Source organism: Sorex araneus, chromosome 1, assembly GCF_027595985.1.
Source record: "Sorex araneus isolate mSorAra2 chromosome 1, mSorAra2.pri, whole genome shotgun sequence".
Classification (NCBI taxonomy): Eukaryota; Metazoa; Chordata; class Mammalia; order Eulipotyphla; family Soricidae; genus Sorex; species Sorex araneus.
In genome coordinates, this window is record NC_073302.1 from 50,776,311 (window position 1) to 50,848,399 (window position 72,089).

The window sequence follows — 72,089 nt, forward strand, 5'->3', positions numbered from 1 at the left end:
AGAGGGAATCTTCTTGAAATGTTTGATAGAGAGGAGGAGAAACATCCATGTTTATTTTAGACAAATAAAATACAGTAAATCACAGAAAAGTATAAAAAGAGTGATCAGTAAGCCAGAACAGGGTGCTTGCCTTGCAAGTGGCCAATCTGGGTTCCATCACAGCTCCCCAAATTGTCCTTGAGCTATTCCAGGAGTGATCCCTGTGTGCAGAGTCAGGAGTAAACCCCCAGCGACACCAGGTGTGGCAGCCTGGGAAAAAAATGGGATCATAATAGAAGACATTTCTATGACAAGAAGTTCGAGCTTCGCTTCAGTACAACTGGAAATGATTGATTGATTGCATGCAGAGGAGAAATGTCACTTTGTGTACATTGTCCAAAATCACTCAGGCTGCTATGTGAAGGTTTGAGAGCACAGGAGCAGAACCAGAGAGACCAGTTAGGAAGGTATCTCAGAAGTCCATGAGAATAGAGGGTGGTTTGTACTAAGATGAAAACAAGGAATTCAAGAGAGGATAATGAACTTTCAGAAGGATTCGTTCACATGTTTTCAGGTTAACTGGAAACAAAAGAGAAAAAAAGGAGCATGACTCCTAGATTTTTTTCTACTGACACCTAATGCATACTTGCAAGTTACATAACTTAAATTTCCCTAATCACATAGTACTTGCTCAGATTTCTCTACTTCAAATGTATAGTTTTCTCTTTCAGGAATGTCGCTCTTTTCCTAGATCAAATATATAATTCAGATAGTTCTCTCTTCAAGATTTGGGTCTAGTATACAACTCAGGAAGCTGTTTCTAGTACCTTGAGTGAGTTTTCCTTTCCTTCCTTTTTCAGAGCTTTCTACAACTTACACATTATATATATGTGTGTAATATATATATAGTATATATTTCAATATATATCCGGTGCTGTGTAATCCTATCAATAGCCAACATCCAGAGTCTATAAAACCAATCATGAAAGCTTTGTATCTCATGGTGATCCAAAAATGTTTTTTTTAATGTTAATGATTATTCCTTATTAATAGATGAAAAAGATGATAGAACACTGATCCCTCCACCATTGTGCATTTTCTACCACAAATGTTCCCAGAATCTTTCCCACCACCCCCATCCCATCCCACCCCCTACCTCTGTGGCAGGCACCTTCCTTCTTACTCTCTCCCTCCTTTTGGTTATTATGCTTTGCAATGCATACACTGAGAGGCCATCATGTTTGGTATTTAGTCTAGTTTCAGCACACATCTCCCATCCCGGAGATCCTTCCTACCATCATTGACTTAGCGGTCCCTTCTCCATGTCAGTACATGAGGCAGGCTTCCAAACTGTGGAACAATCCTCCTGGCCCTTGTCTCTACTGTCCTAGGGTGTTAGTCTTATATTATGATATTTTATATTCCACAAATGAGTGCAGTCATTCTATGTCTGTTCCTTTCTTTCTGACTCATTTCACTCTCTATGACACTCTCCATGTCCATCCACTTATAAGCAAATTTCATGATTTCATCTTTTCTAATAGCTGCATACATAGTATTTTTATTGCATAGATGTACCAAAGCTTCTTTAACCAATCATCTGTTCCCAAGCACTCAGGTTGTTTCCAGATTCAGGCTATTGTGAACAGTGCTGCAATAAAAATACAGGTGCAGATGTCGTTTCTACTGTGATTTTGTTTGTTTGTTTTTGCATCCCTGGGATATATTCCCAGAAGCAGTATAGTTGGGTCATATGGAAGCTCAATTTCTAGTTTTTTTAAGGAATGTCTATATTGTTTTCCAAAAAGGCTGGAACAGTCGGCATTCCCACCAACAATGAATAAGAGTCCCTTTCCCCCTGCATTCATGCCAGCACTGGTTGTTCTTTTACTTTTTGACATGTGCCAGTTTCTATTGTGTAAGATGGTATCTACTGTTATTTTGATTTGCATCTCCCAGATGATTAGCAGCGATATAGAGCATTTCTTCATGTGTCTTTTGGCCATTTGTATTTCTTTTTTGTGGAAGTTCTGTTCACTTCTTCTCCCCATTTCTTGATGGGGTTGCAGGTTTTTTATTGCAAAATTCTACCAATGTCTTGTATATCCTGGATATTAAGCCCCTGGCTGATGGATATTGGGTAAATAATTTTTCCCATTCCATGGGCTCTCTCTATATTTTGGTCACTGTTTCTTTTGATGTGCAGAAGCTTCTTAGTTTACTGTAATCCCATTTGTTTATATTTGTTTCCACTCACTTGGTCAGTGGTGTTTCATCCTTGAAGATGCCTTTAGCTTCAATATCATGGAAGGTTCTGTTCTCCATATACCTTATGAACTCAGGTCTGATATTGAGATCTTTAACACATTTTGATCAGACTTTTGTGCTTGGCATTAGATAGAGGTGTGAACTTGGGGGGGGGGGGTTTGCATGTAGATGTCCAGTTTTCCCAGCACCACTTGATCATTAACATTTTTTTAAAAGATATGCATGCAGGAGGCTGAAGAGATAGCACAGCAGGTAGTGCGTTTGCCTTGCACATGGTTGACCCAGGTTCGATTCCCTGTATCCCATATGGTCCCCTGGGCACCATCAGGAGTAATTCCTGAGTGAAAAGCCAGGAGTAACCCCTGTGCATTGCCAGGGGTGACCCAAAAAGCAAAAAATATATATATACATGCAGAAATAAGTGCTATAAATGCCAGAGCCTGGTTCAAGACATGTCCAAATGCCTATTTTTATGTATTTATTGGTTTTTGAGTCATACCAGACTGTGTGTGACTTACTCCTAGAGCTTACTGTTAGCTGTACTCAGAGATCATTCCTGGCAGTGCTCATGAGACTGTATAGGGTGCTGGGATTAAGTCTGGGTCAGCTACACATAAGACAAGCACCCTACTCACTTTACTATCACTCTGACTGGGCCAAATGTTTATATTAGACTAACCTTACCACGATAACAATTCTAAATTCTGAATCAGTACAAAACACCATTACTTATTTTGTTTTGTTTTTCATTTGAGAGCCACAACCTGGTAGTGCCCAGAGCTTACTCCTGGCTCTTTGCTCAGGGTTCACTACTGAGGTGTTTGGGAGACAATATGGGATGCCAAGGATCAATGTAAGGCAAGTGCCCTATATGCTGTATGATTTCTCTGGCCTTTAAAAAAATATTATTTAAAGGAGATTAAGATGGAGGTGATTTGACCTTTAAAAGAAGGCAACTATATTGTGTGAGATTTTGTTTTAATATTGCTTTTCTCTGGAGGGCATTCCACAGCCCATTAGTGTAAAATTAAGAATTCCATGAAGAAACTCATGAAGAAAGCCATTGTCTTTCTAACTCAAGGATTCAGAGAATTCAAGGATGCCAAAGTGACTGGATAGTGAACAGAAAATATTCAGAAAGGAGTAAAGCACATAGGAGAAAGTCCCCAAATCTCCATATAAACTCCCTCTAAATCCTTCACTAACCACTAGTTGGTGCACACAAGAAAGAGACTCTAAATAATTCAGCAGAGAACAACCACTAAAAGATTCAAACCTGAGAGACTCCAAAATCTCCCCAAACAAAAAATCACTATTACAAATTAGAAGAAATGGAAAAAAAACACAATCCATAAGCAAGAAAAAAGAAGTCAAAACATGGTGGAATATGAGCACTGGTGAAGGGATGGGTGTTCGAGCATTGTACAGCTGAGATTTAAACCTGAAAACTGTAACTTTGTAACTTTCCATAATAAAAAATTTAAAAAAAAAAAGAAGTCAAAACAATACAAACTCTAAAATGACCCAGATGGGATAATTAAGCTCAAATGACTTCAAAGTAGCTCTCATAAATATGTTCAAAGACTAAAGAGAAATTACAGATCATAAGGAGTCAACAAATGCAACCTATCAACTGAAAATTTAAAACAATTAAAAAGGAACAAAATGGAAATTTTGAAGCTATAGCATAAATATCAGGAGCAGAAATTTTCTAAATAAACTGAAACACAGATCAGAAATTATAGAGAACAACAAGAAGGAGCAAATTTTATAATCTATTTGAAAAAAAGAGAAATAATTGAGAAAACGAACAGGGTCTTTGGTATGGGACCATATCAAGTATAATTGAAGTTTTGTCTGGAGAGAGGAGAGAATGTCAGAAAAAATAATAGTTCCAAATGCCCCCGCTGCCCCAGCACCACTGTGTGTGTGGCCCTGATGGTCCCCAGCACTGCAGGCCTCAAGCAGTTCTTCAACCTTGGGCCTAGCATTTAGACATCTGGCCTGGATTGCCCTAAGCCCCTTGAGTACTGCTTTGGAGCTCTCCCTCAAAGAGAGAGAGAGAAGAGAGTGAGATAGAGAGAGAAAGAGAAAAAGCATCAAATCAACATCTTTAGTAAAAATAGCCTTAAGGTAAAATTAATTACTGAGCTGGACAGAAACCAAGAAAATTTGTTGCCAGAACATCTGTATTTTAAAAAGTTATTTGAGATAAAGAAAATGATCTTAGAAACTGAGAGTGAAAAGAAAGAATGGAGAACAATGAATTGGAAATATCACATGCTGGAAGCACGTGCTCTACCACTCAGCCACATCTCTGGCCCTGTATTTTTTCTTTTAATTTATTTAAAGACAACTAAAAATATGTAAATTCTTCCAAGATTACCAAACATATGTGGAAATTTTTAACATAGAGGTCAGAAACAACAGAGCTTCATGAAGACACTTCACTTAAAACTTCAGCGTACTAGGGACTAAAGATTTACAAGCTTGGAGATAGGGAAATTACATAGAAAGGAGTATAAACAAATTGCTTTGGGATATTTCAATAACACTACAATTTTACATAGCCACTGAATATTTGTTGGTGTTGTTGCGCGATGCGACAGTGCGACATCTGATAGACTAGTTCTCCCTCTTGGAGAACCTGGCAAGCTACCGAGAGTTTACTGCCTGCACTGGGTAGAGTCTGGCAAGCTCCCCATGGTATTCATAAGCCAAATACAGTAACAATGATGGGTCTCATTCCCCTCACCCTGAAGGGCCTCTAATGCGGCACCGTTGGGAAGAACAAGTAAAGAGAGGCTGCTAAAATCTCAGGGCTAGAATGAATGGAGATGTTACTGGGCCCACTCGAGCAAATCAATGATAAACGGGATGACAGTGATACTGAATATTTGAAGTAGACCATTTCTAAATTTTAATTCTGCAACGATTCAATCATACAGAAGGAAAAAATAACTTCTATAGTCAAATGCTGAAAACAATTCCAAAAGAAGTAAATAGTCTTTCTCCAATGAAGAAAAAGTATACAGGAGGTTTTCCACAAGACATTGAGTAGAAAAATCTCAGAAAGACATCTGTACACCAAATATAAATATAAAAACAATTCATAGTCTATCCTTTGCATCATTCAGACATGTGCACCTACCCATTATAAGTTCTGTCTATAAAATTTTGGTCACCACAACCTCAACTCATTACAATATATTAATACAATAAACTGCACACTCACTGGGCAACTGATCATAGAACCGCAAATGCTACTTATCATCTCCTTTCTGTACCACCCACATTGTACATCTCCCTCCCTTAGCCATCACTCCTCCTTGTCTAGGTTTTTAGTATATGGGGTGCAGAGACAGGCCTAGCACTAGTCTCCCTTGTTTGCTAGGTCATAGATTCATTCACCATTATCACTGGGCATATGAATGCTCATGATTGATCCACAGTTTGCCATTGGTCTTGGTTATCTCAAATTGTTTCACTTTCTCAAGTCTCTTCCTGATATCCTCAGCCTGCCCCCAGTGAAAATCTGTACTATGTCTTAGGTTCTACCAAACTGCAATACCTCATTCAGAGACATAATCCCAGAGTACTAGTGAAGATCAAAGAGAATAAGGAAAGGAGAAAATTCTTATTATAGTGCATATTTAAATAAAATACCAATTTTCAATATTATAACTATATTACACTGTCACTGTCATCCCATTGTTCATTGATTTGCTCGAGCGGGCACCAGTAACGTCTCCATTGTGAAACTTGTTACTATTTTTGGTATATCAAATACACCACAGGTAGCTTGCCAGGCTCTGCCATGCAGGCGAGATACTCCTGGTAGCTTGCCGGGCTCTCCAAGAGGGGCAGAGGAATTGAACCCAGGTCGGCCACGTGCAAGGCAAACATCCTACCCACCGTGCTATCACTCCAGCCCTTAGCACACTATAGCTTCACTAATCATAGAGTCTATGGAACATACAGAATACATCTCAAAACTTCCTGCTGGAAAAGTGGGGAAGTATTCATCTTCAGTTTTCTTCCTTCAGTAATTGTCTCAGAGTTTACTTTTATCAGTTTCATAATTTTACCCCAATGATATTTATGAGCTACTATGTACTATTGTGTTAAAACCATTGGCAAAATCATTGTAATAAAAGTTTATGTTAGACTTGCCTTTCTGATGGCTAGGATCTAGATTTGCTCCCAACAGCAAAATTTGATACATATTGAGAAACAAAATAAATAGAAGTATTATAAACCAAAGTATAAATGAAATATTCATCAGTTCATATTGACACAAGTAAATTATTTAATTAATAAATTAGCAAGTCACTGTCACTGTCATCCCATTGCTCATCGATTTGTTCAAGTGGGCACCAGTAACGTCTCTCATTGAGAGATTTATAGTTACTGTTTTTGGCATATCCAATATGCCACGGATAGCTTGCCAGGCTCTATCATGAGGGCGGGATACTCTCGGTACCTTGCCGGGCTCTCCGAGAGGGGTGGAGGAATCGAACACGGGTTAGCTGCGTGAAAGGCGAACGCCCTACCGCTGTGCTATCGCTCCAGCCAAGTAGTTTTAAAATAAAATCTTCTATATAAAACTACAAATAATCTTGTATATAATATACCTTCAAGAAGGAAGAACTTTAATTCCCAAATTAAGTCAGACTTTTTGTTTTTGTTTTTGGGCCACGCCCAAAGGTGCTCAGCGCTTACTCCTGCCTTGGTACTCAAGGATCATTCCTAGAAGGGCTTGGGGGACCTTATGGGGCGCTGGGTATCGAACCTAGGTCAGCCATAGCGAGGCAAGCACCCAATTCACTGTACTATCCCTCTAACCTAATTTATAAGTCAGATTTTTTAAAGTTTTGTTTTATTGGGGCATATTTGACATAAAAATTGTCAGATACCTAATATGTGTACCATGATATTTTATGTCATATCACTATGAAAAGATTTCTCCCATTTTGTTAATTACTTCATCCACCACCACATGTACTTGATATTTTTGTTGTTGAAAAATTTCTAGTTTTATTATTAGTAAATGTCTATTATATATTATGCTGTTATCAATCACATCCACCACGTTTTTGTCTGCTTTTATAATTTTTATTGAAATCAAATTTCAATGAAAATGTAAGATAATAATAGGGAGAAGAGAATTTGAAGCACATGAAAATTCTTTGTACTATCTTCTCAATGTTTCTATAACTTAAAAATCATTCTTGGGGCCGGAGCGATAGCACAGCGGGTAGGGCGTTCGCCTTGCACGAGGCCGACCTGGGTTCGATCCCCGGCATCCCATATGGTCCCCCAAGCACCACCAGGAGTAATTCCTGAGTGCAAAGCCAGGAGTAACCCCTGAGCATCGCTGGGTGTGACCCAAAAACCAAAAAAAAAAAAAATCATTCTTTATGGCTAGAAAAAGAGTACAGCAGTTAAGGTCTTTGTCTTACATACAGCCGACCAGGACATGATTTCCTGCACCATATATGGTCTCCTAAGCCCTGCCAGCAGTGATCTCAAAGCACAAGGTCAGGAATAAGCCCTGACAACCAGGAGTGGCCCCAAAATAAACAAACAAAAATATTCTTTAAAAAATATACTTGCTAGGCTTGGAGAGATAGAACAGGGATAAAGATTCCTAGCACCTGGCCCACTCCAGTTCAAACCTTGACACAGCATTTGGTCCCCTGAGCACCGCCAGGAGTGATGGCTGAGAACAAAGTCAAGAGTAAGCCCTGAGCACCAGTACATATAAACCCCACCCCCCACATACACACAAAAAGTGAGTAAACCTACTTACAATAAGTGAGTAAGCCTCAAATAGTCACTTGATAAAAATTTTATTCCCTATAGCTTTTTTGTTTAAAATAAGGTACTTCCTAAACATGATAGATGAGAGAAATTCCTAAACATGAAAACTTTGGAATAAATCACATAGTTCAAAGAAATTAGAAATTTTAGAAACTACTCTCAAGTTAAAGAACATATAAATTCCTGCGAATAGACATTCAAAGAAAAAAGCAATAAGCAAGGGTTGATTATATAAACTGATTTAGAACCCTTACAAGAGTACCTGTTAAAGAATTCTTTTTCAAAATGGGTAAAGGGCATAAGAAGGCACATGAGAAAAGAGGAAATAAAAAGGCTTTGTAATCAGTGGGGAATCATTTTGTCTAACTGCTACTCAAAACTGTAGATAAAAATTAAAGCGAAAAATATAATATTAATTCAAAATCATGTAATTTTATGTATGTACGTACATGTATATCTTACTGGCAATCAAACAGTCTCATGCGACAGATGCTGATGTGAGTGTCAATAGACACATAAACTTTTCGTATATGTTTACAGGATCTTTAAAATGCTGTTCACATTATATTCTAATCAGCTAGGGTTGGCAAACAGTTTCTGGAAATGTCCATAGAGCAAACATTTCCGTGTTGTGGGCCACACAAGCTCTGTTGTAACAACTCAATTATGCCTTTGTAACAATCCAGAAAGCCACAAGACATCTCTGTAAATGAATGAGAATGCTGTCCATATTCCAGTAAAACAGTGCCCCAGATTTGGTCCCCATAGGCCAACTCCTGATCTTGCCAAAACAATAAAAAGGAACTGAAAAAATGCATCAAGCAAAACTACAAATACTAGTTGGTTGGTTTCAATTATAGTTAAAAATTGAGAAAAAAATGCCAGTAGAAATGGCATTTTAAAATGTCATCCAGGGGCTAAAGTACAGCAAGTAGGGTGTTTCCCTTGCATGCAGCCAACCCAGGTTCAATTCCTGGGCCCACATGTGGTCTCCTGAGCACCCCTATGAGTGGTTCCTGAGCACAGAGCCATGGATAAGGCCTGAGCACTGGTGGATGTGATCCCCTAAAAAACAAAACAAAACAAAAAGCATTAAACAATTTTTTCTGTAGATGTAAATTTTTAAAAAGATTCCTCAGGCCAGTGAGATGTGACAGTGGGTAAAGTGCTGGCCTTCAAGCAGCTGACTGGAATTCGACCCACACAGTCCCCTGAGAACTGCCAAGAGTGACTTCTGAATACACAGTAAGATTTAAGTCCTGGGCAACACCAGGTGTAGCCTAAAAACATGCCTTGCATGCAGCCAACCCTGCTCTATCCCCATCACCACATATGGTCCCTGAGTGATTTCTGGACAGAGAATTTTTTGCTGCAAAATGTGGGGAAAGAGGAACTTTAGGACCACATCGGGAGGGGGGAGGGGTGGTTATTGGGACACTGTGGTTGTGGTGTGGTGTCATCCCACTACTAGCATAAAACAATATGAAAACTTTTAAACCATGTTACTTCAACAAAAAAATGGATCAAATTAAAATTTTAAAAGATTTATAATGCAAAAGTAACATAGCATTGGATTCAATCAAGAAAAAAATTTCAGTCTTCTTGGGTCAAAAATAAATTCTGGGACCAAAGAGATACTAAAGAGGATAAGGCATTTGCCTTGTATGTTGCCAAACTAGGTTCCATTCGGGCACCACAATGTAGACCCGTGATCCCCACCAGGGGCAAGCCCTGAGCGCACAGCCAAGAGTAAGCCATGAGCACCACCAGATGTGGCAGAAAAAAGAAAAACCTCTGTTTTGAAATATTACCAGTTTTTAATCGGTTCAGATTATAACTCTGAGTCTTTTCATGAATTGCTTTACCTCTTCGAAAGCTTCTGATAGTTTATGTGGATCCCCTAAAGCCACAATTTTGGAAATTGTTGCCCACTTTCATAAAGTTCTTTTTAATGACTCATGTTCTTAATTAAAGCCACTGTTTAAGTGACAAAAGAACCCCTGTTGTTAAGAGGGATGTACAGTGCATTACACAAGTTTACCCTGGCAAGCCGCAGACCCTGATCTGCAATTCTGTCTCAGCACTTTTCAGTCCCACTAATGTAGATACAGATGCAAGTTGAGCTGCTCAGGCTTTCACAGGCCAACCCAAACACGGCGAACAAAGGCCTTTGTAAGCGCAGTGCTGACCACAGTCCCTGCAGTATTGTAAAGTCACATTTTTCTCTTGACTTTCCATAAACAGAATACCTCTCACCTGAGAGAAATCATATTTCATGCACAGCATAGGCCTTCAGTTTGTTATTCTAGTGAGAGTGTGTAATTGCTCCCTTTGGAAAAGAGAAAATGAAACCTTTTTCAGCCTTTCTTTAAGAACTAACAAACAACCCAGTACCTCTCCGAACACACAGGATGCAAACCCAGGAAAACTAGCTAGCCTAGAGCAAAGGGAGGCACACAGTTGGGCTTACACTGTGTAAATAAGGGAAAATTTTTGCAATGAAACCATTATCTGAGACCATTTGAGGAAGAGAGAGATGTGATGTGTTTACTCAGCTTCACGAGCTCCTCTAACGGGAGCCTGGCCACTATACGTCCGCCATTTTCCCATCCTTCGTCCCTGCATTCTTCTCTCCAGGGGACATTTGTTATTGTTAGAATTTCCTTACACTATGATTTAAATATGCCTATTTTCATCGGTGTCTTTCATTGGTAATATAATCTTTTTAAGGACAGAAACCATAGTCTGTATATTTTCAGTAGTGGCTTACCCTAATTTCCATAATAAATATATAATAAACATTAGTTCAGTGCACTGCTGAACAAAAGATGATCTAATTTTTAAAATTCAAGATTGCTAGTCAGACAAAGCGTGTCCAGAACTTGAACCATCAGCTAGTTAAGTTATGACCAAGGCTTCCACGACGGTCATGCTGCAGGTCACCAAGCTGGAATCTCAGTAATGAACATCAAAAAGCATTTAGTGGGGAAGCAGAGAAATAGCACAGAGGGGAGGGCATTTGCCTTTCATACAGCTAACCCAGCACTTCATATGGTCCCCTGAGCCATGTGCAGGTGTGATCCCAGGAGTAAACCCTCAGCACTGTCACATGTGGCCCATAAAATTTTCTAAAAGGAAAGAAAGAGAGCATTTTAGTTTGGCTCATAATTGTAAAATTTTACAGAAGTTCTGCCAGACTTGGCTACTAGCAGCCTGCAAATGGAAACATAGAACTCTAAAACATAGAACTCTATGCATCTCTTTATTTTGGAACCACCAGCTACTTGGAACATGTTTTCATTGTGAATGACAGAAACTCAAAGAGAAGACCAGAAGCACATAGCTTCTTAAAACCTCGGCTTGCTACTGACACATTAACACTTAGACCTCAGTCCACCAACTGAAACAAATCCTATGGCCAGTATCAGGGACTAGGCAATAGACAATTCCAACAGTCTACTATGCAAAGACGAGAAGAGAAGGAAGATCTATGGACAGATAACATTCTACCACATTAGGCAAGTGAAATACATAAAATTTCCATTTCTGAAAATAAAAATCTTTATCTGCTATGTATAAGACTCTTTTGAGTATAAATGTTTTGTATAAATATTGTATACTTATAACTCTTTAGGCACTGGATAGCTACATGCAAAAAAATGGGTTTAGATCTCCATCTATCACCATGTACAAAAGTCAGATCAAAATGGATTAAAGACCTCAACATCAGACCAGAATTCCTAAGGTACATTGAAGACAAGACCGGCAAAACCCTCTACAACGTTGAAGCTAACGGTATCTTCAAAGATGACACACCACTGGCCAAGCAAGTGTAAACAGAGATAAATAAATGGGACTATCTCAAACTAAGAAGCTTCTGCACCTCAAAAGAAACAGTGACCAAAATACAAAAACAATCTACAGAATGGGAAAGGATATTTATGCAGTACCCATCTGATAAAGGGTTGATATCAAGGATATACAATGCACTGGTTGAACTCCACAAGAAAGAAACTGCCGAACTGATCAAAAAATGGGGTGATGAAATGAACAGAAATTTTCCCAAAGAAGAAATCCAAATGGCTGAGAGGCACATGAGAAAATGCTCAACATCACTAATCATCAGGGAGATGCAGATCAAAACAACAATGAGATATCATCTCACACCACAGAGACTGACCCACATCCCAAAAAACAAAAGCAACCGGTGTTGGCATGGATGTGAGGAGAAAGGGACTCTCACTGCTGGTGGGAATGCCGACTGGTTCAGCCCTTTTGGAAAACAATATGGACGATTCTCAAAAAATTTGAAATTGAGCTTCCATTTGACACAGCAATACCAATCCTGGGAATATATCCCGGAGAGGCAAAAAGGTATAGTAGAGATGACATCTGCATTTCCATGTTCATCGCAGCACTGTTTACAATAGCCAGAATCTGGAAAAAACCAGAGTGCCCCAAAACAGATGACTGGTTAAAGAAACTCTGGTACATCTACACAATGGAATACTATGCAGCTATCAGAAAAGATGAAGTCATGAAATTTGCATATAAGTGGATCAACATGGGAAGTATCATGTTGAGTGAAATGAGTCAGAAGGAAAGAGACAGACATAGAAAGATTGCACTCATATGTGGAATGTAAAGTAGCAGAGAGGTACAAGATTGCAATGATACAATTTCTAGCAGAAATTTCTCTGAACTTAGTTACTAAAATACTAAAATACAGAAATCTAAAACCGTGCGGCCGCTATTGTGGCTGCTCAACCTCGTATCTCTTCATTCTCAGCAATGGAAAACAAATTATCAAATGCTCCCTTTTCAGCAGGTCTGACTTTGGGGAGAGAAACTCCAAACAATAATAGTGAGTTTTTTGTTGAAATAGTGAATATAATCAAAGTAAAGAGAAAGTAAAGTGAAATTTATCAGCTACACAGGCAGGGTGGGGGGCTGGGGGGTGGTAGGGTGGGGGGGAGGTATACTGTGATTCTTGGTGGTGGAATATGTGCACTGGTAAAGGGATGGGTGTTCGAGCATTGTATAACTGAAACTTAAACCTGAAAGCTTTGTAACTTTCCTCATGGTGATTCAATAAAAAATATAAATTAAAAAAAAACTCTTCAGGCAAGACTAAGACATTCATTAGACAGGCACGTGATAGTGAAAATTATCAGTGATTTCTTTTCTTTATAAGAAAAAGACAAAATCATCAAAATACCATATGATCACTGCTTAATATAACTTGTGTATAACACACTGGGTGAACAGGAGTTAGTGTTAGATAGAGTGTCAGTCATCTAACAACTATCACATCTACACTGCCAGATTGAGTATGATGCAAGTAGTCCTTTGGGTCCCCAACACCACCAGGGAAGCCCACAAAATAGATAAAAATAAATGAATAACCTTGTGGAAGAGAATCAGGAAGTTAAAGAGAATAGAGTGGAGGCTTTTGAATTATCAATATATCTTTTTAGGGTACAAAGGAAAATTATGACACAAATATGCCCCAAATGCTGCTCTTTGATAAATCTAAATGTTGCTTAAAATGGTTTTTTGTTATCTCTTGAATATCACTGTCACTGTCACTGTCATCAACAATTTGCTTATGTGGGCCCAGTAACATCTCCATTCATCCTAGCCCTGAGATTTTAGCAGTCTCTTGAATATCCTTGAGATATTTCATGATGAAACTTTATTATTATTTTAAAGTAGGAAACCAGGAGACCAAGAAGCAAAGGAGGGGATTTGAAGCAGAAAGAGCACAAGTGATACAAAGATGAAGGGACTGTATTAATCTTCTAGAATGGCTGTAACTACAACTCGGTGGCTAAAAGCAGGTTATTGTTTCACAGCTGTAGAGGTTAAAAGCTTAATATCAAGGCATCAGCAAGTTCATGCTGAAGGTTCTTGGGAAAATCTAAGTCCTTGCCTCTTTCACTACTCACTAATGACCAACACTGATGCCCAACCTCTGGCTGCATCTTCACGCATCGTTTGCATTGGGAGTCTCTGTTTCCACATGACCATCTCCCCCTGCTTAGATCTCTTGGTCTGAATCTCCTCTCCTTAAAAGGAAACCAGCCAAGTCAAACATTCTCCAGAATGACCTCATCTCATTGTAACTTAATGATATATAGATATATATAGATATATATAACAAGATCACATTCTGAGGTACAGAGGATTAGAAGTTCAATAGATCTTTTGGGGAGACAACTGAAGTTATTAAAAGTATCAAAGTAGGGGCGGGAGTAGTAACACAGCGGGTAGGGCGTTTGACTTGCTCACGGCTGACCTGGGTTCGATTCCCAGCATTCCTTGTGGTCCCCTAAGCATCGCCAGGAGTAATTCCTGAGTGCAGAGCCAGGAATAACCACTGAGCATCGCCGGGTATGACCCCCCCAAAAAACAAAAGTATCAAAATATTGTTAAAGTTTTTTGACTGTTATAACTGTTATAATAACAAATGTTTCTGGGTTTTTTTAAAAAAAAAAGTGATAGAAGAGCATAAGATATTGTTCTTCAATTTAAAGACTATTCAGCAAATCTATTACTTAGTTCATTCAGAAAGAACAAAAGAAAAAATCCCAAAAAGGAAGATGCTTTTTGTGTTTCCTCTATTTCACTATTTGCATGTTTCTCTTCTCAACCCACAGGGTGAATCACCATCCTGAACCATTATCCTTTGCAGAGCAATTTTATCATCCAAACTGAAAAAAAAAATCCCCAGCTAACACCACCATTCGTTTGAACTGCAATTCTTCCTTGACATAAAATTTTAACCCTAAGCTGTTCAGAATTTAGCTTGAACTCTGAAATGCTGAGATCATTTTCACCAATAATCTGCCTTGCATTTCCATCTGTGCTTCAGGAAATGTACATAACAAATACTTTGCAATGTATGAGCTGCTAGAAAGAATTTTCAGTTCCTTGTAACCTATTTCCTACCTTACAATTTTGAACAGTGAGCTATCTTAATTAGTTCTGAGACTTTTTGACCCATCCCTTACATTAGCCAAATGTCTTTCCATCCCAAATCGATGACCTAACTCAATTCAACATCTATACCCACCAACTTACACCCCAGTCTTCTATGCTCACTATCCTCCAAACCCATTTGCTTTTGTTCCACGATCGTGCCAAGATCTTTCTTATATACAAGTTGTTTGTACTAGGACAATCTTTCATGCCTTCAGATGCCTGCTCATTCTCATTCCCAGAAATCACATCCTTGGAAGTTTCCTTCAGCTATAAAAAAGAGGTAGTATAAGGTTTGGAGATAGCACAGCAGATAGGAAGCTTGCCTTGCACACAACCAACCTGGGTTCAATCCCTGGTACTCCATATGGTCCCCTGACCACTTCCAGGAGTGAACTCTGAGTGTAGAACCAGGAGTAAGTCCTGGGCATTACAAAATGTGGCCAAAAACAGTCCCTAAAATAGAGAGAGAGAAAGAAAGAGAGACAGAGACAGAGAAATAATATGTCTACCAAATTCAATACTATAGTATTCTCATATATCTCCTGGCATATAATAGATATCAATAAATATAAATTGAAAGAAAAAATAAATATTTAGGCTTCAGCCTTCTCCCAAATTTTTCCAAGTTTAGATTCTAAGCAGAAAATTTAGGACCACTTCCCTTTTTACCCACTAGTATTGGTGTCATAGGCCCCTGGCTCTATTACTTAGTTTCGTTACCTTGGTTACGGATAAATGGGACTGGAGTAATAGCACAGAGGGTGGAGCATTTGTCTTGCACGCAGCTGACCCGGGTTCGATTCCTCCATGCCTCTTGGAGAGCCCAGCAAGCTACCAAGAGTATCCCACTTACACGGCAGAGCCTGGCAAGCTATCCGTGGCATATTCAATATGCCAAAAATAGTAGCAACGAGTCTCACAATGGAGATGTTACTGGTGCCCACTCAAGCAAATTGATGAAAAATGAGATGACAGTGCTAAAGTGATACTGATAAATGGATTCTAAAATCTCTTTTCTAGGAAAGAGAGAGAGAAGAAAAGTGCCTTCCATAGAGTGCCTTCCATGGAAGGGCAGGAGGGAAACTGAGGGAATTAGTGGTGGAAAATATACACTGGTGAAGGGATGGATGTTGAAACATTATATGACTGAAACCCCATCATACACAACTTAGTAACTGTGTGTCTCATTGTGATCCAAAAAATAATTAAAATCTCTTTTCTTGGACTTTTATTTAACTCTAAATTTCTGGATTCCTGAGTGCTTATAAGAAACAAGGAAACAGCTCCCCAGAGCACCACTGCTCTTCTTTTCTGGCTTTCCCTGAATTTATCCACTTATGGGATGAATGTTGTAATGAATGCTACCGCAGACCAGCCGAAGCCCCTTTTCTGACTCACCTAATATCCTCTCAATCTCTTTATCTCTATATTTTCACTCTAAATCTTCCTCTTTCTCTTGCTATTCTGATCTTGCAGGGCTCTACGAGTAGTTAATGTCAACACATTTTTAAAAGCTAATCCTTCCAACTCACAATAGCCTCTCTATCGGAAGCTTGTTTAAAACTCCTTGTATATCTGTCTCACTGGATGCAGTAAGTAAATCACCACATCAACAACTAGGATTTATGCATTTTCCTCTGTGTGTGTGTGCTAAAGCCGCAATGTTTTCAACTTTGGTACTGTTTAAAACTTTCTGGTATAATGAAGACCATTTATAACTTTTGGGGTATGCCTTGAAGACTTTCTTCTATAAACCCAATTCTCATTTTCATTAAAATCCCATGTCTATAAACCATTTAAGAAAAGCTACTGTGAGTTTCTGGATGTTTTCCAAGTTCTGGATACCATAGTTAGTCACACGGAATGTGAAATGGCTAGACATCTTGGAATTGTTCTTGTTAAACTGGTGTAAGCGATTGACCCAATAGCTTTAAAAATCATTATTTGTTTAACAAGTTCCTATGAGGAAAGCTATGCAGTTGTCTTGTGAAGTAGCTTCTTAAAAGGCTTTTATTTTGTCTGGATATGATAAGGATCATTACATGGTATGTCTAACTGATGACTTAGTGCTCTTTCACTGCATAGACACTTCTATGGGAAAAAGAATTAGACAATAAGTACCAATGACTTAATACATGTCATGTTTCCAATTCAATTTGCTTTGATAAAAATCAAATAATCTCCAAGAACACAAATATTTATCTATAGTGATTGGGCCGTCTGTTAAAACTGACATTCTTAGTCCCTCCAAAACATCCATTTGTCCTTTATACGACCTGCACATTGTCAAGAAGTTAATAATGATGAAAAATTCCTGTGGTAGTCTTAGGCTTTTTTCTGTGCTATCTGGCAGAGAAACATCGGGATGCTTAATTTTCTTTTAAACATATTCTTTATTCACAATCAATGTTACTCTCTCTTAACAAAATAGGAATTTTTTTAAATTCTAAAAGCACTGTAAATTCATAGTATTTTTCTTCGAAGTAAAATGTTTCATATGACTACAATGAAACATGAAAAGAATTCATATGAACTTGTTAAGAAAACTTACCAATTAAAAACATAATGACTTGTCCTCGGTGAAAAATACCTAAAATTTAAAAGTAAATATTTTAAAATGTGCTAGTTGTTATATTATAGAATATATTTAAAAACATGATCCAATCCTAAATAAAACGTATAAGACACTTCCTATGTGCAACGACTATACTATACCATTTAGACATTTCTTTATCTGTAATATTTTACCTTGATATCAAGTACCCTGGCACCAAGGTAAAATGTTCCTTAAAAAAAAGATTAGTTATCTACCCCAATAAAACCATAGCAGATAAACCCTTTTATTGAATATGTCAAGTACATATTAAATCATAAAATATAGGACTAACTATAGAGGACACCTTCATACTTTCAAGGTGACTACTTTTAAATATAAACCTAATGTGCTTTCAAACCCAACTTCTAAAAATGGGAAATTTGAGAGCTGGGTTCAGGGGGTAGGGCACTTGCCTTGCATGTGTCAGAGTAGGGTTTGATCCCAGACACCCCAGATGGTTCCCCAATTCCCACCAGGACTGATCCCTGAGCACAGAGCCATGAGTAAGCCCTGAACACTGCTGGGTGTGTCCCAGAAAACAAATAATTATAAATATAACCATACAATTTTTAATTAGTAAGATAGATAAATTTATATTAGTTTACCAAAATCAAAAGCATAGGAAGGTTTCACTTCCTTCAATAAGTCTTCTTGTGTTAGAGATAAAACCGCACTGGGAAGACAATAGCTATTAACATCAAGAAGGAAGTTAGAATTGAGTTCAAACCCATTAGGAGTTAGAAGGCTCTAAGAACAGAACACTACAGAGAATCACATTATTCTGTAAGTAAGCTAATACTGAAAAACAAAGCAATAGATCACCATTTCTCACTCTCTTTTTTTTTTTAACGTAGGAGTACTGCTATTTATTCAGCCATTGATTAAGCTGATTGAATTGGGCATGAACTCCACCTTACTTTCTTTAATTTTTTTTTAATCACCATGAGACACAGTTACAAAGCTTTCATGTTTAAAATTCAGCCATACAATGATCAAACACCTATCCCTCCACCAGTGCACACTTTCCGGCACCAATGTCCTCAGTATATCCCCCACCCCCATCCCAGTCTCACCCTGCCTCCATGCAGGCAATTTCTGCAATACTCTATCTCTACTGTGGGGCATTATTTTTTTTCTCAATTTTTCCCACCACCATTCAAGCCTGCCAAACAGGGGCAGATACTAGATCATTTATTGCCCATTGCTCATTTTGAATATCTTGGACACTGCAGCTGTGTGCTTCTGGAATCCTAGATTGTATATAGTTGGGTTTTGGAGACATTCTGTAGGGCACTAATCCATTTTGGGATTCAATTGGGCTTCTCTGGACCAGGGCTGTTGGTGCACTAAGATGGCGCCGGGAGGCACATTGTGGGTGTGACAGCTAGGCCAATGAGCAGGCAGGGAACCGGGGATGGACAGCCCAGTGCCTCTGCCTCTGTACAAGCACGGAGATTTAATCCTGGAACCACATACCTGGGCCTTGCTTGTGGAAGCTCTTGGTCACCAGGATTCCATCTGGAGTAGGTGGGGAGACTGCACCTGTTCCATCTGGAGTGCTCTTGTGAAATTGGCTCAATATGGGGCCTGGAGAGATCTCCGGTTCTGTGGTGTCTTCCAAGACTCATTGCTGTGTCTCTGGACCAGGGTTATTGGTGTGCTAAGATGGTGCCCGGATGCACATTGTAGGGATGACAGCCAGGCCGATGAGCGGGCAGGGAGCCGGGGAGGGACAGCCCAGCACCTCCTGCCACGTGGCATAGATTACCATTTCTCTTAAAGTAATTCACAACCTAAGGATGATTTCATTGTCATCTCTCACTCCATCTTCTTTCTTAGATTTTATGTTCCCTCCACTAGCTTTAGTTGTCTTGCCTCTACTGATCTCCCTCCTTTCCTCTCTTTTCCTCTTTTCTTTGTCTCTTTTTCCTCTCTTCTTTGTCTCTTTAAAACTTATGGTGTCTCCCAAAGACAGTAGATACAAGGGCCAGGGGGATTGCCCCATAGCTGGAAGACTGTTTCATGAGCGGAGGCAAGAAGGCAGATGGAATAGAGAAGGGATCACTAAGAAAATGATGGCTAAAGGAACCAGTTGGGATGGGAGATGCATGCCTAAAGTAGATAATGGACCAAACATGATGACCTCTCAGTGTCTATGTTGCAAGTCATAATGCCCCAAAGTAGAGAGAGAGTTTGGGGAATATTGTCTGCCACAGAGGCTAGGGGAGGGTGAGAAAAGGAGGGTATACCCGGGATATTGGTGATGGGGAATGTGCACTGGTTGAGGGATGGGTGTTTAATAATTGTGAGATTGTAACCCAAACATGAAAGCTTGTAACTATCTCATGGTGATTCAATAAAATAAAAATAAATTAATTAATTAAAAATAAAACTTATGGTATCTCACATCACCATTATGATTAATCTCAACAAGTCTTACTCATACCCATTTCTACCTTTGGCCTTATAGCTTCACTCATATTCTACTCCTTTAATCAAGGATATTTTGAGGGGCCAGAGAGATAATATAGGAGTTGAGTTGCTTCTCTTGTGTTCAGGTGACCTATGTTTGATCCTGAACACCATATACCTGAGCACCACCAGGAGTGATCCTGAGCACAGAGTCAAACCCAGGAGTAAGCCTGACCACTGTCAGGTGGGGCCCAAAACAGAAAACAAACCAAAAAGGAATGTTTTGTGATGGGTCTATACTGAGCAGTTGTCCCATGGTGTGTGTGTGTGTGTGTGTGTGTGTGTGTGCGTGTTTAAAGTCTAAGTTCTGGAATCATTCAATTGGACATATATGTGTGTATATATACACATATATGCACATATGTGTATATATAATATATAACATATTATATCTCCATCAAGTTTCAGTGTCCCAATCTGTAAAGTGAGAATTATAACAGAATTTACCTTACAGGGGTATTGTGAACCAAAATAAGGACAAATGATCTGACAAATCACATACACTTATGTAATCAATACCAGAAATACTGAAATGAAGGCAGTCACAGGTGATTCATAATGGGAAAATCACTGTATCTACAAATTCTGTACTTTGATTTTTTAACCAATTGAGTCCTTAGATAACATTATAATAATTCCACACAAATGAAAAAAGCAGTATTTTTGTTGGGAAATTATGAATTTGGGAAAATTGAGGCAATTCTTCCTGCATGGGATGCATAAACATAGATATTTGTGTGGTGTACTAATTAATTGCTCTTAAAGAAAATTTTATCTTCACATTCACATTTGAGTAGTAAGGACAATATAGGAAAGATAAAGAGATAAAAAGAAACACCCTTCTGAGTACCAGGATGAGCAGGGGTAATAGACAAAGCAGGGGGGAATCATAGATTTATTTATTGTGTGAAAACTGGACCTTGAGTGAAGCTGTTCAAAAATTGGAGATCCTGTTGACAAAGAAAATGAGCCAGAAGGGCTATAGTGTCTAATACCTTCAGTAATTATATTGCAGGAAAGGTCTGACAAGTGTTTTCAAGTCTGTTTACTGATTGTTTTGAATTTGATTCTAAGAATCTCACTAGCACAATTTGTGGCATTGGCAGTATTTTAAATGTGTGTTCATAGTAAGGACAAGAAATTTCTTGAAACCCTACCGTTAAGATAGTACCAGAGAGAGGAGGAAGGGTGGTTGAAGGGACAGCATGATGGTTTGACAAAGTATGTAGCTGAAGTTTGGTAGAACAATAAAATGGCTCCAACAGTTCCTGGTTGCATAACAAAATGGCCTCCTATATTATTAAAAGTGATTACCAGAGATATAAAACCCATATTCTCAGAAAAATATAAACACAATACATTCTAAAACTGAGTGCAATGATTTTTCCTTTCCATCTTCCCTCTTTTATAATCCATGCTTCTGTTCTTGAGCATTTATGTGTATGATTGAAAAAAGAGATCAGAGTGATAGTACAGTGAGTAGTGAGTTTGCTTGCATACAGCCAACCTTCGTTTGATCACTGGCATCCCATATTGTTCCCCAATCACTGCCAAGAGTAATTCCTGCGTGCAGAGCCAGGAGTAACCCCTGAGCATCACCAGGTGTGGCCCAACCCCCACCCATCCAATTTTTATTCTTTTCTTGGATTTCCATTTGTCTCAGAGAAAATTAGCTTCAACGCCTAAGGCAGACCCTCAATGTAAGAAAGGACAGTTGTGTCTTTTGAGTAATCCAGGGGCATTATTCTGATGGTTATGCCCTTTTACTGCCCTTCCCAAATTTGAATGAAGCAAATGTTCATGCACTTGTGGGAATAGAAAAGCTTCAAATAGTCTTTTGTTTGCATGATCATAATCTTCACATTCTTCAACCTTTCCTGAATGCTGTATTTGCACAGTGAAAATATTCATATCTCAAAATGCATTTTATTTTGTTAACTGAATTATTGTTATCTCTCATATCATGCTTTAGAAAATGTCGCTACTGGTAACCCATTAAGACTTTGATTTAAAAGAAAAAATGACCTTGCTATATTGAAGAACTAGTGCCTTAATCTAAAAGCATATGACCTATTATCTATTCATCAACAAATCCAGACAGGCCATAATTTGTGTCAATATTCTACTGAGAATGAAAGTAGGGCAGAAATTATTGAAGTAGGCCTACATACCTAACATATGCCTCAGAGAACTGGGCCATACAAAAACAGGATGAGAACGCTATTCAGGTATCCCAAAAAGCAGTCGAAAGAGCTATGCTTAGAATATCAAGTTTCACTCAAGTGAGAAAAGGAATCTGGAGATCCAACCTTCATCGACGATTAAGATTCAGGGATGCTGTCCTTTTTGCCAAGGTATAGAAAATCAGATGGGCCAGACACGTAATGTGATTTAGAGACGACCACTGGACTAGAGCTGTTATTGACTGGATTCCAAGGGACGTCAAAAGACTGCATGGCCGTCCACCTACAAGATGGTCAGACTTCTTTGTCAAGACCCTGAATGAATGGTTTGAGGCTGTTCGTGTTCCTGGAGCCAGAAGACGCCATTGGGCTACACTAGCATGTGACAGGGACAAATGGAGATATTACTGGCGCCCGCTCGAACAAAATGACGAATGACGGGATGACAAGTGATACCAGTGATACAAGGCCTACATACCTTGTTTTTCTTTATACTGATTTCTCTGCTTTAATGTATTCTTTAGAGTTTTCACTATAAAAACTTTGAAGATTTGGATCAGAGAGATAATAACAAAAGAAAAAAGAAAAAATGGTCTGAACAATATTCTCTTCTTTTAGATTAATATGGACAGCATTCCTATGCTTAACAGAACTCCAGAATTTTTTCAACCTAAGATATTCATGGGAGGGATAGGAGTATTTGTCTTTAGTATGAGTTACTTCTGTGAGAGAATGTCTAAATTTCTTCTCAAAATGTTCCAAAGATAAAGTGCAATATATTTTATTCTTCAAATAGAGTAATGTAATCAAAAGTGTTAACAGATTTGATTTTGGACAGATTAAATTCACATCTTTCTATCAGTACAATTTAGGAGAAGTTACTTTTAGCCCTTCTAAAATGAAGTTGATATCAGTTTCACAAAGTTATTATAAGTAAAGGGCCTACTGGTATGTCTGGCAAATAATAGATTCTTAATGCATGTTTATTTCCTTCCTTCCTGTCATAGTTTCAGTTACTAATCTTAAAATATGTTTAAGGAACTCTAAAGACTTTCTAGATGTAACTCCAAAAATCTTTTTAGTTCTCCAAAACACGAATAAGAAGTTGGCATATCTAGTCACTGTTAATAGAAAGACTATTAATAGATGAGGAACATGCATCTTTAGACTGACTAAACACTAGACTGCTGCGTTTAAAATGACAATGAACTTATTGGGGACAATAATTCTCATCTATGGAGTCTCATTACAAAACTGACACCTTTGAAAGGAACACATAATCCTTTCTTGTCTAATTTCTAAAACATAGTGAATGAGAGGCATAGATACTAGCTAAAACACAGGAAATTAGTGCTTTAATATGTCATCATCTTAAATATAGAGATATCAATTTGCTTTCCCTCAGATAATTATACTTCTTATTAGATTATATTCAAAATATGAGATATCTTGTCAAATAAGAGATATTTGACTCTGAGTGAAATATTTTGGCCTGAGTTCAATGCAAATTTTTTGTATTATGTGATTAATACTGGTTTTGCTATATTAAAAACAGGATTGGAAATTTAATACCCATAAACAGCTGCAAATGAGCTATGGACTGGCATTGAGAATAACTAAAAGTGTGAGATCTCAGATGCCAGAGCCAGCAGGCCTCTGTTCCAACTATATCAATTCACATATCAGAACTTTAGCTGTCTTATATCTAAGATAAAGCCTAATTAGCTTTAAAAGTTGTTTTTTTAAAAATGACAATTTTTTAAGTATTCTTTAGTTGCTTAGAAATATGTCCCATATTTCAGTTAAAATTAATTTTTATGTTGTGGTCAGACCTGGCTATGCCCAGGGTTCATTCTTGGGAGTGCTCAAGGGGTCATATATGGTGCTGGGGATCAAACATGAGTCAGCCACCTGTGAGGCAAGTACCTTGCCTACTATATTATCTCTCTGGCCTCTAAGAATTTATTTTATTTACAAATTATGAATTTTATTTTAATAAATTAATACTTTAATACATAACATACCAGGAAACAAAAAGATGGCTTGATAGGCTATATCGCATGCTTTCATGCTGGAATCTAGCACCCATCCTTAGCACCACATTGGCTCCTAAGCACTGTCAAGAGTGACCTCTGAGCACCAAGCTGGAGTAATGCTGGGGCTGGAGTGATAGCACAGTGGGTAGGGCGTTTGCCTTGCACGCGGCTGACCCGGGTTCAGTTCCCAGAATCCTATATGGTCCCCTGAGCATGGCCAGGAGTACTTCCTGAGTGCAGAGCCAGGAGTGTCCCCTGAGCATCGCTGGGTGTGACCCCCCAAAAAAAAACGGCTGGAGTAATACTGAGGACCACTGGATGTGATCCCAAGAAACAAAGAGAAACAAGAAAGAGAAACAGCAGGGACCCCGCACCAGGCTGTTTCACTCGGGGTACCCCAGAGGGGGGGTGAGTAAGAGCCCTCCCCACTCCAAGGGACCCAGTCCCAACGCCGAACACTTCCAGAACTCATGTTCTCCGTCACTCTCCACACGCTCGGGCCAAGCCTCACCCTTGAGTCAACCTATTCCTGGACCGCGCAACATTTCAGACACACACCCTACCCATACTCCAAGAGTACTGGCACCACATTTGATGGAGTTCAAAGTAGGAGGCAACCAATCTTAGAGGGAAATTTTTTTAACAGATATATACATATATATATATTCATATGTATATACATATATATGGCTGGAGCGATAGCACAGTGGTAGGGTGTTTGCCTTACATGCAGCCTACCCTGGTTCGATCCCTCTGCCTCTCTCAGAGAGCCCAGCAAGCTACCGAGAATATCTCGCCCACACGGCAGAGCCTGGCAAGCTACCCATGGCGTACCCAATGCCAAACACAGTAACAACAAATCTCACAATGGAGACATTACTGGTGCCTGCTCGAACAAATCAATGAGCAACGAGATGACAGTGATATACTGTGACAGTGATATATATGTGTGTGTGTATATATATATATATGTGTGTGTGTATATATATACAAGCACACAAGCCTCAACTTCTAACAAAATTTGCAGTGGTTTTTCATAACAAACAGTACAAAATATATGATTTCGGTTCTGCGTTGAGGCAGAGATTGAAGTTCGGGATGGAAACACCTGAAATATGGTGGTGGGAAAGTGTGATGGTGGTGGCATTGGTGTTTGAATATTAAATGCAATGAAATATTGTAAACTACTTTATAAAATAAAGAAAATTATTTTTAAAAGGGGAAAAAAGAAACATCAAAGCAGCTAGAGAATTTTATAGAATGTTGATTTTTCTCAGTTAAAATTCAAAAGTTTACTTTTGTTTTTATGAGTCACTCAAGCACATGTGTGAGAGAGAAGACAAAGACTGAAGGAGGGAGAGTATACGGTTAATGTGGCTTCTAAAATAGCAAAATTTTAGAGCAAGAGGGTAGCATTCAGTTGGGCTGAGCAGTCAGGGAGGCCTTGGGAGAAAAATATAGGATATAGACTGAAGGATTTCAGGATTGGGCATCTCTCAGGAAATTTTTCTCCCACCAAAAGCCACAGATGTTGCTAAAACCCGTCCTTCCACAGCTCCAGGCATCGATTATTTGTGCAGGCAAATAACCTTGAAACGGAAGATCACCCATGATAGGAGAATTCAGAGCTAAGAAAAGACATTACATCATAGCATGTGCAAATACAATCTAAGTCTTACTTTGATATGACACTTTAAATCATTGCTGAAGGACCCAAAGTGAATGATCAGCTTCAGTTTGAGAACATGGCCACAGAACCAGGGGCGCACAGGACACTGACACAGACCAGCAAGTGACTCAAAGTCCTGATGACTGAAGAAACAAACAAGCACACTGATCAACCCAGACCACGCACTTCCTGGAGCACATTTCTCATAATGCCAGCGAATTCCAATAGGACAGGCGAGGTTAAGACCATCCACGACACTCTGTGCTGTCTGTTGGCTTTATTATACGTCAATTCCATGTGCACATAAATATTATTCTTTCTATTGTTTAGATTGAGTTTTTTTTTTCAAAGATGGCCTGAAGTTTGGGGAAGAAAAATCAAGTGGCCTACAACACAAAACAACACTTAAAGAGAAACAGATCCCAAGACAGAACAGGCCCTAATCCTCCTTGAAGGCACCATCTATTATGCACACACCACAGCTATTGATTCTGGTCATTATCATTTGCAGGCTGCTCACCACAAGATGACTTTAGAATACTTATATAATTTGAATTTTAGTTTTTTTAGGGACTCACCATAATTGTTGGTGTTCCAAAAGCAGAACAGACAAGAGGGCCTTACTGATTTAGTAAAAAGATTATCTTATTGTCTCCACAGCAAACTGAAAAAATTAAAATTGTCTCCCTTAACAGTTTATTAATCTCATGTCTTCTTCAGCGTTTAATTCCTTAGGTTTCTTTTTCATTTGTATAATATTTTTTCCCTAAGAACCTATTATTTTTCCTCCTTCAACAAGGACATCATTTAACTGAGAGTTTTCTTTCTTTTCTTCTCTTCAGACAGACACTGACACAATGGAATCTCCTCCGGAAAGACAGTTCCACAATCACTACCAGCCCTCCACACACCACCTCCTCATATTTGGAGTTTGAAAGCCCAGACATTTAGCTGGACCTGAAATTGCCCTTGCCTGAGAAGGCACAAACCTCCGAGACTGGAGAGGAAATGCCGTAGACAATAGCAGAAGCTGAACAGTCCACAAATGCTCCGCTTTTCACCACACCCTTTGGTGGAATCTGTCACCAGTAAACATAGATTACTTCAAGCACCATTATGTATTGGAGATGAAAGGGGAAAACCATCTGCTTTTTAAGTCAGCACAGCTCTAAATCTGATACATGCTCCTCCGAACCAGAAACTAGAGCTGTCTCTGGCTCTACCTAGAGCTCACACTGTTGTCCGCGTATCTTGAGCACTTCTTTCTTGAAAATGCAAGATGAAAGCAATTTCAGATTAGATGAAAGGAAAAGAACTTCAAATTTAGAAAGGAAGGAAGGCAAAGAACATGATGGAAAATCAACATATAACTGTTTGGAAATCTAATCAAAATGTTCTAGAATTGTATCTACAAATGAAATCATACTCTTTAGCCTTCATCTTACTAAGAAAAAAAGAGTTAACATCTGACTGATGAAAAGAATAAGGAAAAATAAGTGAGGAAGATCAATGAAAGTACAAACAGGGGGCTGGAGAGATAGCACAGCGGGTAGGGCATTTGCCTTGCACGCGGCCGACCCAGGTTTGAATCCCAGCATCCCATATGGTCCCCTGAGCACGGCCAGGGGTAATTCCTGAATGCAGAGCCAGGAGTAACCCCTGTGCATCCAGGTGTGACCCAGAAAGCAAAAAAAAAAAGTACAAACAGTACTCTGCATCTTGAAGAAGGCCCTCCTGTCTTATCCCAGACTGCCTCTACACAGAATTCCGAAAATCTGACTCCTCTTTTTCTCCCCACTGTATCTCCCAACTCATCTAGTTGACACATAGCAGCCTCTCTCCAGTTCCTGTCAAATGATGAGCAGACTATTTGGTCTTCTCAGCTCTCAAGAAGTTCACCTTTGGGGGCTAGCATGATAGTACAGCAGGTAAGGCTTCTGCCTTGCACTAGGCCAACTCAGGTTTAATCCCAGGCATCTCAAGCATTGCCAGGAGTAATCGCTAAGGGCAGAGCCAGAACTAAGCTCTGAGCACAGCCAGGTATGGCCCTAAACCCAAACAGAATAAAAACGACGAAAAGTTCACCTCTGCTGCACTCATTTGTGGAATATAAAATAACACAATATGAGACTGACATCAAGGACAGTAGACACAAGGGCCACGAATACTGTTTCATAGTTGGAAGCCTGCCTCATGAGCTGGGGGAGAAGGCAGCTGGAATAGAGAAGAGATCACTAAGTCAATGATGGTTGGAGGGATCATTCGAGATGGGAGATGTGTGACAAAACTAGATAAAGTACCAAACGTGATAGCCTTTCAGTATCTATATTGCAAACCATGATGGCCCAAAGTAGAGAGAGAGTATGGGGAAAACTGTCTGACATAGAGGCAGGGGGAGGATTGGGACGGGGGGAAGGGATACTGGGAATATTGGTGGTGGGAAATGTGGAGGTATGGGTGTACAATCATTGTATGACTTAAACTCAAACATGAAAGCTTTGTAACTGTATCTTATGGTGATTCAATTTTAAAAAATTGTTCACCTCTGGAATCTATGGGGCTCCTGGTTTCATGCCTTACGGCCACCAGACAAAATTAATGACCCAGGCACATAGGAACCTGGTCCATTGCCTTCTGCTTTGTTATTTGGAAGAGGAAGTCAAATCTTGGCTAAAACTGCTTGTTCTTTTAGTTCTCTGGACTTCAGTTTTCCCAAATATAAGGGAGAGGCTAATTAGGTCATCCCAAGTAGTTGTTAGTTTTAAAAATATTTCAAACAGATCCTAAAGCAAGGTTCAAAGCATATTAGATACCTTGTAAATAACAGTACCTTGTAAATACCTTGTAAAAAACACAAATGGGTGCTGAGGAGACAGTACAGGGCTAAAGCGTTTACCTTGCACAGGGTCAACCCAGCACTGCATGTTTCCCTGAGGACCACCAGAAGTGATACCTGAGGGATTGAAGTGATGGTATAGCAGGTCGGGCATTTACCTTGCACTCAGTCAACCAGGTTCAATCTCCAGCATCCCATATGGTCCCCTGAGCCCACCAGGAGTTATCCCTGAGCAACAGAGTCAGGAGGAAGCTCTGAACACCTTCTGGTGTGCCCCCCATCATATAAAAGATACAATCCCTGAGCATAGACTGAGGCATGCTAAACTGTTTTAATGCAGCAAAGCTAATCATTGTAATGATTGATATTTTTGGAAACTAATTCTCTCTGATTCTAGAAACCATGTTTTTATTAGTAGTCTTATATTGAAATGGGCTCGAGCGATAGCACAGTGGGTAGGGTGTTTGCCTTACACGCAGCCGACCCAAGTTCGATTCCTACATCTCTCTTGGAGAGCCCAACAAGCTACCTAGAGTATCCCACCCGCATGGCAGAGCCTGGCAAGCTACCCGTGGCATATTCAATATGCCAAAAACAGTAACAAGTCTCACAAAGGAGACATTACTGGCACCCGCTCAAGCAAATCGATGAACGATGGGATGACAGTGATACAGTGATATTGAAATATTTTCCTTCTAGTTTCTGCACTAGAGTGATGGGCAAAGGATTTCTGCAATTTAAAACCACTGAAACTCAGTTTGAAGTGGGTCAAGAATGTTCACATGGTTTAGTGTCTCACACAATGAATCTGCAATCAGCACTTTGCAGAAGCACCCTTGTTAAGACCAAGGTAGAGTCATAGTTGAGAGTTGAGTTTATCCCATCTTCCTTCCTCACTCTCATTTATATACATGAGAATCCCCTAACCTCGAGATTCTCAGTGGACGTATTCGTAACATCAAGTTACCTCAAACTTACTCTCCACAATGCAAAAATGCCCACAAAATGTTTATGGCACTTTCTTCACACTCTGATTAATTTTTTCATGGTTTTCACTACTCTCCAGCACACTCTTCTTTTTTTTGGAGGGGGGTTGGGGTCACATCCGGCGATGCACAGGGGTTACTCCTGGCTCTTCACTCAGGAATTACTCCTGGCAGTGCTCAGGGGACCATATGGGATGCTGGGATTAGAACCCGCGTCGGCCGCGTGCAAGGCAAACGCCCTACCCGCTGCCCAGCACACTCTTCTCCCCATCCACGCATACCCAAAGAACAAATCAAATGTGACATGTTCTCAGCCATACTTTAGTAATACAGTCCTCCAATGCACATTTTATTTTTCAATTGTTCTTTATTATTTTGAAAAGAATGCTTGCACATGATAATGAAAGCTATTCTCTCACATATAGTAGACCTAGGGTTTCATTGTTCAGGGTAAGTTCCATTACATTTTCTTTTACACTTTTGCAAAATATTTTAACAACTATATAACAAATATTTCCAAAGTTTAAAAATTAAAGCAGTTTTTAACCTGAGTTGTTATTTTACAATATGTTTTGCATGTCTGTGTACATAAACTCTATTCCTTTAAATTGTTATAGATTATTCTATTCTTTATTCTATTCCTATTTATTCTATTCCTTAATGCATTGCTCAGTTTTCCTGCTAATGTACATCTGATGTGGTTTTACTATTTTATTATAACTGTAGTGCACAGAATATAATTTACATGTGTTTATTTGTGAATATAACTGTAGATAATATGGCACAATAAAACAGTTGCTTTTTAAATTTTTTTGGTTTTGTTTATGGGCCACATCTAGTGATGCTATAGGGGTTCTCCTGACTCTGTACTCAGGAATCACTCCTGGCAGTGCCCAGGGGGACTATATGAAATGTGGGCTCAAACCCTGATTGGCCTCTTGCAAAGCAAATACTTTATACTAACTATACATCAATCTATATTACTACTGTACTCTGATCCCACTTGTTGATTTTTTATATTCTCAACTCATCCTCCAAATTTTCTCTGAAATTATACTTCCTTCAATAATGTGTGACTTCAAAAAATCAACAATATTAACTGTTTGCCCTATTTATATCTGGATATGGCTGGTTTTGAATAATTGATCATGGTTAAATGTAAGTGAAAATAAGGTAATGACTATAAATTAAGAACCATGTGACACCATAAAGAATATCCAAAATTTAACTGTACATCACAGTGATTTTCTTTTTTTTTTATTTTTTTTCTTTTTTTTTTTTTTTTTTTTTGCTTTTTGGGTCACACCCAGCGATGCTCAGGGGTTACTCCTGGCTTTGCACTCAGGAATTACTCCTGGCGGTGCTTGGGGGACCATATGGGATGCCGGGGATCGAACCCGGGTCGGCTGCGTGCAAGGCGAACGCCCTACCCGCTGTGCTATCGCTCCAGCCCCATATCACAGTGATTTTCTAAGAAAAAAAAATTTTAGATATCCAAAATAAGTAGGACTGCAAAATGGATTTTAACAATTAGACACTTATAATATATCAAATTATCATCTCAGAAAGTCATTGTCACCCTAAGCTTACTGTCAATATTCCAAGTATCTTTGCAACTACTCTTTGGAAATTGAGTCAGCACTTTATTATTTTTTTACCTCCTTAGGTATAACATTGTATTTTAATGATTGATTTGATTTTTCTGCTAACCAGAGGCATTTACAGCCAGTACTCTAAAAAACTCAAAATGGATAATGAAACAAGACAAGACAGTTTCAGTTTAAATAAATAAACAAATAAATAAATAAATAAGGGCACCTTAAAATAATGTTTAGAAAAAAAGAGGGAGATGTGAGGGGAGAGAAACTGGGTTTAAAGGATGTCTCCAGTGGAGAGTTTAAGTATGTTCTATGCCAGTATGTGTGAATAGTTTCCCAAGGTTACACATTTGAAGGACAGTTTCTCATTTGAATGTAGACATTGTGGCATGTTTGCTTTCAAGACTGATTATTTTATAGCCACAACTCAATAACGCTTGTGGTTGTAAAACACCTCCCTCTATCTTGGAGGCTCCCTGGTTTCATGCTCTTGTTTGAAGAATGATGTCAGAGTCTAACTCAGCTAAGACCACTTTGACCTCTAATGGAAATAGGCTCCACTCTATCCCCCAAGTAACCAGAATCACTTCCATTCCCACATTAACAATATGACACATAGTTCCCATAGCCCAAAGAAAAAAGCTTCATTTTAAAAGAATAAATTGTATTAAGAGATATGTTATTAGAAAATTAAAATAGCTTAAAAGTCAGAAATGAGCATATCTGTCTGGGGATATTTCCGTTGGTTAGAAGAAACCTAGGGCTTTAAAAATCAAGAGACGGGTAACAACTCTCTATCTCCATTCCACAGCTGTTTCTTACCAGAGTGACCACACCCCGGCTCCTCCAGCTAACTGGCCTGCTTCGTGACAATCTAGTTCTAACTGACTTAACTGTCCTCTTCGTCTCTTTCCAGTCATACTCCCAAATCTATTATTTTCTATTTTAGAAGCTTCTGATCACCTGCAGTTTAGTATTCTGTGCCAACTAACTCTGTGTTTTGTCTATCTGCTCCCTTCTTAATCCCTTAAAATAGGAGGATTAGAAAGAGATGAACTGAGATGGATTCAAATTTTAGCCGTTAGTGTGATCTCATAAAAAATGTAATGAAACTTCATAAGCATTTCCATATTAAAATAAACATTGTAGGTTGTTCTAAACTGTTTAATATATGATCACTAGAAATGGGGGGAGATGTGTCTCAGCTTGATTTATTCTTATATGCAAATGAGATAAGTGTATCCTATGAATGGGAATACATTTCAATATCTGTTGTCCTAAAATTTTCTTAATTTCCCTTTGCCCTTTGCCCTTACCAGTAAGTGGCTCTTACTGGTAAGATTCTCTGCTTTCCTATCTACAATGTTGCCGCACTGTTACGGTAGTTGATAGTGGAGTTTTCTTCTGGCCATTTTTGTTTTAAATCTTCCACCCTCTACCAGCATCATTAGTCTCTTCTGTTCTTTAGAGTAATTGAAGTAAGTTTAGTTCTTTTCCTATATTGTACCCCTCTAATGTATAAAAAGGAAACTTTCCCATCTCTCTGATTCTTTTCTTCACCAAGGTAATCAACCTTAAAAATTTTGTCTTCAGATTCCTGCCACAGAGGCAGGAGGTGGGAAGGGGTGTGGGGGGGAGGGATACTGGGAACATTGGGGGTAGAGAATGGGCACTGGTGGAGGGATGGGTACTTGAACATTGTTTGACTGAAATGCAATCATGAAAGTCCGTAAGTCTCTAAGTCTGTAAATGTATCTCACAATGATTCATCAAAATGAAAAATTAAAAAAATTGTCTTCATATTAGTCTCATCCAACATTATTTCTGAGTCCTTGCTTACCCTAGCAATCTCTCACTCAAATTCATACGTCCTTAGTAAAAATTGTCTACTCCCCATCTTCTGCTGGACTTTAAACTGTTTCACTTCTCTCCTCAGCTATACTGTATCCTATGTCGTGTGTTCCTTTTAAAATAAACCACCCACCCAATCCTCATACCTGCCATCATTAGTCTGATAATAGAGCATCTCAGCGAAGTTATCTTTAAATTAGTTTGACTCTAGCAGCTGTTTCGTCTTTTAACAAGCAATACACCTTATGGAGATTATCTTGTTCGTTAAAATACACTCAAAAACTAATAAATAAACCAAGATGTTTTATAAGGTGAATTCAAAATAAAACACAAAATAAACCACATTCATCACCCAAACAGTTTATTTGTTAAATGTGTATGTGTATGACATCACTGTCACTGTCATCCCGTTGCTCATCAATTTCTTCGAGCGGGCACTAGTAACGTCTCTCATTGAGAGACTTATTGTTACTGTTTTTGGCATAACCAGTATACACTGGTAACTTGCCAGGCTCTGCTGCGCAGGCTCGATACTCTCATTAGCTTGCCAGGCTCTCCGAGAGGGGCGGAGGAATCAAACTCGGATTATCTTCGTGAAAGGCAAATGCCCAACCACTGTGCTATCGCTCCAGCCCATGTGTATGACATAGCTGTAAAAATGATTTTTTTAAAATCAAACTACTAAGGTTCAATCTCCTGTCACTAAACAGATATAGGACCTCTCCAGGCTATTTTCTCAGGGATAAGAATAATCACTTCATATGATTATTGTGTATATCAACTGTGTTACCAATAATTCATGTAATGTGCTCAGATCAATAGTTGGCACTAGACAAGCAATATGTTTTCCAGGAGGAGGGGGAGAAGAGGATGGAGGATCTATGTGTTAAAGAAAGTTGTTGTTTGTCTGGGTTTCATATCTGCAAAAGGAGAATGAAAAGAAATATGGGTTGAAAATAGTTATAGTAATTGGGCTAGAGCAATAGCACAGCGGTAGGGCATTTGCCTTGCACATGGTCGACCCGTGTTCGATTCCTCCACCCCTCTTGGAGAGCTTGGCAAGCTACCGAGAGTATTTCGCCCGCATGGCAGAGCCTTGCAAGCTCCCCATGGTGTATTTGATATGCCAAAAATACTAAAAACAAGTCTCACAATGGAGACGTTACTGGTGCCCACTCGAGCAAATCGATGAACAGCGGGAAGACAGTGACTGACAGTGACAATTAATGCCAGAAAACACTTGTGCCCTTGATACTTTATAAAATACTTCTGTATGCCTCGAGAAACACATATTATTATCTCTCATTCCCTCAGCTAACCTGATTTTCTGGAACAGTTGAAGAATCTGTTGTACAATATAAATACTGACTCTGCCCCCCCACACCTTCTATGCAGCAAGAAACAGCAAAATCATTAAATAGCTTATTCCTCCTCAGAGTCTCACTGGACTACTATAAAATTATTTAGACCTGTTAAAACAGAACCACCTGATATCCCTAAGAGACTAGGAAGAAACAATAGGAAAAATTTCATTATTTATTGAGCAGCAACAATATAAATTACTATAATGTCAGTGTCATGGTCTTCACAACTACCAGTCAAAAGATTTTATTACCCATATTTCTGAGACAATTTCCTTTTAGAAAAATGATATCAGTACCAAGGTCACTCAACTACTAACTTTAAACCGGCAGGAGAGCTGTAGAGATAGTATAGGAGTTAAGGCAATTACCTTGCATACCCCAACCACATTTTAATTCCTGAAACTGCAAATGGTCTCCTGAGCATTGCCAAGAGTGGCCTCTGGGCATAGAGCCAGGAGTAATCACTGAGTACAGTCAGGTGTGGCCTAAAACCCAAAATAATAAATTGTGTGTGTATATATATGTTTTTTCTAAAACATATTATAAAACATATTATAGCCTAGTTCTCCCTCTCGGAGAAACTGGCAAGCTACCGAGAGTTTTCCTGCTCGCATGGGAGAACCTGGCAGGCTCCCCGTGGCATATTCATATGCCAAATACAGTAACAATGATGGGTCTCATTCCCCTGACCCTGAAAGAGCCTCTAATGCTGCACCATTGGGAAGAACAAGTAAAGAGAGGCTGCTAAAGTCTTGGGGCTAGGACGAATGGAGACGTTACTGGGCCCGCTCAAGCAAATCAAGGATCAATGGGATGATAGTGATAGTGATATATATGTACGCATATATACAAATATTTGTTCATATGTACATGTATATGTGTACATATATATATATATATATATATATATATATATATATATATATACAAATCAGGAGTAAAGTTTAGTTGAGTTTAAAGCACAAGCTCAAACTAAAACTCTAGCTTTCCTCACTGATAGTTGGAGTCTACTGGCAGGTTGTTTATGGTCATTTTACCTTCTCTGCCAAATATCAAACCCACTTAAGAGCTCTGTTTGATCAATGGCACCATGAACATGACTAGGGAAAAGAACATATCTTATTATGAACAACTGGAGTATTGCTAATGCTAATGACAGCTTTCTCTCCTCTCAACTGGCTCAGTCTGGCACTCGTCATGAAAGCTTTAATGTAAAAATGGCACTGGATTTTAAACGCACCCTGAGACTGCTAGGCCTCCCATGTCTATCTGACAAGTGACTGAGCTGTTGAGCAATGATTTGTCTTTCATATTTACAGTATAACCAAGAACAAACACATCTGAAGAATGATCATTGTTCCATATAATAAATATTTATCAGTGAATAAGCTCGTGACACTTTTCTCCCTTTGTTCTTCCTCATTTACTTCCCACCCACACATTTCTTTGCTCCATAGACTTGATGGGTTTTAGCCCTGAGGGCACGTGACTGTGAAGTCAGAATAATAATACATTGCTGGAGTCTTGAGTCAGTCAACTGAAAATTGCCTGCATATTTAAAGGAAGTAACTAAAAACTGAGGAAGCAATGAAGTCATGGTCTTAGAATCCTGGAGATTTCATCGGTTTGGCAAATTCCATTAAATTAGACTACTGTCTTTTAGTAAGAAAAATTATAATTGCATGTTAAAATACATCTATTCAACAGTATCTTCATTGTCATTTCAATAGACAAATTACTAAATGGAAGGTAAACTTACTTATGCTATTGCACTTGGACCTCATAATAGTCCTAGGAAGGGCAGATAAGTGGGTATAATTATTATACACATATATAATGAGGAAACTGGCACAGAAGTGATATGTAACTTTTGCATTGTCTTAAAACCAAACAATGGCAGTTTGAGGATTCATATTCCAATAGCCTGACTCCAGTCCTTACACTTTCTCTAAAAAAGCTTCTGATTGCCTCCAAAAAAGTTACATAAGAACTGTTTAGATTGTTTTCACAATACCTCCCTACTAATATTGAACGGTCTAATATTAATCAATCTAATGAAAATGAACACATTTGAGCTAAGAAAGCCAATATCACTGTGACCACAATTTTCGGTAGTAAAATATTACTCACATATTAGATCACAAACCATATTGGACTTGACCACACAGAGAATTTTCTACAGGGTTTGAAATAATTTGTGTGATCACAATGAAATTATGTGATGTTTCTACTACTACTTTTACTCTGATTCTCTGGCAGGAGATAAATAATGATTAAGGAAAGAGAGAAACCATAAGTCTATATTTCTGATTGGCTTCAGAGATAGAATTCATAAACTGTGCCCTAGCTTTTGCTATACAAACTCTTCTCCTCCTTTTGGAAAATTCCTCTTCCCAAAGCCAAGGACTGATAAGGAACGTGGATTTAATAGCAGGTGCCTAGTTGTCTCAAGTGGTTTATTGACACTGATAAATTTTTTTCAGACTATGACACCCATTTAACTCATTATGTTCTTAATAGCAATAAAATTCTTTGGATACTTATTCTCCTTTGAGATGGAATGGAATGGAGTGGGATGGGGTGGGGAATATGCAATAATATGCATTTTCTGCTCCTCTTTTTCTCTCTCTCTTTCTCTCTTTCTCTCCCTCTCCCCTCATTCCATTTTTAATTTTAATACAGTTTAACCCATGTCATGTAAGGGATAAACTCATTTCACTGTCACAATAGAAGTGAGGGAGACAGGTACCTCTTCATATACTGAATGGATGCCATAAAGCCAAACTTACCAGTTGTTATCTAGGTGATTGGATTGGTTGTCATCGAAGCAATCTGACTGGTCATCAGCTATAACACTGAAGTCATCCTCTGATGTGTTATTCTTGCCATCCGCAAAAACCCGGAAACCAGAAGTAAGCTATTTAAGCTATTTGTGCTGTAACATCAAGATTTTATTTTTTGAAGGTGTCCACATGGCAAAACTTAAAAGCAAAGAGTAGAAAAACAGCTCACTCATGACTAAGAGCAAGGAGACCTCCTTCCTTTGTGCTGCTGGGGAAGCATCATGAATCAAATATGGCATAGTACTAGGAGTGAGAAAATGGAGATCCGAGTGTTCTCACTCTATAGTTTTGGGCAAGCTCCTTTTTGGATCGAGGGCCCAGTGTTCACTATTATAAAAGATAAAAACATGCCAAATGAGGACCTGATCAATAGTATGTTGGGTGTGGTACTTGCTTAACTTGGGTTCAATGTCCAGCACAACATATGGTCCCCAAAGCCCTGACAGAAGTATCCCTCAGTGCAGAGCTGAGAGTAAGTCCTGAGAACAACCAAGTGTGGCCCAAAAGCAAACGAACAAACATCTCATCAAATGGTTTGGAAGAAGTGATGAGATCTCCTGTAGACAGATAGACTCTAGGTCATTCTACAGGTCTGTGCCAGATGTGGGTTTTGCATTTATTTTACAGTCATCTGACCTCACCTCTCTTTCTAACATAAACTAGTTCTTGACCTTGGAACTTAAGCCTACGAGGTATAAAGATCTGATATTGCCTTGGGTGTGAACAGATTTTGTCTTATTAAAGTTTCCTTCCTCTTCTCTATAGTGCAGGGGAGGGAAGCAAGGCACAATGAGGGCAGTAAAGTGAAGATCTCAGCAGGAACACCAAGAGCTCACTCAAGCTGAATCAGTTCCCTATTTCTTTTCTCTTCAGTAATTTCAATATAAGACTACTAATAAAAACATGGTTTCTGGAATCAGAGAGAATTAGTTTCAAAAAATATTAATCATTACAATGATTAGCTTTGCTGCATTAAAACAACTTAGCAAAGGCAAATCATTCTGATTCGTACAAACTCTTCTCTGCCTTCCATTAACTTTAAATGTGTCGTTGATTTTTTCTTTTATTTTTCCTATTTTACATCTCTTTCTTGGTTACATGATTGCTCTTTTCCAAATCAAGCTGAAGTCTCCCCTTTCTATGACCCTTACCCCTCCCACCCACACATTCTCTCTCTCTCACACACCTCTCTCTCTCTCTCTCTCTCTCTCTCTCTCTCTCTCTCTCTCTCTCTCTCTCTCTCTCTCTCTCACACACACACACACACACACACACACACACACACACATCACATCACATCCATTGCCCTGGAGAGGTTGTCATGTCAAAGATAACACTCAGCCGAGTGTCCTTCACTTTGACTCGACTCTATTTAGACAGACGTTTTAAATGGTTTCTGCTTTCTCTAAACATTCTTGTGATGAGTTTTGGCTCATAGTTAAAGTAGAAACAAACTTTAATAAAATAAGACATATAACATATGTAATATTAATCAAATTCTGTATATAATTAGATGTGCCTTACAAGGTTTATTATTGTAAGCATCCAAAGATTTTCTTTGGTTACTTTGAATGGAAATATCTACTGGGAAAACATATAAAACATTTTTTCTTTATAAATGTAATCTTTCTGGTTTTGGTTTTGGGTTTTTAGGCTATACCTGGTGGCACTCAAGGCTTGCTCCTAGCTCTGTGCTCAGAGGCCACTCCAAGCAATGCTCAGGGGTCCATATGTGCTGCTAGGAACAAACCTGGCTCAGCACCTTGCAACGTAAGTACTATCTCTCGGGCCCCATGAATCTTTCTCTGAGGCCCCATGAATCTTTCATCCACTTTAGTAAGTCATGCTTACATCTTTGTAACACTACCAGCTACCATTTTTGTTTTTTCATATGTTAGGGGAAAAAATATTTAGTCTAAGCCTTTTTCTTTCATGCTTTGTACGATCTTCAAGTATACCTATCTTATAATACCTATCTTAGCCAAATCACTCAGAAAGAGCTGGTTTTAATATTTGGTTAAATCTGAAACCATCACATTTCCCAACTTGAGACCCTTCAGTCACTGTAGTTAAAATAGCATCAAAGTCTTTCCCATGACTTGCAAAATTCTCTATGGCCTAGCTCTTGGCCTTTTTCTCCCGTCAGTCCCAATATTCATCACTGTGATTCACACATAGTTTTTCTTTCTGTTCCTCCAAAGGACCAGTAGCCTCAGATTCTTTTGTACTTGTCACTGCTACTTCCTGAAAGATTCTTCCCTCATTTTCACCTCACTTCTCCTTCTTCTCCTTTAGGTCTAAGGCCAAATGTCACTTCCTCAGAAAAGTCATCTACCACACCAAACCAGTAATAACCGCATTCCTAATTTATTTTCATCCAAGCAGTTAAAACATAATCAAAAAGCTTTGTTTCCTTATTTTTAATTCTTATGCATACTTATTCTCTAGTCTGTTAGATTCCATGAAAGAAATGTCTTTATCTTCTGTTCACTGTCTTATTTTTTAGAACAGCTCCTAGAACATAGGAGACAATGAATACTTACTGGAAGAATAAATCCTGACTCATCACCACACCTAATTACATCTTCTTTGTCTATCCTAGGGAGCTCTCACTGCTTTCAATCTTCTTATACTTTGGGTTCTTTAGTCTGAATTATCAATCACCAGGGAAGACTTAGAGAGCTGTCAGAACAGTAAGAAGCTGGTAATGACCACTTTTTCCAATGTAGAGACAAAGAGCTAAGAGAATGTTCAGGAAACATGCTAATTTCTCAAGCAGTTCCTTTCAAACTTTTCCAACAAGCTATAACTAATAACTTAGAACAGTAAATAAGGTACTTAAAGGGAGATTCCCAAAGACAAAATATCTTTGGTATTTCATTATTTATTTTTAAATCTAGATGACTTTGCATGCTAATCCATTACATATCTGGGTTTTATTTAATATGAAAGAAATTTCTCTTCATTTTTGAAGGTTAGTTGCATTTCACTTTTTTAAAGTTTTTCACAATTATTTATTATATTCAATATTCCAGCACCAATCTGACCATCATTGCACCTTCCCACCACCATTATTTTCTTTTTTTTTGAATTGTTAGATGTTTTTATTTTTTTTAATTTAATAGTTTATTTTTAATTAGTGAGTCAACATGAGGGTACAGTTACAGATTTATACATTTTTGTGCTCATGTTTCTCCCTTACAAAGTTTGATAACCCATCCCTTCACCAGTGCCCATTCTCCACCACCAGTTATCCCAACATCCCTCCCCCCTCCCCAGTCCTGTCTCCCCCCACCCCACACTGCCACTATGGCAGGGTATTCCCTTTTGTTCTCTCTCTCTGATTAGGTGTTGTGGTTTGCAATAAAGGTGTTGAGTGGCCATTGTGTTCAGTCTCTAGTCTATATTGGGCCCGCATCATCTTTCCCCCACATGACCTCCAATCACATTTTACTTGACCACCACCATTATTTTCTATTTTCCCAATCACAACCTAACCCTGCCACAATAGCAGACCCTAAATAATTTGTTTTATATTAACTATTATAAATGATTCACTAAAAAAAAAATGATCAAAAAAGATTTCCTTAGAAGTGTGTGAAGATTGTTGTACCTCACCGTGGAGCCAGTAAGCCCTCATATAAGAGATTACTAACATGCTGTCACAGGTTAAGCCTTGATTATTAATGTTTTCTCAATAGAGATTGGTTGCCTTCTGCTTTATATCCCATTCAATGTGGTGTGCTACTCCTGGTATATCAGTGGTGTAGAGTTTGAGATGTAATGCAGCCTCACTCAAGCCGTGCACTCCAGGAATTCTAAAACTTTGAATGCAGTGATATAGCTGAAGTTGAATTTTTAACTGGATGGTGACTTGGAGGTCCAGAAGCATCTCTGCAGTTGATCTCTTTTGAGGTTTATTTATGAGTCTCTGGACCATGGCTAGTTAATGAGCTTATATGGCACACCAAAGGGATTTCATGGGTGTGTCTGCCAGGCTCCAGGCAGAACAGAGAGATGAGGATAGGTAGCCCATCCCCAACTCCTTGAAATCCTAAAGATTTCAGTGACAAAACCCAGATACCTAAGTTTTTCAACAGATTTATTTCCATATGCGGCTCGTCCCAAGCCTGTGGAAATAGCTATGAGCATGGCAGTGATTGGAGTGTGGAGGTTTTCGCTGCATGGGACTCTGTTTGGGTGAGTGGTGGGCTCACCCACTCCTGCTCCAGGGTGCCCCGGATATGAGACTCAGTCTTGCTCAGGGTCCAGAATCATCTCTGCAGCTTGTTGATCTCTTTTATGATTTATTTATGAGTCTCTTCTTCTCAAAGTTTTAAAGAAAAAAATGTCCTTTAAGATATGTCCTGTTTACCCTGGAAATTCACCAAGAGTCCACAAGTATATTTGACCTAAGTTGATAACCATCTAGAAATAATTCTGTAGAAATCTTGAAAGGAGAACAGCCTCTACTCACGCTTTACTCTCCCCACCCACTGTCCCCAACTTCACCCTAAGAAGGAAGAGCTCTAAGTGAACCCAGAGTATTAACAGGTGTCAAATTTTAAGATGAAAAAGGTATACATTTTCTGTCATTCTGAATAACTTTCTCTTCATGCATCTTGAAATCACTCCACGGCTATCTCTCCGGGAGCTTTGTGAGGAAGGAGGAGCAAGTCCTTCTCATCCCCGGGATCTTAGACTCCTAGACTACAATTTTCTCAGGATCACACTGGTTTGACTATTGTCTTGGCATTAAAAGTTAACAGCACTCTTTTATCTATTGTGCAATATACAGAGACATTAAATAGTGAATGAGCACCTTCCTCATTCTTCCCCTACCCACTTAACAAGAGACAAACCAAAGGCTCTATATGAAATGTGATGTAAATCTTCCAGTCAAACTTCAAGTCACCATGGTAAAGAGATAATTGTGAAACAGATCAATTGTCCATATCCTTTAGTAAGGAAATCACACATGCATTTAGAGTCTAAAGCATGGTTCATGTTCCATTGTATGATATAATTCAAGAGCTATACATCTATGATCAGTATTGTCTTATCATTGCTGATTGGGGATTCAGGACCTGGGCGACCTGACATACGTTACAACAGTCGTATTTGTAGGAAGAAGAAAAAAATGCAACCAGGAAAATAATAAAGAGTTGGTTTAACTGCCACCATAATAATTTGTAAAGTATTTTAAAATAAAGTGTGATGAATGGAAAATATTTCATCTTAAGCTATGCCTTATTAATGTGAATAATCAGTCCCTTCAGCAACCTGAAATTTTAGAGGCAAGAAAGAAAAGACCATTATCCCACTAATTTATCAAAAAACAGATTGCTTGGGGCAGTAATTATGGTGACCACTGTGGGAAGCATAGTCCATTGATCCCAGTTGGTGCCCTCTGAAATCCATCACATTTGTTGGGAAGTCGTTCTTTCTGTATCTGCTTTCAGTCATGTCTAAGCACATCAGGGCTACTAAGGCAGGCACATTTCTGGAATATCAGTAGTATTCTTCTGATGTGCAAGTGGAGCTTGATGACTCTCTACTAACTTTTCCAAGATTTTCTCAGAACTACAATCTTTTTTTTTAAGTAAATAGATTTTATTTAGAGGTTTCTGAGGGAAGGAGGAAGGGATAAGTGGAAAAGAAAAAAACAGTAGGAGTAACGCACTCAAGAGAGAACGCAGACTTCTCCAAGGGTGGAGGAAGCTCTACACACATCCTAGCACTGGACACGAAAGCATGAAAGTACACATCTCAAGGGGGGAGATGCGGGCGACACATGTGCTCGGACACCACATGTGCTCTGCCACGTGGGCACAAGCAGCAGATGGGCTCAGGCAGCATATGCGCCTCAGAACTACAATCTTAAGGTATATTTTCTTTCCTTGTTTCTCTCTTCCCTTCACAGAGATCAATCCTTCACAGTGGTTTGAGGGTCCCTTCAACCTCCCCAGACTCCTATCCACTTTCTCCACAAGGTTTCCCTCACCAAATCTCTGAACATCTATTCTCAGCGGACCTGAACTAACACAGTAATACAAGTAGAAATTTGTCTGAGAATACGTAAAACTTACATCATTTAATGCATTTAAAGCATTTAGGATAATATGGTCCAAAACTATGCTGAATAATAAGTGGTAATCAATCATAAGAGAAGTTTAATCAGATTTAAGAGTGAACTTTATGAGAATAACTAGATCATGAGAAAGGTAATTATCAGGGAAGACAGAAGATGAGAGGAGTAAAGAGTCTGAAGTCATTTATTCATATATCTGATGTTCTTCTAGGTCCAAAGGCCAATTAGAGAATCTGAATCTTGTTTTTGGTAGCATATTTAGTTCAGTTGTCATAAGTGGTCAGGAGTCCTTTAAAGAGGTCTCTGTATATTTTTATTTGGACTCTATGCATTTCATTGTTACTGTTTGTGTTGTTGATGATGTGTCATACCCAGCTGTACTTAAAGATTAATTCTAACTCAGGGATCATTCCTGGTAATGCTCAGATCACAATGTATGGTGCTACGGATCAAACCTGGGTCCAAGCTTAGGTAATCCCTGGCACTGCAGAGCATTAAAAGCACTGCATATTTGAGCCCTCACAATGAGTACTTGCGCTGCCACACACACACACACACACACACACACACACACACATACACACACACCAGCACCAGCACCATCAGTACCAGTTGGCCTAGTATTGCCAAATGTGCCTCCTGAACCACCCGAGCACCACTTAGGAGGACTAAAATAAAACAAAAATTTTAAACTTTGCATGTACTCTATGAAGGAAGGGGGGAAGTTAGCATTGACTCACTTTTGCCAGTAATGAAGCCAAGGTCCCAGATAGTTATATAGCTAATATACAATGTTCGTGGAAATGGAGTCATGTTCAATAATTTTAGAAAACAATACAGACACTTCTCTAAAAAGTGGGAACTGATCTTGTAGAACATTGAGCAATCCCGCTTTCTGGCATCTACCCCAAGGACCCCAAATCTCTATTTAAAAAAGACATCTGTGCTCCTATGTTCATTGCAACACATTCTCAATAGCCAAAATCTGGAAACAACCCCAAGTATCCAAGAAAAGATGATTGTTTTCTGTGGTAAATATACCCAATGGAATACTACGCAACTCCTAGAAAAAATTAAATCATGCATTTTGCTATTTTGTGGATGAATCTGAAGAATATCATGCTGAGTGAAGTCAGGAGAGGGACAGATACAGAATGGTCTCACTCATATCTGCCATGTAAAGAAACATAGTAAAGAAACAACAAATGTCCAAAGGCAACACAGACCGATAACTGGTCCTTACTAGGAAGCATATCACTGCAGGGAGGCTGGGGGAGATTAGGACAAGGTGATGTGTGTGGGGGGGAACACTGGAACAATAGTGGGGGGAAGCTGATACTCTGTGGAGAGTGTGATGTTGAAATGTTTTTTGCTTGAAGACCTGCTATTAACAATATTTGAAATGATGGTACCAAAAGAAAAAAATTGTAAGTAAATGTTTTAAAAATAGCTAATTTACAGTAAAGTTCAATCCAGAAACGAGCAGAATTTTTAGGAATAACTCCCAAGACTATGCTCTAATTAATCCTTGCAGTACAGTTCCAGTAAGTGCCTTGATTTTGAGAAATTTAGTGAAGAACTCAGCTGAGTCACATTGCCCAGACTATAACCTCCAGGAACTTTAAGATAGTAAAGGGATATTATTTTAAGTCACTGGTTTGTAATGATTTGTCACATAGAAACATAAAACTAATACATGGGTTTATGATTCTGTCACTATTTTCACCACACCACTCTTACTCAATTCTAACAGGGTGGGTGGGGGGAAGCAAAAGCAAAAAAAAAAAAGAATTTAACTGAAAAAAAAAATACCAAAACCCCACAGTTCTAACCTTCTAATTTCTCTGATTTAATTCTGAATAAAAATTTTAGCTTTCTTAGCTTTATTCTAGACCTGACCTAACTTCCTCTAACTCAATCAGCAGGCTTTAAGCTTAACCTCATTTTTAAAAAGATACCTTCTCATTTTCTCATTTTGATTCTTTACTTGAAAATATTTCAATAGAAGAAAATAATAAATTCATTCAAGTAGAAAATATAATATTAGGAAGAGCTGGAAAGATAGTATAGTGGGCAGGATTATTGTCTTGTACAGGGCTGACCTGGGCTCAATCCTGGCACCCAATCTGGTCCCCAGAGCCCTCCCAGGAGTGATCCCTGAGTGCAGAGCCAAGAGAAAACCCTGAGGGACTGGAGCGATAGCACAGCAGGTAGGGCATTTGCCTTGCACACGGCGGACCTGGGATCGATTCCCAGCATCCCATATGGTTCCCCCAAGCACCACCAGGAGTAATTCCTGAGTGCAGAGTCAGGAGTAACCCCTGAGCATCGCTGGGTATGACCCAAAAGAAAAGAGAAAACCCTGAGCACCAGTGGGTGAGTGCGCCCCCAGAAAAGAATATATTAAGTTAAGTTCCCTGTCGCGCATTGGAAGAATTCTAAAAATCTTTGGGATCAGGAATATGACTTTTTTTTTTCAGGTAGAGTACATACTTCACATGTATGAGGCCCTGGCTTCAATATCTGGGACCTGAAGGGGGGAAAAATGTTATAAATACTGCAATATCATGGGGATTGTTTTTGACAGCAATAATTAGAGATCTTGTTTTATTTGTGCATTTCACTTTCTTTTGTAAACTTCACTCCCATTCTTTAAGTACTGCACATCCCACAGCATTTTAACCAAGTGGTTTTGTGAAAAGTCACTGTCTATATGTTACCTCTATTCTTCTCCACAAAAAGTGGAAAGATGGAAATCTCCACATGAAGCGATCAAGTCTCCTTGTAATTTTGGCTACTTTACCTGTGGTGCTGAACATAGGATGCAAAACTCAGAAAGCTTTTATAGCAATATTTCTTGCCATGTGCAAGAAGATAATCTGCAGACAGTCTAAATCCAATCCAGAGAGAAAACCCAGAAGCAAGAGCAGAAGAGATCCTTTCTAATGATGTTTGACAGCTTATTCTAGTTGTTCTGGAAGTCCATCAGAAACCCTGTTACTCCCATGGTTTGAATGTTTAGATATTCATGACATTCCATGAACCAGAATTTCTCATTTTACCTAAATTAATTCAAGATGGGATTCAGTTCACTTGTAACCAACACAAATCTGACTCATATGAAGGAGATTTTATTTTGTTTTTTATTGGAAATACTTATTGCTGTGGGGTGGGAAATTTTTGCTAGCAGACTTATCCAAGTGTCTCCAAGTGTCTGAATTTGATGATTCAGAAGCCTTACATATTTACTTCTTTTGTGTAAAAACTGAGGCTGTATCATGAACAACTCAATCACTTTGCTGTTTTTAATCCAAACAGTTCCTAAATACTTATAAAAGTAATTACAGCAGTCTATTGTTTATCAGTGTTACATCACAACCACCTTCCTAATCCTTCCTTCAAGTCTGTAGCATATATAAATTTCTAGCACAAATACTTTTACTATAGGTATTTTTAATCAACACTAAAATTAAATGAGTTTAGAAAGAGATCTGTGAGGTACTGAAGGAAGATATGTAGTCCATCAAAAATACTGTTTCTCATTATGTGACTGATACCCAATCATCAACAACTTGTATCTTGTTGTTAACTATGTATCTTGTTGTTAACTATGTATCTCACTGTGATTTAGTAAAAAAAAAATTCATAAAATAAAAATATTTTTAAAACACTGTTTCTACTTCTAATCCTATCTTTAAGGGGGGAATACAATGATGCAAACTTTTTAAATGATCTTCTGGATTCAGACACAAGTCAGAGTCAGTTTACCATGCTAACCTTTATTTTTTTATTTATTTTATTTTATTTTTTTTGCTTTTTGGGTCACACCCGGAGATGTTCAGGAGTTGCTCCTGGTTTTGCACTCAGGAACTACCCCTGGCAGTGCTCGGGTGACCATATGAGATGCTGAGAATCAAACCCGGGTCGGGCTCGTGCAAGGCAAGCGCCCTATCCGCTGTGCTATTGCTCCAGCCCCTACCATGTTAACCTTTAAAGAGTTGCTTGATGACTATAGTTATAATGAAATACTTATGGGTAACAATGAAACCAACAGTATACATTTTAACATTTAACACTAGTAAAGGAGAAAAAAAATGCCATGTATAAGTTCATTCTTTTATAAGTGGTAACGGTTTTACAAAGAGAATCATAGTAAGTGCTTTATGTGACAAATTATGAAGACATTAGTCAGGCGTGTTCCCTTGTTGAATCTGTGATCTTTGACTAAATAAACTTAAATATTAACTCTTATTGAGGATTTGTCTCTAAAATGGAGGTCCATAACATACTGTGAAAAGGATACACATTTTTTCAATAAACTTCTGGGTTCAGACATTGATTTTATCATGCTCACCCTTAAAAAGTTGCTTGTTCATTGTATAACTGAGACTTTAACCTGAACGCTTTGTAACTTTCCACATGGTGAATTAATAAAAGAATTTTAAAAAAAGTTGCTTGTTGGGCTGGAGCAATTGTACATCGGGTAGGGCATTTGCCTTGCATGTGGCTGATCCAGGTTCAATCTCCGGCATCCCATATAGTCCCCCCAGCAATGGCAGGAGTAATTCCTAAGTCCAAAGCCAAGAGTAACCTCTGAGCATCACCAAGTGTGACCCAAAAACCTCCCCCACCTAAAAAAAAAAAAAGTTGCTAGATGACTCTGGGCCTTGATTTTTCTACTTTCTTAAGATAAACAGAAAAATAAATATATATGTATATACATATGTATATAGTCACGTATGCATGTATTTTCATATACCAGGCATGAAATATTCCAAGCTACACTGTAACAGCAAAATAATAAAATTAAAATAATACAAATATCCACCTAGTAGAATAAGCTGTAGCAAAATCACCCAACTTTATATCTTTGAGTATAGCAAAAAAAAAAAGAATATCTACATACATTCAATAATGATAAATCTCAAAATAAAGTATTGAGAATAAAGTATTCTTGCATTCATACATGGCAAAACTATAAAGAAAAAGTAAGACTTTACACTTTACTTTAGTAGTTTCGAATAACAGGGGTGAAAGATGGTTGTAAGTGGAGAAGACTCACAGAACATTTAAAGACTAATAAATTTTAGTTTTTTAGGGGCTACTCTTGGCTCAGGCATTCCCAGTGTGCTCAGGATACCATAGGTGGTGGGACTGAATCTGGGCTGCTGCATACAGAGCAAGTACTCCATTACTTTTGAGCTGTCTTCCTGAGCCTCATAAGTAGCTGTACCTAAGCTGACCTGTGGTTTAGCATGCTCGGTTTAAGTTACTGGATGAACTCTGTATTTCATGCCTTTATATGAGATGATTTCAAAACAAAATAATAGTTATAGTATCTAAATCTCACATTTTGAGATGAATGCTGGTTTTCAAACTTCACTCACAAGACAATGCCAGAAGAAATATTTAAAATTTCAGCCAGAGAGGGGCTGAAGCGATAGCACAGAGGGTAGGGCGTTTGTCTTGCACGCGACCGACCCGGGTTCGATTCCCAGTATCCCATATGGTCCCCTGAGCACCACCAGAGGTGGTTCCTGAGGGCAGAGCCAGGAGTAACCCCTGTGCATCACCAGGTGTGACCCCCCCAAAAAAAAAAACTTCAGCCAGAGATAAGAATAACACTTGATTAGCGATCAGGAACTTAGTAAATAATAATAGGGATGAATATGAAGAGTTTGGTTATCTGATAGCAGAATTAATCCTAATTTTTATAAGGGAAAAATTGATTAAAAGCTGACACTTCATAAAGAAAATAAGAAATAGTACATTAGACACTGACTTTAAATTATTCTAAGGATGATTTACAGAAAACTAGGATACCATAATTAGTAAGGTACCTTGACCATTTCATTCAATTATTTATTTTACAGCTAAAAAACTAGAGTTCAGGGAGGTTAGTTGATTTCTTCAAGGTTAACAGTAGTTTGTGGTAGGGTTGGGACTACCACAGAACATGTCTTATTATGGTCATACTACCACAATAGTATTTCAGATTAACTTGAAGGGAAGACTGGAGGTAAAGAAAGAAAAATGGAAATTAAAATCAGGAATGGGAGATACTGCAGTCCTTTCATTTCAAAGGATATAACTTCCCATAGGACACAGGCCTCATACCCTACTTTCTAACACCCTAAAATAAAGTCCTTTGGGACCAAGTTTCTGGAATGAAAACAGACTCAGCTAATCCTAATAGCTGATAGCAACTCATAGGAAATTCTAAAGAATTTTGACCCTTTCATCCTCATCTGCATATAGCTCTTTGGATGTCCATACAATATTCAGTAAATTACTCTGCTCTAAAAACATGTTTTCCCATAGCCAACTACCAATCAATGCTGAATTCATAATAATTTCTTCAGTTAAGTATGCACAGGAAACTTACTTAGAATTTAAAACTCTGGAGCAGACAGTGGAGAGATGGAGGGGAAACTCCATTAACCCTATTTAAACAACCTACATTAACCCTGTCCAATCAGGGAGTCAATAATTTATTCAAAGAAAAATAAACCAACCAAAAGTAACTCTGTACCAAATAATTTCCATCATCCTTATAGGATCATTTTAAGAAAAAAAAAAAAAAAAGAACACCTTTGCTTGCTTCAGAATCTTATCTACTTGAGCCAGCTGATAGGGAAAGTGGGTCTTATGGCTGAACTCTTGAACCAGGAAAGATCAGTTCAAAGTTTCTGTCAGGTGACGTGACCTGCAAAAGTATTCCCATTCCCTGGCTTATCTTTATGACCAAGATTGAGTGCCTCTTTATTTGCTCTATATTCTTAGAAAATGTGGTTACGTTGCTGAAGCTATCCTAAGCAAGAGGCTTCCTTCTTAGGAATAAAAGAAAACTAATCCCCTAAATTAAAGGGCTAGTTAATGAAAAAGTAAATTTGATTATCAAACTATGTTCCCCCTTTTAGTTTGGTGTTTAATTACAAAACTTCCCAATGAAAAAATAGATCCTTCTCTAGCTTTTATATTCTTATTTGTTGCTGGCTCAAGGTGTTTGTAGCAATCCATAATATGAAAGTATGACCTCATCCGTTATTCACTCTCTGCTATTCACCAATGAAAAACTTTCATTGGAAATTCCCATGGAAAGGGAAATTTCTAAATTTTAAAGCAGCTCATATTTTGTAGTTGTTCTTTGTAACTAAAAAAGCTGAACTACAATCTGGGTGTAGTGGGCAGGGTAGAGAAAAAATTATAATTCGGTATGCAATATCAAGTTTAAATCTCCAGTTTATTAAGGGAAGTTTGTCAAGAGGTCCTAAAGCAGGACTAAGAACAAACTCTGTATACATGCAGTGACCTTAGGCTCCAGCACACCTTAACTAGCCTGTAACTTCAGAGACTGACACGGAAAAAAAGGCAGTTAATAACTGGTTGTTGAAAAGCTAAACAATAACCGTGGGTAAGTGACCAAACAGAGTAACACTGTCTTCTCAACTCTTTATTATCACAAGATTGAGTTAAGTGGAGAACTCTGTTTAAAGACAAGCAACAACCAGTAGATAAAAGCTGTTCAATCAGATATTAACCTCAATAGTCATTAGAAGAAGTAATTGATTCAAAATGGAATGAGAATAAAATAATTTTTCAGAACTCAATCTTATCATAAAGAAAACAAAAGAGTAGAAACAAGCAAGCAACTGCAAATATATCTACTAAATAAGGTCATGGATTTTGTTTTTAATCTCAAAAATTATCCCACTTGGGGGGGAAGGGAGTTGCGGGCTGAATGAGGGCTAGAGACTGAACACAGAGGCCACTCAACACCTTTATTGCAAACCACAACAGCTAATTAGAGAGAGAGAACAGAAGGGAATGCCCTGCCACAGTGGCAGGGTGGGGTAGGGGGGAGATGGGATTGGGGAGGGTGGGAGGGACGCTGGGTTTACGGGTGGTGGAGAATGGGCACTGGTGAAGGGATGGGTTCCCGAACTTTGTATGAGGGAAGTATAAGCACAAAAGTGTATAAATCTGTAACTGTACCCTCACGGTGATTCTCTAATTTAAAATAAATAAATTATATAAAAAAAATTATCCCACTTGGGGCTGGAGTGATAGCACAGCGAGTAGGGCGTTTGCCTTGCACCCGGTCGACCCGTGTTCGATTCGCAGCATCCCATATGGTCCCCTGAGCACTGCCAGGAGTAACTCCTGAATGCAGAGCCAAGAGTATCCCCTGTGCATTGCCAGGTGTGACCCCAAAAAAGCAAAAAAAAGAAATTATCCCACTCTACAAATAGGTTTTTTTTTCTTTTGGGTCACACCCGGCAATGCACAGGGGTTACTCCTGACTCTGCACTCAGGAATTACTCCTGGCGGTGCTCAGGGGACCATATGGGATGCTGGGAATCGAACCCGGGTCAGCCACATGCAAGGCAAACACCCTACCCGCTGTGCTATCGCTCCAGCCCCTACAAATAAATTTTTGAAAGACAAATATTTTTACAGTAGACAGTAAGTGTTAGGGGACAACTGCTGGTTTCTTTGCTCATTTTAGTTCTGTCTGGCCCCAGTTTCTCAGGTTCAGCAAAATATTGAAGTTCCTAATCAGATATTAGGAATATCTTACCTAATAATATATATTCTTTTTGTTTTTATTTTGGAACCATACCCAGATTTCTGAGGGCTTACTGCTGACTCTGCACTCAGGGATCATTCTTGGTAGGGCTCGGGGGACTTTGTGGGGTGCCGGGAGGCTGAACCCAACTCAGCCAAGACAAGCAAATTACACACAGGACTATCCAGCCCTGTAACACTTTTTTTTTCTCTAACCTTCAAAGTACATATTGTCCCTCCAAAGGAAATTCACTATGAAACTCAACAACACCGTTCATCAGGACCTTATATGGAGATCCATCGGGCCATCTGAAAACACATCATAGCATCAATCTCTGATCTCATTGGAAGACGAGGCTGCCCAGTCAGTCTGCTCTCTTACAACCTGCGAAGTGTCTGGGTAGTTCAGAGCCGATGGAGGAAGTCAAAATAGAAGAGAGCAGCCTTAGGCCTTCCTCCCCAGGAGGGAAAAAAACAATGACTTTGTCCATATAAACACACAAACAGTTATTGTGCTCAACACTGCAAAAGTTTGTAGTGTGGGAAAGGAAATACAGCCTGGGATCTGAAAGAATTGCAAGGTAAGAGATTTGAGGACTTCAAGAGAAGTCTGTTTTGTTTGTTTTTTGTCTAGACTGAGTGCAAAGACTTAGGAAATAGGCTCTAGGTTAGCAGACACCCTGGGGTTGTTTTCTTTCTTCGCTTAGAGCCCTGAGTAATAATGCACATGCCAGTGCCTGAGCCCAGAGCTGACTAATGGTCACAAAGATTCCCTCTCTTCCCCTACACATCCAACAGCTCTCAAGAACGACAGCCACTTCTTCCTCAGGACCGCCTCCGCATCTCCCACACTACTCATGTCTTCACTATTTTAAATATCTCTGTCTTTCTCACCTAGAGAGGAGAAAATGATCTTCTGGATGCTGTGCTTGATCTTTGAACCACACTCTGTACTGTTCTCGAAAAGCCATTGTGATCATAGAACTGCCCACTTTTGAAATTCTTTAGTGGCTTCTAATAGCCTTTGGTTTAAAATCCAAACTATCCTTGTACATACTCTGATGAAAGTTGCTACTTTGATTCATGCCCTGTCATTGCTCTTTACCAATTTAGGGAAGTTTCTTAACCTTTCTCAACCTTGATTTCCTCATGTACAAAATAGGACAACAATCTTTCTCAGATGCTTGTTGTTAAGATTTAATGAACTATCCGTCTGTGTCTATTTTTCTGTTAGTTTTTGCTTATTATTGCTATAATTATTTAATCAAATTCCTACTAGTCTAAAAAGCCCTTCCATGGACCAGAAAGAGCATGCATCCAACCATAATTCCATATGGTCCCTTTAGCACCACCAGATTCCTAAATGTAGAGCCAGAAGTAAACCCTGAGCCAGGAGTAAATCCTGAGCATCACAGTGTGCAGCCACCCCCCAGCCCTACACAAAAGAAAAAAAAAGTGGGCCAGAAAGATAGTACAAGGGTAAATACACTTGCCTTGCACACAGCTGATCCAGTTCTATCCCAGTATCACATAGGTCCCCTGACAACCAGGACTGAACCATGAGTCAGGAGTAAACCCTGAGCACCTCTGGCTGTGACCCAACCCCTCTGCAAAAGTTCTTTCACATCTTGGTCCCTTTTCTTATTTAATGTCTATCTTGTTTCTAGCCCATCAAAAAGTACAGGTCTTGTATATGAAGTATGTACTTTAAGTTATTCTCCAAAGTCAAGGGATTAACAGCTTCCTTAATCATTAACTAGCAACCAGCAGCCTCATACTACAAATAAACGGATCTCAAAAATTTAAGCAACTTTAGCTAGTAAGTGGTGGAACACATAGTTGAAGTCAAAGTCCATCTCAGTATAAACTGATTGTTTTATGACTACAGTAGACTATCTTTATTTCACCTTATTTCCTCCAAAGAATTACTACAAGAACATCTCTGGACTTATGTGCAGTTCCAGAACCCTGCACTACTCCATTAAAAGTGAGACTCTATATCCCTATTCTACCCTCACCCCATCACCCTTTGAGCCACTTCAGCTAATAGAGTATGGCACAAGTTAGGCTGTGTAAAAAATGATAATAATATTTCTGAGCCAGATCATGAAATGCAGTGTAGTTTCTATCTGGCAATCTTTTCTGGACCATGTACCTTTAAAGTCTGAGCTTCTCTGTAAGTTCAGCTGCAGTCAGCTGTCATGCTTGAGAGACCTCATAATGTAAATGCATAAAGAGAGACATGCCTGAGGAGTCCTACCTGCCCAACCATCCTTCGAGAAGCCCCAGCTGTCATCTGCATAGAATGAAAGGAGCTGCCCCCACAATTTCTGCTCAAGTTGCAGATTTGTGAGTTCAATTTTTATTATTTTTTTAATTGAATAACAGTGAGATACACAGTTACAAAATTGTTCATGACTGGGTTTCAGTCATATAAAGTTCCAATGTCCATCCCTTCACCAATGTACATTTCCCACCATCAAAGTCCGTCCCACCCCCTATCTGCCTCTATGGCAGGCACTTTTCTTCTTTCCCTCTCTCTCTCTCACTTTTGGGGCATTGTAGTTAGCAATACAGGTACTGAAATGTTATCATGTATATTCCTTTATATACTTTCAGCACTCAGTACTTGTCCAGAGTGATCATTTCCAACTATTATTGTCATTTTGATTCCTTCTCTATCCTAACTACCCTCTGCCCAGCCCTCCCCCCACACACACACTTGTGACATGCTTCTAACCACTGACCAGTACTCCTGGCCCCTGTTTTTCCCGGCCTTGGATATTAGCCTCATGCTGTATTTTTTAATATCCCACAAATTAATGCAGTCATTCTATATCTGTCCCTCTCCTTCTGACTCATTTCACTCACCGTCATTTGTGAGTATAAAGAATGAATATGGGACCACTAAGTTCTGGAGCATTTTGTTATGCAGTCATAAAAAACCAGACCACCACAGAAACCTCCAACTCTATTTAATCACTTTCATTTCCCCTGAGCACATCTTCCACTTCAGAGATGCAGCTCCTGCTGCCTAGTTTCCACAAGCACGTGCGCACTCTCATTGAGACTTATTTTGTTTGCAAGAGTCATTATAGCTGTTGTAGTTTTAGTTTTAGTCATCTCTCCAAATATGTAAGTCAGTGGTTAAAGACCCAAACATCACATCAAAATTCCTAGCCTTAAGTTTTTGTTGCTGTTCTTCACTAATTCTAGGCCTTATGACTTACTCTTTACACCTGTTCCCTCCAAAAGAAAGTATAGTCGCATTGTCTCCACGGTACTGTAAGGACTCATTTATCCTAGTCAAGATTTTTGACACTTAATGAGCTTAATGCATGTTGTCACTTTTATCACTGTATCACTGTCATCCTGTCACTCACCGATTTGCTCAAGTAGGCACCAGTAACGTCTCCACTGTGAAACTTGTTGTTACTGTTTTTGGCACATTGAATACGCCATGGGTAGCTTGCCAGGCTCTGCTGTGCGGGTGGGATACTCTCAGTAGCTAGCCGAGCTCTCTGAGAGGGATGGAGGAATCGAACCCAAATCGGTCGCATGCAAGGCAAATGCCCTGCCCGCTGTGCTATCGCTCCAACCCAGTGTCACTTTTATAACAGTAATAATTCTAATGCATTTCAATTATCTGTTTCCTTTTCTGAGTAAGAACAGTTTGCCCACATAACATGGAACCTAGGATTTGCAAAAACTTTGTTGTTAAATGAACAACATTTTTGTCAGAATAATGAATGAACAAATAAACAAATGGATAAAGGGGTTCATATATTCTAGCCTCCCTTCAACTCCTTGTGGTCAACAGTTAAGGAGGTAAGATACAGAATTCTAGAGTTCCGAGAGAATCAGTCAGTGTTAAAGCTATCTGCGCATGTTCCTTTATATCAGGCCTAATCTGTCCCCATTTTCCTCTTGGGACTGCAGTACCATAGCCAATATTTCTGACACGCCCTCATTTCCAAGGCCATGCAGAGAGTACCCCACCTTTCCAAGTGAACCCTGTTGCTCTTGTTAATCCAAACCTGATGGCGGGTTTGTATTGAATTATAATGAAAGCTCATGCCCAAGTCTCAAAAAGCATCTATTACAGAGTCTCTTTCCTTTCTTTCTAACATTTTTATGGCTTGGCATCTAGTTGGCTGACCTTGACAAGCAAAACCTGGTTAATCTTTTACAATGTCAAACCCCTTTATGGACTCCATGATATGACAATGCCATATGGTGGCAATGCTGTAGAAGGAACTCTGCTCTTAGCTGACAACCAGGTCTATAACTTCACTAAGCAAATAATTTACCTCCTGCCTCATGTGTGACATTTCCCCATTGATTTCTAGTCAACAGAGAGAAATAACTAACATCTCCTTGGTTAATGAAATGGGAAGATAGTCTGCATTTAACTTTCCTTTTTCATACAAGCACATAAAATTTTCATGTGGCACATAAAATTTTCATTATAACAGCAAACAATTTACAGATATGCTATTAAGTTCCAACAACTGCCACTGACTATTCGGTGATATCAGCGTCATTCCCATACATCATGATTTCTATATCCAGCAAACTCTAGTGCACCCGAGTCCTGCAACATGCCTTTTGCACCAACATAAATGGACATTTGAAATGTTTTTAATGACAAATTCAGAGTCTTGGGCTCAGCAGACATAAATCGTTTAAAAAGCAAGTGTGAAGCTTCTGTTATTGTTGTTCTCACTGTCTGTTTTCAGCTTCCTCTAAGTTTAGTCATTTCTGCATTCTTTTCTAAAGGAGCTGTTGGAAGGCTGCAGAATGCTGAGGAAGATTCCCGAGGTGTGGTGCCACATATTCTGATTGGGCCTCAGTTCTCGAACGATGTAGGCTTATGCTGTTGACTCATCAGAGCCACCAGCTTTGTAGCACGATGTCATCATTAAAGAATGTCAGCCACATATCTCTGCCAAGCACCCTCCCCAAAAAAGCCCCAGAATTAGCCCAGAATTAAGAAAAACTATTTAATTTAGCCTCTGACCAAGTCCTAGCTGGGTTTCTGGGTGCCCTGGTTACCTTGATCCAGCAAAAAAAAATCCCCTACCAGATTTCAGCAAGCAAATTCCAGCTGTGTGTCTCTGAGGTTACCAATGCAATTGCACAATTGCCCACTTAAAGTTTGGACTAGATGGGACCTGGATTGATGCTATCATTTTCTGGGTGTTACTCACCATCTCTCTCTCTCTCTCTCTCTCTCTCTCTCTCTCTCTCTCTCACACACACACACACACACACACACACACACACGGAGACGCATACACACGTGCACACATGCATCCCTTCTCTAGAACAAACACACTAGAATGCATAAAGACATCTAGAAGTACTTGCAAACATTCTACACTTTTTAATAGAAGTGTTCTACTTATACTTCCAACATTTAATCTCCTAATTGTTCCCCACATTGTTTATCCCAACTGAAATTCTCAGTGTGTGCTAGGATCATCCCTGAGGTCATTTCTACTCTTAGTCTGTGATTTTATGAGATTAGACAGCTGGAAGTTTTCTAAGAAAACTGGCCTCCTGATGCAGACACCAGCAAACACCACAGTCCTGACTCTGAGTATCTCATTTTCACGTTACCTTGTTTCACATCTCCTCTCCTACACTCTGTACCATCTCCTCACGTAAGAGAAAAGATACTCTTAGCTTGAAGATAATTAAAATATTAGTATTTGTTGCATCTCTCAGACAGTTCCTATGGCACTAAAAAAGTGAACGTGTAATCAAATGGAAGGGGTTTTCTTTTCAACCAGTCAATCATATCTAATGTCAAGCTAGCCATTACACCAGGATAGCTAAGCCATAGTTGAAATGACAAATCACAGAAGCTAAATCTGTGCTAACCCAACTTTCTAAAGTGTGGGTATCTAAGGATTCAAGAATGTTTCATTTCCTTGGGAAGGTGTGGGGGAGGGAGGGAGGTATACTGTGGTTCTTGGTGGTGGAATATGTGTACTGGTGAGGGATGGGTGTTCGAGCACTGTATAACTGAGACTTAAACCTGAAAGCTTTGTAACTTTCCACATGGTGATTCAATAAAAGAATAAATTTAAAAATAATAATAAATAAAAAGAAACAGAAAAGGTAAAAGAAAAGAATGTTTCGTTTCCTCAATGCCCTAATATTATAAGTAAAATTGGTCTCTGTGATCTTACTCAATGTCATTTGTTTACCAAAAAACCCCTCCGATACACATACATTCTATTTGTATGTCCTAGAAGCTTGTCCAGTTTAATTACAATAGTGGGCTAAATTGTAATCACTAAATAAAAGTTCTTTAGTTCCTCTAATGTTGGAACATGAACTTATTTGGAAAAAGTGAAGGATATGAAGAGGAACTCACAAATAAATCTCAGAAGAGATCGACAAGCTGCAGAGATGCCTTCAGACCCCTCACCAGGTTGAACATCATATTTGGGGCACCCCAAAGGGCGATGAGTGAGTCTCTCCACCTGCCCTACCAGAGCGTTGCAGCGAAAAACCTTCAGAACCCAATCACCACCGTGCTCATGGCCAATCTCCAAAGGCTCAGAAGAGACTCATCCATGAATGTTGAAAAGCTGTTGAAAAACTCAGGTATGCAGGTTTTGTGACCAAAATCTCCAAGCTCTAACAGAGTCAGGGATGGGTGACCTTCCTCTATCCCCCTATTTTTTACAGAAGCCTCGCAGCCATGCCCATGAACTGCCTCTGGCATCACATAAGCTCATTAACTGGCCATGATCCAGAGACTCACAAATAAATCTCAGAAGAAATTGGCAGCTGCAGAGATGACTCAGACCCCAAAGTCACCATCCAGTGAAAAATTTTAACTCCGGCTGTATCACCTTATTTAAAATTTTAGAATTCCTGGAGCACATGGCCGTGAATGTGACATCTCCAACTCTACCCCTCTGATACACAAGGAGTGGCACATCACATTGGAGGGGATATAAAGATTGGAAGCAACCAATCTTGATTTAAAAAAAATATTAGAGGGGCCGGAGCGATAGCACAGCGAGTAGGGCGTTTGCCTTGCACACGGCCAACCCTGGTTCAATCCCCGGCATCCCATATGGTCCCCCAAGCACCGCCAGGAGTAATTCCTGAGTGCAAAGCCAGGAGTAACCCCTGAGCATCGCTGGGTGTGACCCAAAAAAAAATCAAAAATAAAATAAAATATTAGAGCACAAGGCTCCATTGTATAAAGGAAGGATGTGAAGAGGACATCCTGAATAATGCAAACACAACCTAAATCCAAACGAAGTATAACTATAAGAAACACATAGAGCAGAGGCACTAAAAAAAAAAAAAAGAGGACAAATTCATATGAAAATGGAGCAAATGTGCAATGATGCAAACACATAGTAAAAAGTCCTGGAGCTACCAGGGCCAGAGCAATGGTACAGTGGTTAGGGCACTTAGCTTGCACACGGCCAACTGAGGTTTGACCCTTAGCATCCCATACGATGCCTCCAAGCACTTCCAGAGGTGGTCCTTGAACACAGAGCCAGGAGTAAGCCCCAAGCACTGCTTACTGGGGCCCAAACCCCAAAAACTGGAAGTAGAAAAAGGCAAGGAACTAAGCCTCAACTGGGACTTCCTCACTAGAAACATTTTGGCTTCAGATTTATAACCAGAACTGTGAATATATTTCTGTGGCCTTAAAGCAACCAATTTCAGATCACTTGTTGCAACATCCACAGAAAAGTAAGAGCTACAAATCAAATGACTTACAGGAGTCATAGAATTAATGTAATAAGAGTCTAGATAAGAGGGTTCTGGTTTTAGCATCCCAGATAAATAGAATAGGCAAGAAAACAAAAGAAAGTTCATACAGTCCATAGCAAAAATAAGAACAAATACCTTACTTAACAAAACTACACACAATTCAGAGCCATCTGTTACCATAGGGGAATGCAAGTTCCATATGGCCTTAGGGGAATGTAAGACCCATATGTCACATTCTTGCTTGCATTATATTTTATATCTCTTGCATTTCATGTACAAAAAGCAAATCAGCAAATTGTACTTTGTGGATGCATACAAATTGTACTCAATCAAATTTGCCTGGGGATGAATTATGACCATAAATGGCCAGTTGTAGCCTTTGGAGTCAAATGATCCTATAGTATTTAAGATATATGCCACAGAGTTACAGGTAGAATGAAGAATAGGACCGTGTATTCTTCCTTCTTAACTCAGTCAACCAACCCAGCCACATATATTCACTATTTCTCCCACCCTTTGATGAAACCCAAGATCGTGTTTCTGCATAGCTTAATTTGGGCTTTAATAATTTAGAATCTAGAAGTGTGTGGCACTGTGTGTGTGTTTAAGAGTATAAAAGATCATCTTCTGGGATTTCTTTAGAACAAAAAGAAAAAAGTACAATAGGGAAAATTAGATACCAAAAGGCATATTTTCTAGACTTTTTTCTTGAGACACCATAATTTACAGTACTACTCATGATAGGGTGTCATGTATACAATGTTCCAATGCCACATCCTCCAATAGAGCAACTGCTTCCCTCCACCATTGCTCAGTGTTCCCTCCTTTCCACCACATGGTCCCCCGAGCACTACTGGAATCAACCTTCAAACTCTGAGCACCACTGGGTGTGACCCAGAGAAAACAAAATAAATATTAATTTTGCACACAACACAGTAATTCTTCTGTAGATATAATCTAAGAAATTTTTTAATACTTCCACTCAAAAACTTGAATACTCATGGTTATAATATCATTATTAAAAATAGTACAAAAATGTCCAACAACTGATGAACAGAAAATGTCATATACACATACAATAGCATATTATTCAGTCACAGAAATGAATGCTTGATTGATATGTGATAATACTTATACTAAAATATGTGATACTAAAAAATATGTGATACTAAATGACAAAAGCCAGATACAAAACATTGCAAATTATTTTGTTTTAAAAAATATATAGGGGACAAAGAAATAGTACAGTACAAAAGGCGCTTGCCTTTCACACAGCAACCTGGTTTTGATCTCCAGAGTCCAATATGGTTCCGTGAACCTCACCAGAAGTGATGAATACAGAGACAAGATGTGGCCCCCAAAACCAAAATAATAAATAAGAAAGTTATAAGAACTGGGGCCAGATCAATAGTATAGCAGGTAGGGTGTTTGCCTTACATGCAGCTGACCCCAGTTCGATCCCCAGCATCCCATACAGTCCCCCACGAACCTCCAGAAGTAATTCCTGAGTGCAGAGCCAGGAGTAACCCATGTGCATTGCTGGGTGTGGCCCAAAATGCAATAAAAAAGTTATAAGAACAAAAAGATTAGGAATGGGAACTTATTAAATGGATATTATGGATTTTATTGGTATGATAAAACTATTCTAAGACAATTGTGGTAACATTTACACAGTCCAGTAAGTTTATTGAGTCATTGAATAGTTGAGTTGGAGATGTGGCTTAGTGGTAAAGCACATAACTTACATATATATGTGACCCTGGGTTTAATCCCAGGCTCTGAAAATATAAACTAATATTCAATTGTGCCCTTAAAAATAGGTACATCTGGGGGCTGGAGCGATAGCACAGCGGGTAGGGCGTTTGCCTTGCACGCGGCCGACCCGGGTTCAAATCCCAGCATCCCATATGGTCCCCTGAGCACCGCCTGGAGTAATTCCTGAGTGTAGAACCAGGAATAACCCCTGTGCATCGCCGGGTGTAACCCAAAAAAAGCAAAAAAAAAAATAGGTACATCAGAGCTGGAGTTATAGTACAGTAGATAGGGTACCTGTCATGTGGTCAACCTTGGCATCCTATAGGGTCCCCTGCATATGGCCAATAGTTATTCCTGAATGCAGAGCCAGGAGTAACTCCTGAGCATCTCTGGGTATGGCCCAAAAAACTAAACTAAACAAAACTTCTCTCAACAAATTCCCTAACAATAAATCTGGTTCTCTTTTCATTCATGTCACTTGCCAAAACAATTTTTCTAAACTACAGATCAATCTTCTCATTTCTTTTTTTTTTTTTGCTTTTTGGGTCACACCCAGCGATGCTCAGGGGTTACTCCTGGCTTTGCACTCAGGAATTGCTCCTGGCGGTGCTTGGGGGACCATATGGGATGCCGGGGATCGAACCCGGGTCGGCAGCGTGCAAGGCAAACGCCCTACCCGCTGTGCTATCGCTCCGGCCCCTCAATCTTCTCATTTCTCTGCCTTTGATATTCTCCTACAAATAAGGATAAAGTTCAAATACTTTAAAGTGACTTACAGGACACCTCTCTAGTCTGGCATCCTTTTTCTCCATCACCCTATGTTCCAGATGAGCTCAACTATTCATAATTCCTCAAAAAGCAGCTCTCTCAAAATTCTCCTTCAATAGAGAAGAGATTAGTATGACAATAATAGTTAAGAATGATCACTCTGGACAAGAACTGAGTGTAGAAGGTAGGTAAAGGAATATATAGAATATACATGATAACCTTCCAGTATCTGTACTACAAATCATGCTGTCCAAAAGGAGGAAGAGAGAGAGAGAGAGAGAGAGAGAGAGAGAGAGAGAGAGAGAGTTCCTGCCATAGAGAAAAGCAGGCACTGGGAGAGATGGGGACTATGGGAGGGAAACAGAGGTGGTGGGAAATGTACCCCAGTGAAGGGACAGGTGTTGGAACATTATATGACTGAAATCCGCTCATGCACAACTTTGTAAATATGCATCTCACTATGATTCAATTTTTTTAAATTTTAAAATAAAATATAAAGCATTCTAGACCAAAAAGTAAATTTTTCTCTCCTTCATTATTATTTGTCCCCTGTGCCTAAATTAGTTCGGGCTCTTTTTTCTCCTGTCTAAGTAAGCAATTTCTAAGTAAGCAATTTCCTCCAAGATTCTTCTCTGGGGAACTGTCATGAGTTTCCCAGTTCTATTAAATGTCTTTCTGTACTTCTTCCCTCATTGTGCATAAATCCATCAAAAACATTTCTTGTTGACCAACACCCACCCACCATCTTGCAAGCAGAGAAATGGCCCAGCTCCACAATTAATCTCGAAAAGAACATGATGCCACCAAATCTTCCCATGCAGACCAACCTGGGATGACAATTCTGAGGCCTTCTCAGAATGGGGACAAGCTGATTCCCCTTTCTGCATCAGAGTGCAGCAACCTGCAGCCACACCCGACACCCTCTGACATAGAAAAGACCCAGCTCCACAACTGAACCTCTTCAAGCTGACAAGACACCAAATCATTCCAGCTTCCTAGCTCCGGACCAAATTTCATAGTACTGTCAGCCCAGTATGATCAGAGCAAATCTGATGTGAAAGTTGTGTAGAGGATCACCAAGCTCAATAAATGAAAGCAATCACACGGAAGGTTCAGTTAGCACCAACCCAACCCAACCCAGTAAGTCTTCAGACAATGACTTCAATAACACCATTATGAGACATAACAATGAACACAAATTGACTTCTATTGGTCTAAGTTTTGATAATTCCATTTGCCTTAGTGTTTTAACAAATATATGAAGTAAATTTGTGCATGCTAGGGTGGTGGTTGGGAAAGTGGAGACACTGGGGACACTGATGGAGGGAGGGAAAGTCACACTGGTTGTAGGGTTGGTGTTGGAACATTTAATGCCTGAAACAACAGTATTATGAACAACTTGGTAAATCACAGTATTATAATAATTTAAAAAAAAACACTTGTTGCTTTCTTCACTCTTTGACTACTCTTTTTGTTGGAATCATCATGACCTAAACCATGGAAAGCATTTAGCAAATACTAAACAAATACGTCTTTCACTCCTAAATATGTAAGCATATCTACTGTAATGAAGATAAGCTCAATATGGGAAAAATACATTAGATCTGAAGAGTATGCCACTCATAAGCTTTAACACTTCTAACTCACTGATCTTGGTAAATAATGTTTCCAAGACCCAGTTTCTCACCCAAACATATGAACATGAGGGCTGAAGGGATACCACAGCAGATAGGGAGTTTACCTTGCATGCAGCTGACCTAAATTCAATCCCCAGTATTCTATATGGTCCCCTGAGCACCTCCAAGAGTCATTCTTGATTGCACAGCCAGAAGCAAACCCTAAGCATAACTGGGTGTGACTCCAAAACAAAACAAATCAAAAACACACACATATATATGTATGTATATATATATATATATATATCATGGTTACCTGCCTAGAATGGTTGTTGTCATATGAATGGATTTTGCTTTCCTAATTTTATTTTACGCGTGAGGGTTTTTTGAGGGGAGGGGAGAGGTTTGGGGCCACTTCGACAGATAATCAGAAGCTACTTCTGACTGCTCAGGAATAACCATTAGAAGCATTCAATCTTTGTAGAAAATCACTCCTAATAGTTTGTTTTAGAAACTTCTCAAAGAGAGGCCCATTTTGGATTTTTTAAAAATTGGAATGTAATATTCAATATGCCAAAAATAGGAACAACAAGTCTCACAACTGAGACATTACTGGTGCCCACTCAAGCAAATCGACGAACAACGGGACGACAGTGATACAGTGATACAGGAATGTAATATAAATTGTATACCCTTTTTTGTCTGTTTTAGAGGTCACATGGCTTCAGTAAAACCATTCTGAGACAACAATTATCACAAATTGACTTATATTGATCTATTTGATAATTCCATTTGCCTTACCTGACAGTGCTCAATGGCAAGTGAAACCATGTGGTGGAGGGAGGAAACCCTGAGTTTCCACATGCAATCCACACACTCTCACTAAGAAACCTCTCAGACCATATCATCTTATTTTTAATTTTTCCTTCAGACCCTACCTTTATTCATACTATACTGTAGGAAGCTTAAAGAATCCATAACCATACAGAGGTATAGGAACAAACACCTTCCCCATTGTTATACAAATAATCTGGTTTTCATTTTCAAAACAGTTTTCCATAGTATTATACATTTTTGCTTTTTAAAATAGAAACTACAGGTATAATGAGAATATCTGCAATCTCTCTTAATCTCCTTCTCAAAAAACAAGAGCACAAAGCCCTGTGCCTTTTTTCTCCTAAGTCTCTTTGCTCCTGATCATGTTTTTTGTTTTTGTTTGGGGCCATACTAGGTGGTGATAAGGATTTTTTCCTAGTTCTGCACTCAGAGATTATTTGTGGTGGGGATTAGGAGGTCATATGAGGTGGCAGGAATTGAATCCAGGCCTGCCAAATGCAAAACTAATGCTCTACCTGCTGCACTTTCTTCCCATAACCTGCCCACTCCCGCATGATGATTTCTACAATGTTTTTTTTTGCTATTTTTGGGGTCACACCCGGAGATGCACAGGGGTTACTCCTGGCTCTGCACTCAGGAATTACCCCTGGCAGTGCTCAGGGGGCCATATGGGATGCTGGGAATCGAACCTGGGTCGGCCGCGTGCAAGGCAAACGCCCTACCCGCTGTACTATCCCTCCAGCCCCTACAATGGTTTCTTCCAACCTTAGTACCAGCATTCTGCTCAGTAAAATATGGTGTGCAACTTACTCCTTCCCACTAGGATGCAATGTGAAAAGCTATAAACAACCAATTATTTCAATTTTCTCTGAAAGTTAGACATTTTTCATTTTGCCATTCAATTTTCATTCAGTGTTTAATAATTATTATTATAATTAATGCGTGCTCTACCGACTGAGCTGGATCGATGGCACAGTGGCAGGGCATTTTCCTTGCACGTGGCTGACATGGGTTCAATTCCTCTGCCCCTCTCAGAGAGCCCTGCAAGCTACCAAGAGTATCTCGCCCCCACGCAGAGCCTGGCAAGCTACCCGTGGCGTATTGGATATGCCAAAAACAGTAACAAGAAGTCTCACAATGGAGATGTTACTGGTGCCCGCTCAAGCAAATCGATGAGCAACGACAGTGATTCAACAGTGATAATTAATGCATGTATAATGTTAGATTTCTGTCAGGAATTACTCTGATTGATATTATATATATTCATTTACTCTTCACAACATTTCTGTGCCATTTACATTATTATTTATGACTATTTTACAAATAAAAAACTGAGTATAGATAAATTGAGTCAAACATAATCTAAAACAAAATTGTCCCAAGTAAAGATTTCTGATTCTGAGCCTAGTCCTGGGATTTGGTGAAGAGGGAGAGCAAAAGAGACACTGAAATTTTCAGTTGATCCTTCCATTATTAGAAGAGACTTTGGGTGAGAGTGTAAACTTAGTTCTGATACCTGTAAGGTGAAGACAGAAACAGATACCTCACAGTTTGTTGAAAGTATGAGCAAAGTTGTCATAGCCATAGTACAGAGGGTAAGACACTTGCCTCGCATGCATCCTATATGTTCCCTGAGCCCAGCATGAATGGTGAGCACAGAACAAGGAGTAAGCCCTGAGCACCACTGGGTATGGCCCAGAAACCATCAAAAGAGTAGAAAATATAAGTATGCATGTTAACTATCTAACTGATCGAAAATGTTTCACATATATGATTTTTCTCTTTCTCCACCCAGTTAGATCTCTATTTTTAAGTTATCACAACTCTTTGAAAGCCACCAATAGAAACTGAACAATTGACATCTATCCTGTACCAGCTGTTTGAACCAAAGCCCCCATCTCATTTACTGTAACCAGGCAAACATAAATGTAATGAAATCATGTTTGAAGGTCAATTAGAACAGACGCTGGCATATGGCAAAGGTTTAATAAATGACAGCACCTGTGATGATGGTGCTGATAAGAGAGAGAAGGAGATTAGGAGAATTATAATAATGTGTTCAGCTCAATTCTCCGTTCAAACATAAATAAATAAATAAACTGCCATCTGCCCCAGAGCTACAAGAAATAAAAGCTTCCTGCATACCCCACTCCCCAAACAAGGTCACCCCACTATGTCTTTTCTTTTCAACATCCTGATCTGCAGCTTCTTTAGTCTCTTTTGCCTTAATGCCAAGGACAAAACATTGGCATAGGCTCTGGGAGGGCTGGCAGACGCCTGAAATTCTTCTCTGTGATAACCCTAACTTTCTCCTTGTAGCCATACCGAATGGGCCTAAGAGGGCCCTGTAGTTGTGAGGCCATATTTAGCTCATCAGCAAAGCTTAGAACTTCCTGGGGTTGGATAATTTCTGTTGCTGGGGTTGGATAATTTCTTTCCGCTCCTGCCCATTGGCCTATTGGGACTCGTGGACTGGCTTTGCCACTTCTGGCCCATAGAGATGTCAATGGTGCAGGCCACCTTTGTTTGAATGTCAGCCACCTCTGCTGATGAGGCTATGAGCTGGGGGCTGCCGTGCCCTGCACCCACCCAGCCAGGGGTCTGCCTTCGGATGAAACAGGATGACAGCTTTTCACTAGGACTTCCTTAGTCATCAGGGAAATTAATTTCCTAAATACTGTCCTCAACTCTTGACCTTTTCACGCATAAAAACATCTGGAATGTTGAATAAAATTTTAAGTAGTAGAAAACCCTCCAGAAATTCTGTCAATAGGTCATAAGACACAGAGCCCCAGGGATTCTTTCTGAGAAATTTGAGCCAGTTCTCAGATGAGTTTGAGTTGGGAACCCTGGGATTATTAAAAACACTACCTTGGAATTAAGTCAACATATTTATTGCATTGAACTAAAATTATTTCCCTAGAATTTAAGTGATATTGCTTCTTGCTTTAGGGGTTGTCTATTAATAAATAATATCTCTGCTTGTCAACACAAAGCATTTGTGCAACCCGGCAATTTAATTTTTGATAAATAAATAATGAAATAGATACCCAATTTATAAATGTATTTGCATCTATATTCCTATGAAAGCACTGATTGCAGCAGTTTGAAGTATCCTTAAAACACTTTCAGTATATTTTTAGTATCTCATACAATTTTTAGGTAAGTTTCATTCCCTGATACACTTGAGATAATAATATCAGCAAATATTTACCCACTGTTACATGAAGGATGATGAATTTGTGTTTTATGCAACACTGAAATAACTAACCTTGTTTTATTCAAACAAATATATCTCTATTTATTCAAATATAAATATAATTCAAATGAATTATGCAATTTAAATATATTTTAGAATACTATATGCTCTCATTAAATGTTAAATGTACAATTTAACCCAATGAATATTTCCAATATAAATAAAGAAAATGTGGGAATTCAGGGGTATAGCTCAAAGAACTGGAGTGCCTATTTTACATGTGGAATTCCTAGGTTCAATCCCAACACTAGATGATTCTCCCAGTCTTGCCAGGAATAACCCCCAACACCAGATCAGGAGTAGCCTTAGAGCACTGTCAGATATAACCCAAAAAACAAAAAAGAAAAGAAAATTTCTGTCTGGTTTATATTACTTCATAGATTATTAAACTATTGAGAGCTTATATTTTTCACAGCCCACAGAGAAAGAGAGCCTGATAATTAAATTATCATCAAACTGATTCTTTGCCCAAATCTTTAGACTATGTCTGCCATCAATTAAATTTTACCAATTTTAATTTGTCTTGGAGAAAAAAAAAATTTTTAATATTTAACTGTGGTTATTATTGTAGTGTCATACTATTAGAAAATTAAATCTAAAATCCTTTCAGAGACAAATTTAAGTTCAATATCTAGTTAAACAGCTAAATTTATCTTTTCTCATCTAAAAAAGAAGATTTAAGATAGCTGATAATTTTCAGATGTCTCTCCAAATTTTTTGATTTGAACCTCAAGGTAAAAAAAAAATTTAGTTGGTCCTTAATATAAACTAAGTAATTTAGTTAAAGATAATGACACCTCACCTTCACTTTTTCCCCCTAGGTAAGAGAAGTAGTAATGTTGTTAAGATACTTGTCTTATAAGAAGCTAACCCTAGTTCAATCCCTAAACCACATAGAGTCCCCCAAGTACTGCCAGAGTGAGCACAGAGCTAGGTGTAACCCATGAACACAGTCGATATGACCCCCAAATTTAATAGAAAATACTTTTCTAGCATTTTTTAATATAGCAGATGACCAATCCCTGATTTCCTCTTGACACTAATCTTTTAATCCAAAAATTTCTGACAATGTTTGGAAGTAACATTTTAAATTCGACCATTTACAGATGTTTGAAATTAAATACAGATTCAATCTAGCATTAAATTTAAAGAAAATAAATTTTAAGAAGCTTAGCTATGCTTTTCTTAATTTAATAGTCCAACAGAATTTGTTCCCAAAACTATGTTGAGTCTTATTGCATACTTAAAGTCTTTGTTCTATAGTTGAATGCTTTTAAGATTATCTTCTGAAATTAGACAAATGGTCTACTTCATCTTGCTACTCATCCTATGCTTTTTAAAAAAAAGAGTTATTTGTCTAAGAAAAAAAAGAATGAGGTGTTTTAAAAGACTAATGAGCCATCATAAATTAGAATCATGTGCTATCTCCGCATAGTTGACTATGTAAGAAACAAGTGCCTGATTTGACAAGCAAGTCTGTGGTATGCTGCTGTTACTGATCTGTTCAGACAAAGACAGTCCAAAGTTCCTAGTCATTTTTGTTTGTCTTAGCTAAGAAGCCCAGATGAGCAACACCTGGGCCTGAGAGTCTTCTTACCTAGGGAACAACTATATTAAATGCATTCGGTAGCATTTCAAAGTTCACATGGATAACTTTGTGGGGTTGGATAGTTTTCTTTATAGAGATTGACCTCATTTCTTGAAGTTTCCTGTAAGACATTATCAGTGTAATCTCTGTCTATTCAAAGTACGTGTTGATGAGAGAGTAAATCTCCTGTGTAATGCATTTAAATTAATACTGCTTTTACTCATTGATAGACATATTCAGAAACCATATGTTTTGCACTCAACCACATTTTCACTGAACTGAATCAGGTAGTAAAATGTGGAGGAACATTTAAAAATATATAGAGAAAGATAGTTCTTAGCCTTGCTAAAAGATGTTTTTGTTAATAAGTAAAAATACAGGTGTGTGTGGCCATGTGAGAGCAAATGTACATTTTCTTGAATAGAACCATAGTTTTTCAGAAATTCTCAATGGAGCACATGATTTCAAAAAGTTTAAAATCAACCAAAAAATACCCATTGACTTAGTATCAGGTACCTTTATTTGCTTTTGTGCTTTTGTGATGAGTATAATAAAACATTACTACTGACTTCTTTTAGCTGTTCATAATTACATGAAAGACTGACTCAATTCTCCATCTAAGAAGTGCATGGAACACTAAGACACTCAAGATGACTTTCTGCCTAGTAAGCTGAAGCAGAGAGCCCTGGTGGGACCCCAGATGACTATAGATGGCTATACACTTTAGATAAGTTCACATAGTAAAACATTTTGTTCGAGCAGGCACCAGTAACGTCTCTCATTGAAAGACTTATTGTTACTGTTTTTGGCATATCCAATACGCACGGGTAGCTTGCCAGGCTCTGATAACCCCTTTAAAATTCCCTTCTAGACTGCACTCATTTGTGGAGTGTGGGGTAGCATCACATGAGGCTGACACCCAAGGACGGTAGATACAATAGCCAGGGGGATTGCCCCATAGTTGGAAGACTGCTTCATGAGCGGAGGGGAAAAGACAGATGGAATAGAGAAGGGATCACTAAGAAAATGATGGCTGGAGGAACCAGTTGGGATGGGAGATGCATGCCGAAAGTAGATAATGGACCAAACATGATGACTTCTCAATGTCTGTGTTGCAAGCTATAATTCCCAAAAGTAGAGAGAGAGAATGGGGAATATTGTCTGCCTTAGAGGCAGGGGGAGGGTGAGAAAGGGGGGGCATACCCGGGATATTGGTGGTGGAGAATGTGCACTGGTGGAGGGATGGGTGTTTGATCATTGTGAGATTGTAACCCAAACATGAAAGCTTGTAACTATCTCATGGTGATTCAATAAAATTTAAAATTTTTTTTAAAATGAAAAATAAAAAAAAATAAAATTTCCTTCTAATGGCAAGGAAATAATCCCAAATAGTCTTGTTATTATTTTACCACTTCGGTAACATTCCTTATTCTCCCCTTTCTACAATGGGATCAAGCCTCAAACACAATTTGTATCAGCAACTATAGCTGGCAAGAATTTAATAGCATTGCTTGTTTATGGGACCAAGTCCTCATCCAACAATGATTAGATTCAGGAAAGCAGAAATCATTGATTTTTTTGTTCAAGAGCAAAGTAAACTTAATCAATATTTCTCATACTTGGCCTTCGTACCTCATAAGCAGCATAGAATTTTTTTTTAAAAAAAGTGGAAAGCATGTCTAGAAATAGTAGAGGAAGAGATGGAGGCAATAATTAATAGGAATTTCAAGATACCCTGAGATCTACAAGGAGGAGCTTTTAATATGTACATTGGTGTGAGGCCACAACAGTGTGGTATGACTTGGACTTGGGAAGAAACTGGCATACCTGGAAAATAAGGATAACACTTGGCAGGATAGGATTAGGGATCAAAAAATACCTAATGGTCAGGTTGTCTTTACACAACTAGTTGAGATTCCTCTTATCTTACGCAAACATGGATCAGGGGGCAAATTCTAGCTACCCAACAATTAATAGGCCTTTTCTCATTTATCATAGCTCAAATATTTTCATATTATCTACTGTTATTAGAAATTATTTTTATCAAAAATTTTAGTTACCTGGGTTTACTGGAGGTTATTAAAGCTATGATGACATTACCATATTTGAAGTTTCTCTGGAAAAATGATTGTTCAGTTAGAGTTTCTTCATTTCTTATACGAAAAACCCTAGGCTATAATTGCCCAAGTTTTTATTTAGGGGTAAATGTTACCTGAAATATCTGTTATTTATTGATCATAAATATCATTATTAAAAGTGTTGGTTCAGGAGGCTGGAGCACTAGCACAGCAAGTAGGGCATTTGCCTTGCACGAGGCCGACCCGGGTCTGATTCCCAGCATCTCATATGGTCCCTGAGCACCACCAG